This window comes from Rhyacophila brunnea, unplaced genomic scaffold (assembly GCF_057557595.1).
Source record: "Rhyacophila brunnea isolate RB1 unplaced genomic scaffold, BYU_Rbru_1.0 scaffold_1, whole genome shotgun sequence".
Lineage (NCBI taxonomy): Eukaryota > Metazoa > Arthropoda > Insecta > Trichoptera > Rhyacophilidae > Rhyacophila > Rhyacophila brunnea.
Window position 1 is genome coordinate 31,533,574 of NW_028232751.1, and position 72,089 is coordinate 31,605,662.

At 32.7% G+C, this 72,089-nt stretch overlaps 3 protein-coding genes across 3 annotated transcripts; 1 reads left to right on the top strand and 2 right to left on the bottom strand.

Annotated features, from left to right (window-relative positions):
- Positions 1-2,451: 2,451 nt before the first annotated feature.
- Positions 2,452-21,301, bottom strand: Oseg1 (intraflagellar transport protein Oseg1). Its single transcript, XM_085943940.1, has 21 exons — positions 21,078-21,301; positions 20,113-20,196; positions 19,734-19,964; positions 18,446-18,659; positions 16,489-16,639; positions 16,218-16,372; positions 15,728-15,925; positions 15,355-15,621; positions 15,089-15,253; positions 14,731-14,969; positions 13,690-13,843; positions 13,408-13,572; positions 11,743-11,900; positions 10,820-11,094; positions 10,329-10,485; positions 10,040-10,234; positions 9,608-9,716; positions 9,298-9,457; positions 7,777-7,955; positions 4,304-4,462; positions 2,452-2,666 (listed from the first exon to the last, which is right to left on the bottom strand). Exons 2-21 carry the CDS (start codon positions 20,172-20,174, stop codon positions 2,520-2,522), a joined length of 3,540 nt encoding a protein of 1,179 aa, XP_085800066.1. The 5' UTR covers positions 20,175-20,196; positions 21,078-21,301; the 3' UTR covers positions 2,452-2,519.
- Positions 21,302-23,541: 2,240 nt separating this feature from the next.
- Positions 23,542-36,543, top strand: LOC147079679 (palmitoyltransferase ZDHHC3). The gene is made up of 6 exons (XM_085943103.1): positions 23,542-23,667; positions 27,312-27,452; positions 28,687-28,878; positions 29,539-29,760; positions 30,526-30,738; positions 31,364-36,543. Exons 2-6 carry the CDS (start codon positions 27,372-27,374, stop codon positions 31,517-31,519), a joined length of 864 nt encoding a protein of 287 aa, XP_085799229.1. The 5' UTR covers positions 23,542-23,667; positions 27,312-27,371; the 3' UTR covers positions 31,520-36,543.
- Positions 36,544-51,989: 15,446 nt separating this feature from the next.
- On the bottom strand, positions 51,990-54,390 carry LOC147079680 (uncharacterized). Its single transcript, XM_085945485.1, has 3 exons — positions 54,373-54,390; positions 53,507-53,568; positions 51,990-53,028 (listed from the first exon to the last, which is right to left on the bottom strand). The coding sequence occupies exons 1-3, from the start codon at positions 54,388-54,390 to the stop codon at positions 51,990-51,992; spliced, it is 1,119 nt and encodes a 372-aa protein (XP_085801611.1).
- Positions 54,391-72,089: the final 17,699 nt, after the last annotated feature.

Below are 72,089 nucleotides of genomic sequence, written 5' to 3' on the forward strand. Positions count from 1 at the left end.
GCTATTTGCGCACCTAGCTGGTAATCGGCTCGATTATTCACGTAGATCGATTGTCGAATGAAGTTCGAAGGATGGATTTTGAAATTGGTAGGTAAATAATGAGCAATACCAGCAATGAGATCATGTAATTTTATTCTTGGCTTTATTTTTGGACGCTGTCGAAGAAGTAAAAAAGATTCAGGCAGGACAACTTCCTCCAAAATTCACCGGAGTATACAACAAAGTCTTTCGGGATTATCTGAGGCTGAACTATGGCTGAACTGAATCAAATGTCAAAGGATAGATAATGCACACAACGCCTTTCATTTGTTTCTTGTTTATTCTTTCTGTCATGTATCGTTGTATATGGATTTAAATTTTTTGTGATTTTCTTTTATTTTCGAATGCGCGAGGTCATTTTTCAAAATGTCAAAATGTATGATAAAATGAATTGTCTTCATAATGTATTTTTTTCGTGATTTATCCAATATTTTAATAGTTATTCTGCTATTCGGAGCGGAGACAAATCTAACAAATCAAAGATCATAAAAATCGGTCCAGCCGTTCTCGAGTTATAAATGGTGTAACTAACCCGACTTTGTTTTATATATATAGATACATTTACATATGAAGGGTACAGGAGAAGAACATGTTATCGTCACACAACTGTCAAACTGAGATATCGTTGATTAAATACTTTAAAGTCATTGACTCTAAAGGGCTTTGGTTTTTGTCTGTCGTTGCTTATAGCCCTCATCCGTGCATCCGGCGTTTCGCAGGGGGAGATGTGAGAAATGAGTCTCCTGCACTGCCAGAAGGATCTGACACCATTCTACATTAAGTACTGTAAATTTGAACAATGTCAACAGGTTTTTTTAACTATGAGCCCGGAACCAATGACACGTCTTGCCCAAAGTTTGAAAAAACAATTCCATGTGACAATGCACTGTATGGATAAGCTATGTACAATGACATATTAAATGGACGACTCACTTCATACCCGGTGCGCACGAGAAATTGTGCATCAAAGTCATTCACAGATGTATAGGTAGATGTCACGTGACCATTGACGTATCCGTTTCCATTATGCGATACAAGCTTCGAGAATTTATAGTAATATAACCTTTATTGTAATGGCGTATTAGTGTCATGACTCATTGCGTTAGAAACAGATTCTCGGTTACTTACGACTTCTCGGAGATTAGACGCCAGTGAGCTCAGCGAATCACAGGCGACTGACTGTCCAATGGTTCCTGTCATTCAATTGCATTGAATAAACATTCATCAATATCTTAAAATGGCATTTTATAAATAATAAATAATACTAACACATGCAAAGTGATTTCCCATCTTTCTTGGAGTGTTTAGTAGATTTTTTTACAATTTTTAACTAGGCACATTGGCATTTTGTAACACAATAATAACGGTGGAGTCGAAACCTGACAGTCAGAAATTTTGTATGGGCAGACCCAGCGGTGTCGCCAGACCGCTTGCAAGCAGAATGTTCATTTGAGCGTAGGATACCGATATTAAAATATGAATTTCGCCATCCGGCAGACCCGACACAAAGTGAGTGTCATTTTATTTTCTAGATGCTTCGTCCATATTAATGTCATTGGCTATGTATGAAAGTTAAAGGAAACCTATAAAAGTCAAACTGAAAAAACATTTTTGAGGCTAATCGTTAAATTAGCTCCAAGTCATTTCACATTTCAGATCTGTTCTTCACTTTGAAGACTGTAAAAAATCTTTGAAAGTGGAGCCACAATTTCTAAAGTGAAAATCAGTTACACACTTTGCTTTAGTATTATAATGAATTATCAAATTACAGTATGTACGCGTAAGTATATGACCTTATAAAGAGATTTTATTTTCTTTATCATTTGTATACAATGCTGTCTATCCAGAGAATATAATTTCTTCTATAGCCTACATGTCCACATATTGTTTTGCAATAAGGATGAATATTGCAAATTTGTGTTAATATCTTTTACATATTCTGCTGTGTCCACTTTAATATTTAGACTTTGTATGTGTCAATGTGTGCCACTAGCATTCAAGATTAGAGCAGTGGTGCACAATCTGCCATGCCTTTTATTGCAACCACTGAACAAAATATTAATGCGAAATTTTTTTGGAATTTTAATGCGAAGGTTAGAATTAAAAAAAAAACTTTTTCTGAAACCGCTATAGTGTAGAGTTATGTTTCCTTTGTTATTGCTTAGTGCGCGGCGCTGAGTTTAAAAAAATTAAGGGTGGAAATTTTTTGCTTCAAAAGTGACGTAAGTGTGAAAACATCAAAGGGAATATAACATAATCCTCTCAACATCTTCTCAATTGACACTTGTACCCTATGGAGTATAAACAATAGAAAATGGATATATTCGGCCTACTGATTATAAGGTAACATGAAAAAGTATGTTAAAAAAACAACCAATTCTGAAATGAATTTTATTTGCTGGTGAATTTTATTTTCTCTTAGGTTTACATATATATATATATATATATCTAAAATACATTATTAATAAATACAAATATAACTATGAAAATATGGAGCTATCTGCAGATTGTGTTGAATCAGTTTGCGTTAAAGTGGGTTCCATCGAATCTTCAGACATGGTGTTTCTACAGAAGGGACATACCGATTTTACCACACACTGTTGTTCAATGTCATCAACGTAGAATAACTGAAATTAATGAAACAGTTCAAAAGCAATTAAATACACGTAAATCAGAAGTTTCAATTACCATTGATGTTGAAATAATTGAGTTGTATAAAAGCAAAAACGCCACTGTCCACAAAAATTCTAAAATGACGCGAATTTACAAATATTCTCCATATTCTTGTGTATGTATACAACTAAACAGATGATCCCCAGAAAACCATGAAAAATGAATTTATAAATTAGGTTTACATGCAGTCACCACTGTCCACATGTAGTGACGTCATTTAAATCCACAATTGTTTAAACCAGCCAATAAGGAGACAGCACAAGAAACTAGCAAAATGGCCACCCTATAATTACCTACTAATGTTGGGATGCCAACTCACCACTGTCCATTACCAAACCATTAAATTTAGTCACTTGGATTACATTAATTTTAAAAATATTTGTTTCTGCACCATCTAATATCCATAACAGTTCACCTAAAACTCACATGTTCATATAAAGCAGCGTTTCTTAACCTGCCCAAAATTGGATCAATTGGTATATTTAGTGGATCACGAAATATTCTCAACAAAATAATATTCTTGCCAGCATTTATAGTATACTTGCTGGCAAGAATATTGTATTGAATACAATATTCTGGCAACACTGTTTAACGTTGACGTTTCACGCGATTGCAGTGTTCAAAACTAATAATTTCTTTCGAGACGACATTTTCTGCTTTGAGGGTAACGAAATCCATATTTCGAAATGCAGCCAGAAGAAGGCCCAAGATGCAGCCTGTCTAATATAACACCAAACTTTGATGAGCTCTCAAAGCTCATCCAAAGCCAAGGTTCACATTAATGGGATCAAATGTTGTTTACCAAAACTGTATTAATTAGTAATATTAAAATAAAATAAATTTTTGTCAGTACGTGCTGTTTAATTTATTTTATCTTAAGTCGCGAACCAAGATTATTACACAATAATTACAAGATAAAAAGAACTTTTTATAGACAACGTTTTTAAATTTTCTGTTGAATTATTATGGTCAATATGGTCAAACTTGTACTTGATATGAAGTAAATAAAAAACAAACGAACAAACAAATATAGAATCCTGAAATGTCATTTTGATTTCCATAGTAACGCACGTATATATTAATAATTTAGTTGCTGGGACCACCGCCTTAGCAACCAATAATAGTCTTTTACTTTATACGGATTTTTCTGAAATAACTTTCCATACAAAACAGAATTAACTGAAAATGAATTCAATTCTGCTTAAAGATGGCTAAAAGTATTAAAAGAATGCATCGGCACCGTGTTCTGATATATTCTAAAAGTTTCGAATGTCTAACTAGTCGAGAAGTTAGTTAAAAATCGATTGCAAGATTTGTACCGGACAAATAAGAATACGAGCTGATAAAAACGTTGTCAAAATTGGGTTATTGCGTTTAAAAAACAAATTCGTACCAAAAATTGGATAACCCTTTACACATTGCATATTTTAATTGGTTAAAAAGTGAATATATTGCAAATTCATATTTACGTCTTTGATTACTGTCCTTTTCGAAGGTATATTATTATATTTCATAACAATATCACTCCAACAGAAAAATAAATATGAATAGAAACAAATGAACTCGGCTATTAATTAAATTCAGATAATACCTGAGCGCAATGTGGGCATGCATGCACGTGTAAATCAGGCATCAGATTCCTGAAGAATAATGGTTGAAGTGGAGCCTGTTTCTTCACAATGACAACTGAAGTCGGCTGCAAATATCTCAGATCTTCGCGTGAACAAACAACTTTCCCGTACTGGTCTTCCTGTAAAAATTAAACAAACTCTAATACATATAAAATTAGGCCATACTCAATCGTAGGGTATTAAATTTGAACTATATTGAAGGAGTCTTACGCACTATTTCTATTTTGAACTGTTATTTCCACATTTACCAAACGAATAAATCATGGCTATATTGGTAAACTGCACAGATATGACCTAATTCAATCAATGGCTGGCACTAGTATATATTTATTATGTACAACTCATAATGCAGGAGAAGGTAGAGGGTAGCAGAAGCGTAGGTAGAAGGAGATTCGCTTGGCTACGCATACTTCATAAATGGCTCAATGCCGAATGCATTAGGGATCTCATACGATTGGTCTAGGATAGGGAGGTGTACTGCAAGTTGGTTGTCAACCTTCAATAGAAGACAGCACTGAAATAGGTAAAAGTTCTCTTAAAAAAATCAGTGTGTGTACTTATGTACGCGTGTTAGAAGTTATACTTCTTTGGCGTAACAAAATATTCAACATTTAAGTAACTAGGTACATAATACAATTATGATACATTAGGTATTATTACCAAATCAAAATTTGAAGCCCCGACCGCAGTACGGATTCCCTGTTAATGTTACCTAGGATTAAGGCTAATAATATTACCTCTACAATTTATATCGTGTATTATCTCTGTTGGACCGGCTTTATAAATTTAATAATTTGAATAGAGCGGCTGTAGTTCGCAAACCACTGCCACTTGTCGAAATCGTTGTTGTATTTATCCGAGACGCAACTCTGCCTACAAGGCTTCGATGGAATATATTGATCCATTGTCGACTCAAGAGAAAGCCGAAACATTCACGACTGGTCCTACCTTTTCTGCCCCTCCCGTTATCTATGGATGACCTGTCATTGCCTGTGATTATTCTATAGAGTGCTCATACTGACGCGTCTGTCGTGTTCATTTGTCAGAGTATTCTTTGTTTCAGATTTCTTTCAGATTATTTTAACATATCTTGGAGACCTTGGAGTTCATCTGATTTAGTGGTTATTACAAATCGATATTTCCAGCTGTCTTGACACAGGGAATGGTTTGATTTGGATAGATCAGCTACATGATAAATAATACACTAGCATTAACACACCTTCTACAAATGTAATGCGTAGATCAATACTACATATTTTTTGGAAATCGATATTACCACCGGTTTTTGTGTGAATGACTAGTCTGACTTTGACAGCTGATGAATAACAGGAATATATACTATTTATATATAACACTGATAGTTAATATATTTGCTTTGAGAATTTTTATAATTCAATTTGAAACGAGAAAGGCCGAATCAATATGTCAAGCAATCTGGGATCTGATTTTGACAGCTGAACAGTGGACCACTCGTTGCTTGTGCAAAAAGATTTGCTCAGGCTTTATTGATGCACTGGTTCAGCTATAGAAACCGATGACGTTTCTAAGATCTGACGTTTATTCGCGGTAGGCTCCCAGTACATAGAGCCAATAAATAATTATTGGCGGGGCGCAGTATATTATTATATACGTCTTTTATCTATGGGCGCAGGCGGCCGCCATGACAGCAGCATATTAATTCGCAAATGCAAGTTGGTGTACCTTGATTGCGCGGCCGACGTCATTTCCACTTCCGAAACGGTTTCTCAATTTCACTATGTACTAAAAGAAGTATAACTTCAAAAAACCTTCAATGTGAGTCACTTGTAGCTAACCTAATAAGTACAACCGGGGTTTTTTTTTGCTTGACTCATGTTTTGGCTCTATCTACATGGAAGAAGATTTTCTTCAATATCTGTTGGTATGTCTTCGGAGATAATTTTTTTCATGAAACAGATTTTTCGGAAAAAATTTTCGAAAGCTTTATCCTTTATTAAGTACCTACATAAGAAATCTTGATGTTAATTTAAAAATTAAGGCAATATTGATCGATACACTTTATGCCTGACTCAATATGTCATATTTAATTTATGTTTTCCTGGCAATTTTATGTATTTGTTTGTAAAAACCGTACAAAAACCTAAGAATAAACAGATTATAGGTACGTATAACTCATTTTTGAAGTTATACTTCTTTAGGCGCATTTGGGAAAACAGATCAGAGTGTATTTTTGGCGTGTGACGCGCGCAAATGTAACGCATTACTTTGGCGTGGGATGTGGGACGGAAGTTTTTCCCGGAGATGCAACATAATTTATTTTGCACGGCGACGTTCGGGTGTTCCAAATAATATTGCAACTTTTATTATGATTATTCATTAAGATTTGAGGCTATATTTATGTAAGTATTATTTATGAGTAAAATTATATATCAATAAATAAATTAATTTTGTGAATGTTGAATTGGTAAATTAATCAAACAATGGTATGTTGTAAATTTACAATATTTAGACACTTCATACACAAAAATACATATTTTTACAGTTTAGGATAATATTTATCGCATATCTCATGTCAATTTATTTATTAGCAGTTTATAATAATTCAAGACAATAATAATTATTATGTTTCATCATAAAAGCCAATAACACGTTTCAGTTAAACCATTAAATAGGGCATAGGCTATGTTTTACTTTTGATTTGTAATAAATTATTATTGTTAACGAAAATAGTTGTACAGTCATCTGTTTAGGCAAAGATGGTCGAAATAGCGGTTTGCTAAATTTTTCAAACACAGGTTTTGAGGTTTTTTTCTTCCAAAGTAGGTACATTCTGAAATAATATTATTTATTAGCATACATAATATTATTGCTGACGGTACCTATATCGATAAAATACCCTTGAGACCGAAATGAATATAATCATAATAACACGCCAATAAAATTAGATTCTTTATTAATTCGTCATGGGCACTTCTGAATCGATTATAACCGCTGTATGGCAAAGATGAGTTTTTTATTTTGTTACGCCAAAGAAGTATAACTTCTAACACGCGTACATAAGTACACACACCGATTTTTTTTCGTATATATTGCTTTATCTGTTAATGTCCAATTCACAAGAAATTTAAAAAAAAATACATCCTCTGAAATAGATAAAAAATTCCAAATATCGTTGGAAAAAGCCACTATCAGCAAAAACATAATTTTGAAATCACATTGAAAATTAACATTTGTATGAATATTCAAGTTTTTGGCAGTTTTGGCTCTTTGATTTGTCACATTCAGTGTTTCGTCCCATTTAGTAACCTTTTAGTCCGTCATGATATTGCATATTTAATTCAAATCTGTTGTTTCTGCGTAAAAGCATAGATCCCGAATACCTTTCAAATCTGTAACGTTTTCAGGACCCTTAGGTCCTGAAATGATGTAACAATTACTTAATTATATTCTTTACCTCAATCGGTTTCTTGGCGAAAACATCGTGTGCATCTTTAGAACCGCCAATCTTCAAAACTTGGGCTCCGTCTGTTTCTTGATCACTATCAAATGACGATGGAACCGATTCTATGAGCTGGTACACTTCTTCAAGTGGTATATCCATCTCAGGCATAAACGCTACCAGTGGCATCGATTCTGAAATTTTGTTATGTATTATTCTAATAGTTATTATTTTTCGGTTATTTATTTATTGAGCAACAATTACCAACATTTTTAAGATGGGTTTGTAGTGTTAAACGGCAGTCACTCAGTCACACCAATGAATCAAAAATTGACAAAATATTTAGTTTCAAAACCATTATACATGATGAAGGTCTAGTATGTAAACGCAAGTTCAATTAATTTATTATCAATTACATAGGTAGCTAATACACCATAGGATTATTATATCGTAAAATTCAGTTTGAATAGTTTTCTTTTGACCATGTCTAATCCTAATAAGATCATATGGGCTTCAGAGAGTGGAGATTTATATCAACAAATTTTTGTTTTTACGAGAAATGAATGTTAATCACTTGCTCAACCTATTAGGTCCATAGTCTGACTCAAACACAAATAGAAAAACAATATGTGTATTTGCCAGACCCAGGATTTGAACCTGGGCCCCATGACATTATAAACCGCTCAGCCATTGTGGGCGTTTATAATAACAATATTCACATCAACGGAGATTTCTGGCTCGTATTCTATCCTTACTTATTGTAAATAGAAATTTAATCAATAAAGTATTATCACAGTGGTATTCAAAGTGTGTACTATGTGGTATTTTCAGGGGCATTGCAGACAGGTGGAAAATCTGGTCGATTTTGAAGACTAAGTATACTTACTACCAGTATAAAATAATACTTAGTATAGAAACTTGTTCCAAAATACTTACTAGTATTTGGAATACTATATAGAGCGTTTGGCGTGCGTATGTGACATAAGTCTCATACTCAACTGGAACTAAAACCAACTCCATATTAGTATTTGAAATATCAGTTTCAATAGAATCGCTAAAAATACTCGGAGCTCGGCTTTTTGAAATGTCCCATTTATTATAAAATTTTTATCACATTTTAAATTCATGAGTTGTTTTTCTGTTATGTTATAACATTTTTGTTCATAAAATGAATAACAATGTTTTTTTTTTTTAACAATAAATGTTTTGAGCGGTCATACTCATACCATTCATAACAAGCCTGTGCGTTAACTCACCATGAGTGAATGTGCTGCGACACAAAATTTATGACCTATTGTTCAACTGGCGAGCGACTCGCGATGATATCATCATAAGTTTTTTGGAACAAGTTTATTGGGCCACACATACTGACTATGGCTAGTTTTATCCGAGACTAGTACACAAACTGGTGACAGTATTTCCAACTCACCTCTATTGCAGACTATCTAGTGCAAATTATCAATTTATAATGTTATAAGTTATGTAAAGCAATATAATAAATAACACTATTACAAATCAAATAATGTTATTTTTTACCAAATGTGAGACATGAATAGTATGACGACTGTCCACAGCGACGGCACACAGTATCCAACGGTTGAAGGTGGTGTGAGCATCTATAACATAGTGGCACAACCTCACTACCATCGTTGCAGCCAGTACCCCACAGGATCAGTGTCAAAACTTCAACTGCCTCCTAGAAAAATGCAGAAATTCGATAAAAATTGGGTTATCAATCTTATACATACTATTAGTTATAGTTTAAATAGTATTTTCTTTTGATATCCGTTGATAATGCATATCATTTATTTGGTGTGAGAATGTTATAATTATTATGAGATCATACCTGAAATCTTGTTGGAATTTTCAAAGCTTGAATTCTATCAATCATTTGACTGGCTACTTTATTTGCTCCAATCGACTTTCCCTGCTTGGCTAGACATAAATATATGCTACTGTAATGGAAGTTAAGAAAACTGAACAATTAAAAGACAATCGACATATTATAACTATCAATCTGTGGTACATTAAACTTTCTAGTGAAGTTTAGTTGGACAGCAATACGCATAAAAAAGAGTCATGAATGTCATCACATACTAGTAAAAGTAAGCAAAATTGAAACATGAAAAATAATCATTGTTCCTTTAAAACAGTTTTATTCCGCAGTCTCTTAAAAAGAAATTTCAGAAAACTAAAGCAAATAATTCTTGATCTTGCCTGATCATCAATACATTTAACGTCACCCAATTAATGTTATCAGAAGGTTTTAAAAGGATACAATAAAGAGATTCCTTTGGCGCGAAGCGGCAGCTTTTCAATCAACGACAAAGCCACTTTTGCTGCATTAAATAGTGTATCAGGTTGGTGTAATGAAAATGGATCATTAATTGATTTATGAACACTCTCAAAAGCATGATAGAGACAAGCCATTTTTTCCTTTTGCGAATACTTCTCGATCCATTTATACCTCTCACTGAAACAAACAAATAACAAGGATTTGAATGTTAAATATTGCCATACAAGTGTGCGGGGGATAACATAATATTATTGGTAAATAATAATATTACCTTTCATCGTCTGAAGCGTTCGCGATGTCTAAGCACTGGGATGCGAATAACCAATGCAGATATGCGGCATCACTAAATCTTTCTTCAGTTATTGCACTATTGATCAGAATTTCCAAGAGTTTTGTGGCAGATTTATCTTTGCCCCCCAATAAATATGCTGCAAAAAACGTCAAACTAAAATTAGGTTGTATCAAATTACCTGCTATTGTAGGTGTAGTTTGTTGGACATGGACATCCTATAGACATTTTATAAATTATTAGGTACTATGTTCACAGCGTGGAGGTTGTATTATGAGATTTTGGTTTTTACGAGAAATGGGTGTTAGCCACTTGCTCAATCTATTAGGTTCATGCTCTGAGTCCACTTACACATTAAAAAAAAAGCATGAGAATTTGCCAGATCTGAAATTCGAGCTTGAGACCTACAACCTTATAAGCCGATTTGTTACCGCTCGGCCAGTGTGCCAAAATATCATAAAAAAGTAATAAACCTTTTTGAGCCTCAATAAATTGGTTTTGTCGAGCCATAACATGTGCATATGGAATATAAACATTCTCTTTGTATTGCGGATACTGCTTGACAAGTTGAAATGCACGAGTCCAGTTTTCAGATTCAACGAGCATATTTATCACAGCTAACTCATCACCAAGTTTCTGATAAATTTCTGATGCGGGCTCCAGGTAGCCCAGGCTTTTAAGAGCATCAGCTACAGCCCGTAGAGCAACATGGTCCCCTTTGTCCATTGTTCGGCCAGTTTCAACCAACCTAAAAATACACAAATTCTAAACATTGTAACAGAAAATCACATGCCTTATAATATAACCAATTTATGCATACATCTATAGATCAGGTATGTCGAACTTAAAGTAGGTTTGTGATCAAAATGTGTAGTGATTTACCACATTGTCATTCTTGAATAAGTTACTATATTTGGTTGAGGACACTGAAGTGTTACGAATTAAACAGCACTTGCTTTCATAATGTGGAATCGTGGAAATGATTTGGTCTTCTTTTCGGCACTGTGCAAAGTCTATGCCTACTGCGCGACAATAAGGAAAAACTTAGCCTTAGTTTAAAGTGTGGGGATTCACACCATCTTTTTAAAACCTGTGGAAGGCCGTGAGTGTAGGTACAAATACGAATCAAGTGATATGACGAGATCACGCAGGCTTCCTCATGTTTATTTAAAAAAAAACTTTCACGTAAGATGGTTATAAAAATAGGAATGGTTAATGTTCCCCTTGTTAATCGTATTATATTCCAACTGAATGTACATGTTTATTACATTTTCATGGTTCAATTCTTACGTACGTAGGGTGAAACTAACCAATATTCATCCCTTGATCGCGATCGACACATTGGACATGCCTAGTATGGATCATAAATGTCTAAGATGGTAAAATCCAAACTCACATTTCCACCCAGCCTTTTTCAGCCATTATTTCTACGGCATTTTCTACTTCTCCTGCTGCCAAAAACATTTCAGCTGCTGTGTGTAAATCTTGAATATGTCGAGACCATTCAGCTTTTTTCTTAGTTATCGACATTGTATTTCCAGAAGTATGATATTGCTTTAAAGTAAAATAATATTGTGAAATTAAAATAACAAATTATCCACCTACATATCCATTGCACTGAATTCAAACGCTCATGTTTGTTTTAAGATATATATACAGTGGCGGCTCGTCCATATGCACTGCGGAACTGCAGCACCCCCAAAGCAAATCGAGAAAAATGGAAATATCAATATTATTTAAGCGTGAATTAAGCTCGCCCGCGCACTGATATATCCAATAATTATCATACACCCCGGTACTGCAGTACCGTTTTCAAACGAATGGGCGCTGGAGGGGTACGGGGAGCGGGGCATGCAGCTGGGAGCTTGATTGGTACTGCAGGCCCGACAGTGTATCGCCGTTTCTGCATTCGTACGTGAACACGCGCGCGACAGCGGATAAAAGAAATCACTGTTAAAATTTATTTCTGCAAGCAATTTATGCAAAGTTCTTTATTTTAATTACTTATTGATATAGTTAATAATTTATATTTAATTTTGATGTTAATAGTAAAATATAATCCAAATAAACTTTTTTTTTATTTATAATCAACCGCAGCACCCCCAGATATCTTATCCATGAGCCGCCACTGTATATATATATATATATATTATGTATTGTCAGCCACGACTTGTTTCTACTAGGCGATTTTATGATACCAAGTTTGCGAACTGAAATCGGCAACAAATTTCAACTAAACGTACATTTCTGTCAACCTGAGAAAGAACGCAGTTATGTATAGAAAGTATCACTTAGAACAATGTTTCTTAACATTTCTACATCCGCGGACCATCAAAAAATGTTTTGCGGACCATCGGATGCCAGGAATAAAATAATAAATATTTATATTTACACTATTTTTGAAACAATTGTCGAACTATAATACAACCCCACTTCAAATGTTGGGTTTCTAGGTAAACCACGCCCCCGTCCTTCAATGAAACAATTTATGACTAAGTATATACAATAGTGTCATTCATTCCGGAAATGACTTGTTAATTCATTGTGAACCCTTGTAGGTGCACGAGTTCTGAAAAATATTTATTACTTGAAATTTAATAGAAGCTTTTAAAAATGGATACTAACTATTTTTGAACTGCAGAAAATTTTTGCGGCCCACCCAAAAATCTTCGCAGACCACCGGTTAAGAAACTATGCCTTAGAAGATTAAATTTCACGACTTAGGAGTCAGAGATGCTGCTTTGAAATGATTGTTAAAAAATTACATACTCTCTTCTATAAAGTTATTGCCTAAACACTCAAACAACCTTGGATTATATATCTAACACAAGACTACAAATTAATGTTCCTATGGACAAAAGTTCGTCCTAAGTCCAGCTGCTCATTCGTAATCATCAATGCTAACTGAGAAACCATATATTTTTGCTGATAGTCTAAAAATATTTCAAGGAAAGATATCCTGTATTAAGAAAACTCTAGTCCACTCTGAAGAGTCTGGAAGTCGAAGTATAATACATATTGAGAGGATCCATAATTACATTTTTTTTAGGTTTTTTATTACCTGCGCTCTATGAAACATTCTGAGGTCAGCATACATCTCCAATGCCTTATCTTCACAAGAATTGGCTTGGTAGATCCTCGCTGCTTCTATGAAATAGTTACGCTGCGCAAAAAGTTCAGCTCTGGCCATAGCTTCTGCATTACTTGTATTTGAATTCAATATTTCCTAATAAATAAATAATAAAATAAACATTAGCACAAACAACACTAAATGAGTGCATAAAAAATTACAGTAAAGTTAATTAAATATAATAAGGAAAGCCAAATAGATAATATAGTTTACCTGCAGTAAGTCAACTAGTTGTAGAAGTGAAATATTCTCAGTATGCTGGAATGCTTTCCTTGCAATATCCAAAGACAATTCATCTAAAGCAGCTGCGCCCAATTTTTCCCAATCTGAGGTTGTGACACCCAAACAAGCTATGGAGTATGCTTGGCTAAAGAAAATAAGAAACATTACTTAATATCTCTTAAAAGTAGAACAACTATACCAATAATTGATCTATAGGTTCTTATTCAATTTTGACTGATTTTAAAAGGACTTGAAAAGGAAGAAGGATATTGTATCAACTTTAATCTTCTCATAATAGGATGCCATTTGAATATAATTCTCAGCTAGCTAAACATATTGAAATTTTGACATCAGTACAAATTCTTTCAGTTTCTATTATTTTCATGTTTGTTTAGTGATGTTTTAATAATCCGTTCTCGGCGGCTCTCGTGGTGAAGTTGGTAAGGCGCTCGCCTTCCACCCGAGAGTTCCTGGGTTCGATTCCCGGTCGTGACAAAAACATTTATGTGTTTTTCTCAAAGCCTGGGTGTTTGTGATTGTTCAAAATTACTAACAACAACCACCTTGTACGAAAAAGCAAGGACATGGTTATTAATAATTCAAAAAAAAAAAAAAAATAATCCGTTCTAAGTTTGTTCTATAACCTGTTCACAGTCAATTTGAAAGTCATTCATATAATGATGTTACGCCCTTAATGAAAAAGGTTCTGATATAATGTGATGAAGGGGCAGTTGTAAAAATGTGACATCACAAACACAACATAATATGAACTCACTTTTTACTGAGAATAAAATATTCGATGAGAACACAATAATCCATTTATTTCAACGAATTTGTTATTGAAAGTATGGGAGGGTAATTCAAAAATGTACCATAATTTTGATAGGGTGGTAAATATTTTGTGACAAATGTTGATCGGGGGAAGGAAGGTAAAAAATACTGAAAATCGTGTGACATCATTTATGAATGACCCCTTATGTGTTACATTTTTGTTTATTTTATTTTCACAATGGTGATTGTTAACATGCTTACCCAAACATTTTGTTTTTGACATACTGATACATCGCTTGAAACAGAGGAACATTAATTGATTGCATTACGCTGGATTGTAAGCAAAACACTTGGCCTCCTTGAAAACCAACAACTGAACCACCTAAAGGCTGCGTTGAAGCTGGATATCGCCCAGGTTTAATAGAAATTCTTCCTCCTCCGGAAAATGCCAATAGCTCTTCACATGAAATATGCCAAGATACCGAAGATACATTCTCCTCCTATTGAAAATAAAACACAAAGTATAAATTTATATAAGTAGGTATTAGTCACTAACATTGGTAACACTTATTTAATTATTGATATTTGGAATTTTTAGATTAATAATATAGGAACTTACAGTAAAGATAAGTTCGCCAGTGGATACATTGTAAGTACGGCAGATAGAATTTTCATCAACAACAGAAATTAATGACTTGGCAGCACTTAAATCAAAACATCTAACTGCTTCCGGCGTACTTATGAATATTTCTGAAGCAGGTGTTTGAATACTGACTTTCCATATCTAAAAGACGAGATAAAACCATTGAATTTTGAAATTTTGGTATTCAAATCAGCAATAGAGATATTAAATTAAATCTGTAAATTAAAGAAAACACTGCCTACTTTTCCATCGGAGAGACCAACTAGAAGAACTTCTGTATTATCTATTGGAGCAACTTTGACATATCTGATCGGGGCAGAGCCTTGCCAACTTCGTACTCCTTTGCCTCCTATCATTTCTAGTTTGGTGCCTTGGCATAAAAATAATACTTTACTTGTTACAACTAATAACGAACAATCAGTTGTCAATGGAATTTTTTGTTTTACTTGATAGAGCATTCCATCACCAATACCTTGCTCATATACAACTATTCTTTCAGGTAGCTGAACCTACAAAACAATACATTAAATTAGCAACAAGGCCATGTTTATTGTACAATTATAGTGAAATATTTGTAAACTATATAAGTCAGTAATAAATAAATATTGTTCTTACAGCTAGTCGGTGCTTGTGAATCGCAATTTTTTGTACCCTGTCGTGACATTTGATTCTCACTTTGACACTGGATGTAAGATGTTGTATAATCACATCAGTCATATTTTCTCGGAATGCATATCTATCACGGTAAAGGGCATGCACTGTGTCAAACACAGCTTGGTGGCTGCACAGTGTGCCGTCTTCACAACCGATTGCCTAAAATTATAATTAGGTACCTATATAAATTGTCAAAGTGTACTTCTGAATAACATTTTTCATACAAAGAATCAAACATAGAGGATTCATTGTCTCATAGAAGTTCAAATTGGCAACTCAACTAAACAACAATCAACCTCTATTCATTTCTATCACAACATCTATTAACATTCTTCTTTGCCCTCATACTCATTCAATTGAAGTGTGTAAAAACATAAACAACATTATAATATTATACTAATATTTTGCTTTTTAATAAGTCATTTATATAGATAGAGTAAAAGTAACTAACTATTGTATTGGATTCATTGTTGCTCTGAATGCTTGACACCCACTTCTGCTTCATCCGATTTATTGGAATTCCTTCCGAAGTCATGATTATCCATCCACCAGCACCAGACACCAATATAAGCTCACCTATACGGCTAATACTCATTGGCAATATACCTGGGAAACAAATAAATCTTATTTTTCTCACACATTAACTGATTTCAATTAGACATTAATAAAATTGATGTCAATTTGTATAAAAATCTTTACATCGAGTAAAATTATCAACATACCAAGAGGTCTCTCTTTCATTACTTGTTGACCAGATGAATTATAGAAAGATATCATTTCAGACCAGTCAGTTACAATCAAATTATGCTCTGTCCATAAAACTGACCACACAGCATAGCCATGTCGATTTATCCTCTCCTTTTCCTCACCCAGCTAAAATATAATAGATTCCACAGATTAATATCTTAATAGTACATGGATTAACATTCATATGATTAGTGATTGCAATACCGAATAAAATACTAATACAGGTATTTTTTATTGAATACCGGTATTCGTGAAATATATGAAAAAAATATAAGTATCTACCAATAAATATAGATATAAAAATCTCTTTAAAATATTAATATTTTATAAAAAAATACGTACATACAAGATAATAAACTAAACCTTTAAACATAGGTAAAGGTATGATATAGATCAGTGCTCCGCAATCGGTGTGCCGCGGTGCATTGCTCCAAAAAAAAAACACAAATAATATTGTTTGTTATACACTACTTACTTAATAGCAAAAAGTTGGTAATATATTTGAGCACCTGCATGAACTTAGGTCAGAATAAAAATATATTGACGTTAAGAGACGTTGAGTTAAGACAAGGATCTCTACAAATGTACCAAAAGATCTATCAGAGCCGTCCGACCCGTCTCAAAACCATTTAAATTTGCTGCAAAAGAAATTTCATCATTACTTTCATACACTCAATACGACTGGATTCGAAACCCTTTTGCAACCAATGCTGAAAAATACTATAGAAGCGCTTTCCCTATGAATTTGAGAGGAATTGGTTGAATTGAGAAATGACGGGACGCTAAAACTGAACTTCGCTGATGTTCGATTGGCTATTTTCTGGATGTCGGTTAATAAAGAATATCTTCAGATTTCCGACAAGGCTATCGCAGTTCAGCTCCCATTTTCTACGACATATCTAGATGAGCAAAGTTTTTCAACTCAAGTTATATTTAAAAATAATAAGCAGACTTGCTTGAAGGGTCTTGACTGAGAACTTCGGGTTGCACTTTCAAATAACAAGTCAAAATATATAAAACTTTTACGTTCATTGAAACAAGCTCAGTTATCACATTTAATTAGTTATTGTACCTATTGATAATACAAATACATGGAAATATGTAAATTTAGTTCTTCGTCGTGTGTTAGGGTTTTTGATAAACACAATTTACAAATTCTATCTAATGGTAAAAAAGTCACCTGCGGCGCTATTTTACTGCGCTGGTGTAATATTGTAAAACATGCGATTGCAGGATAAAATTTAGTGTAATTATAACAACTTAGCCCTACAACTGACCATAATTCGAGTGGATGTATTAATAAATACAACAAAATCGCTTAACATACAATCAATAACATTAATTTTACCTCAAACACCATTTGAAAAACGCTATTTTAGAGTATCACACTGTCTTTGACCTTAGCGATAGGTAGGGAAGGCCGTCAAAGATCCTGGCCTGGGGTCCCCCTTCAGAATGTGGGGCCCATGTTTTGGTGTATAAATTCTTTTATGCGTGTTGTACCGCGAAATTCTGGGAAGACCTTTGGTGTGCCGTGGGTGAGAAAAGGTTGCGGAGCACTGATATAGATATAGAGATATTGATGTTTACAAATACTAGTAGTTTCAATAAATTTATATTATGGGGTGATCTTATGTGTGTATATGCCCCAATGATAATTCCACCTAATGTGTTATTATTTTATTACAATTTTTACACTTACACTTCGAATGGTAACGGAAGTAAACCAGACATAGCGTAACTCGACAAAAATATAGTCCTTTTAAACCTCTTATGTTTGTTAATACATTTTGTTTCCACTTTCAATACCGAATACATCGGTATTGTGTGATTTTTAAAACCGGTATTTCGGTATTGAAAAATACTGAGATACTGGTTTTGAAATACCGGTATTGCAATCCCTACATATGATAATGTACTTGTCACACATACCCTGTTTCTGATAGTAATATAACCATTGGTGAGGCCGATAGCTAAAAGAAGTCCATCAATAGACCATGAACATGATGTGGCTCTTCCAATATCTATCTTAAATTTTTGCACAGCACACACTTTCGATGACCAAAATCCAAAGTCGGTCATTGCACAGGATGCAAGTTGATATGTCACAGGATTGTATGCTAAGCACTGAATTGCATCATTGTGACTGAAACAAAAAGGATAATCAATAAAAATAAATTTAGTATGTATGTATACCAAGAAATTGAACATTACATCAAGCATTGCAATTAAGTGATAGAATTTAAAGAAATGACTAAAATACGACTCTGGAAATCGATTGCTTTGACTTGTCCGTGAAATATTTCAATACAGCAAATATTTTCGTGGTTTTGTATTTAATTGTTCAATACAGTGATAAACTAGTAAGATATTGGTTTTAGAAAAACTACCCAATCCAAGGGAATCTTTGAATGACTTTTAATGAATTAGCAGATACCTATTTAGTGAATACTGGGATTGGAATAACAATAGAACAGTTGAGTTCACAGAAGATGCTTCTTCTTCGATTATATCTGCTCCTCGGTTAGAACATAATATGTACACCACATAATGCCTCCAAGAATCCCCGTCGCTTGCCAGTCTTCTTGCATCTTTCCAGGTCATGCCATCATCCATAGCTCCGCTATATACACCATGTAGATGGTATTTATCGACTTTCCAATATGCCGGAATACAGTATAAAAGATTAATGAATATTAATTCATTCGCTCATATAGTGGCAAACTGTCAATGATAGAAAAAAACAAAAACTACAACAAATATGAAATCTCTTATATCAAAAATCCTATGTTATGTCATGTTACAGTTGTATTGGCAGCCTCAGTCCGTGCCATCGTCTCTGAACTAGTCTTCAAAGAAGGCATACAAGGAAGAGGTTTCCATAACATCTTCCATGGTATGAGTTCCTCTTTGCTCACATAGAGTGGACTCAATTTACCGATGAGCACAAAAATGGAACCTCATTCCTAAACCTGCCGATTTCGACAGGCTTGATAGGTAAAGCTGTAACGCCTACAGTGAAGTAGTAACAAAATGTATATCAAACTGCAAGTTCGAATCCAACATCACTGTCTGAAATTTATATGTAATTTTATCAATATCTGCTTGATCCAGAGCAAGTCAAGCATCCAATGAGTTGAGCAAATTGCAAACAACCATTCTTTGTAAAAAAAATGCTGTACTTTTTAATGAAAATGATAATATTAGAAGTGAAACTAACGAATATTTAAGCACGCCTTCCAGTCTTGAATTCCACACAATTACAGTTTTATCGGCTCCGCCTGAAGCAAATCTTCTTCCATCCCCGGAATATGCAACACATAAAACTGTCGATTTATGACCCCTTAATAATTTAATAAGTGCACCATCATTGGGATCGTATACCATAACACCATCGCCAGCACTGACTATCAGCCGAGATCCATCAGGACTAAATGACAAGCATGTGACTCTGAAAAATATAAAATTTTATTTTTAAGAATCAACAGTTCTAAATACTACAAGAATAAAGATAGCTCATGTGCTTTTAGTAGTTTCTATATTAGATAGATAATTTTAATTTGACAAAATGTTTTAATTGCGGGAAGAATAATACTCACGGAGAAACGTCACTCTTGTTTCCATCATGAATTTTATTGATCCACTTAGCTACAATATGCATTATGTGTTATTTGTTAATCCAACTGAAAAAATCAAATAAAAATATATATATTTTTTCCGAATGCAGAATATTTCTTGAATTATATGAATCTACCAGTATGTATTGTCCACTAAGTGATAGCGCAACATCCTAACAATTGGTATTTCATTCAGTATTTTTGTATAGGTTATCTTATAAACCTAAATCCAAAATCGAACAGCGGAAAACTTATGTTGGAAAACACACTGTGACAACCCAAAAACCTAATATATGGGCAATAAAACATGAGGGGACTTAAAAAATTAGTAACTTTATGGTTTATAATCTTTTTCAGATTCCACACATGGCAAACTGGAGATTTTTATAAAAAAATGTATCATAAATAATGTTGCATAAATTTTGAAGTACAGAATTTTCCAAAAATGTTTCTGACGTCGTTCTGTTGTGCTCGGGTGGGTATCTGTACGAATATTGTTCATAGACTGCTGGATTGTCTTGGCCTAAAATTATAAACTATTTTTATTAAACTTTTAAATGTCTTCGTGACTTACGACCCAGGTGCAGTTATCCCCTATGAAAATTAATTGTATTTTGACCAAGAAATCATTTACCGACAAAGTTACATTTGTAAGCCAGCTACCTACCTATGAAATTTAAATGTTCTTGGATTCCTTCGGATGGAAACTTTAATAAACTAAATGAGACAGATAAATTCATTTTAATATTACATTAATTATTGAAATATAATATGTTCAAATATATAGGTGGGTATACTATGTGTCTGTACCTAATATTATATTTCCTATTAACTTCAGGACAGACTATGGACTAATTATTTACACGGAATATATTATGAAATTCAATTATTGTTTAACAATGTAAGAAATTTAATAATCTGAAATAATAAATTAAGTAGGTACCTACATACTAGAAAACATTCAAAATCATATTATTTGTTTCATATTCGCAAATAAAAGTCCAAAGATCTAAGAATTTATACAAGTAGATTTTTATTTAAAATCTTTAGAAAAAAAATAAGTATTGATTATTGTTTATACACTGTTAACAAAACACAATGAAATAATATTCAAGTAAACAATTCTAACATCGGTTTGCACATCTTATCTTACAAAAATGTTTGTTTTGGTTTGTGTCAGAAGGTAACCAAGGTGACAGTACACTGGGGCTGCCACTTCTAAAAAACTTCAGTAAACGTACCTAATACTTGATTTTATCAAAAGTATATTAGTCTATGATTTTATCAGACTCTTCCGTAATACCAGCTGTGTCGATGGTTATGTCGTAAGGCAGAGCTTCAAAACCGGTGTGCTGTAAAAAATGTCGATTAATTTCCTTTCAAATACATACTGTAAATTCTGATAAAAAATAATAATATTGTGTTCCTTTGTAATATATAACTTTTCTCACAAATTTGTTCCATTCATTTGTAAGTAAAGTAAAAAAATCCTTAGAATAGTGGGACTATTTTCTTCGTTTTCCTACCTAGGTACATAATATAATATTAAGAATTTCAATAATATCAGCTATGCTTTTAATTTTTCATTGGTAGCCAAACATTTTTTTTTTGCGTTAGAAGGTACTTACCTAACAGTTTTTGTGGAATAAGTATTCTTTTATAAACCTTATTGTGCTGGATATAATTTTGTTCTTGCAAGCGTTGTAGGTGGTTTGAAAACTATTTTCGGAGGGCTGGTTTATGAGTAGGTAGGTTTTAATAAAGCATTATTAAATTTATAGAATCACAAAAGATTTAAGTATGTTACGAATCGCTGGTAAATTATAATACATACCTATATGTGTTTTTGTAAGTAGTTCATAGATTTCGAGATGCCGTGCAAGCTTATGTTAATAGGACAAAGTAAAAACAATGGGAAAAATCCAATACCTAGTAGGTACCTACCAGCGCTCGAAATGGAATATTTTACGAACCGGAGCGCTCAATATTTTATGAAAATGTTAACATAGTTATCTAATTGCTTAGGTATTTTATAAAAATAAGTGTGTTTATGCCGTGTCCACATTGGCAACAAGTTGCTGGCAACCTCATTAAATTTCGATTAAAATAATTTTTGGTCAAGCAAATTTTGATAATCATGGTGAAATTTAATGAGGTTACCAGTGTGGACAAACTTTTAGATTTTTACATTAAATGGCAAAAATAGCTCACTGTCAATTTAATATTTCCACGAGACGGAGCGATAATTTTAGGGATTTTACGAACCAGAACGGCGCTCCGGTGCGTTCCGGTCCATTTCGAGCCCTGGTCCCTACCCTACATTATAAATTTGGTCAAAAAATCACCAAACAACCATTATGATTTAAGAGTAAGTTTATAGTTGACATTTTTAGTGTATTTAACATATTTACATAAATCTAAATTTTCATATTTATATCTAAAGTTATATTGATTCTTTTGGGGATAGTCCAAAATTGTCCATCTAGTTATTTGTTTATGAAGAGATGAAAATATAAAAATGTTTGGAACCATACATACAAGGAATTGAAAAAAGTTGGTATAACTGTGGTATTGTGTATATTATATTAAGTTTTAGTAAAGATAAATGAAAATAATGGCAATGACGTGAACATTAATGTACAATCATTTTTAGAGTGCTTGAGACTTTTATAATTTGCTTCATTTTCTAACAGGTACCTACTTAGATATTTTAATAATATTATTGTTACTACATAATATTACCCTACTTTAATAATATCACCTTTCTCGTTGAGAATAAATTTTGTTATAACCACTAAAACACAAACTCAATAAAATATAATAATTTCAAAGTACATTGGTACCTATCAGGTATCTATAATGATTTATACTTAATTGAAATTGAGTAGGTACCTAGTTCCATATCAAATTTTGATTTCTATAGGTGGTGATGAATAATTACATTGATTATTGAATTAATTTCTTAAGTTTTTTTTTCGACCATGTCCGATCCTAATAGAATCATATGGGCCTCCACAGGGTAGAGGTTTGTGTTAACAGAATTTGTTTTTACGAGAAATGGATGTAAGCCACTTGCTCAACCTATTAGGTCCATAGCCTGACTCACACACAAATTGAAAAACAATAAGATGTGTACTTGCCAGACCCAGGATTCGAATCTGGGACCCACGGCATGATAGTCCAACGCTTAAGCCGCGCGGCCACCGTGGGCCGTTCTTAAGTAGATTGGTATAAATCTAGTAGTAAGATATATTTTTTGTTTATATAACATTTTTTTATTATAAACGTAGAACTGAAACATTATTTAATTTAATGAACGTCAATTATTTCCATGAGAAGCCACGTTAAGGGGATTTTATTTTTTTCATCTTGCAACATGAAGTATCTGTCAATTTTAATCTTTCGTTGTCTATGGAACTCGTATGGCTGACTTTAGCGAGTGAGGCGTATTTATTGGTGTTTTTTTATTAGGTTGTATTGATATTGTGATTTTTAACCATGGATTGGTTATGAATGACCGTGGGCTCCGATGAAAAGGTAATCTAGTGTTTGTATTAACGAATTTGTGTAGTTTGAATCATCGTTGTGCGAATGCCAACTGGTGACGATTTTATAGAAAAATCTTACATGTCAAGTAAATTAAGATTTTCTATCGGTACTGTAACTAGTACATGAATCGTATTTAAATGATTTATCTATAAAGATTGAATGCAATTGAATATAATAGGTGACCACGAATGGTGTTTGGCGAACGAATATTATTTGCATTTTCATATTATGCATACGAATGTATCTACCGGCGTTTTGTTTAATGTTCATTGTAAAATAACAATTTATTCATAACGATATAATATATTAGGTATGTATGTTAAGTACGGATTCATCAGTTGGACACTAATAATTTCGATCGTTGTTAAATCATCAATTCATTTTGAAATCAATTGTCATAATATTATTACTCAAATTTTCATATTTGCAAACTATTTGTTAATTTGAAACGCTTTGTCAGCTAATACCTATGTATATTTTTGTTGTGCCACTATTATTTCGCGATTTTTTCATAATATTCAATTTCCTCCGAAATTACAGATGAACAAACAAAAATGTTAAACTTGCCAAAACGATTCATAAGCAATATAATATTCCCAACATGAATGATAGTGATAATTATTGAGAGCGTTGTAATTGTGTCCAATATGAATTTTTTGATTGATAAGATAGTGCTGATAAAAAATACAATAGCTTCATTGATTAATTAGTGTTTATCAATTTGTTGTGAATGCATGGGCCAAGTTTACCAAAAAAAGAGTTCTCATGTTCTCATAAAACAGGCATAACCATTTAACATTATTTATTAGTCATTTGCAAAATAACATCTGGCATGTGGTTAAATTTAACGTTTATTCATGCATTATTGATTAATTTAATAACTTATTCTACTTTATTTATTTAATAAATCTGGACCGGTTTAGTCCACCATGAATTGACAGTTTATGTCCATAAAAACCATTGTTTTTTTAAAATAAATAAACCCACTTGTGTCAGACCTAAAAATTACTTAACATATTCTTAATTGGGTTATTCAAAAAGCTGTTTGACGCTTTGGCTTCAAGGATCATCAGGATTATCGCTGCTTTTGGAACATATAGCATTGATTTTTCATGTTAATTAGTGTATTGTTAGTCGTACATCAGATTGAAGAGGTAAGGTATAATTAGATTTATATTACTTGAAATAAATGTTTCCGTGCACACTCTCACTTTATCACTCTCAGGATATTGCCCGCCTGTGGTCTAATTTATTATTCAGTTAATATGAAGTCATAGGTCTGCGGTGACTGTTGACAAAAACATAGTTTGCGTAGCGTTTGCATAAGTGTCCATGGTGTTATATTTCTTAGGAAACAATTGACCGCTTTAAAGTCTATCTAAGCATTCTAAGTCATACTATTTCTATTGAAACAAAGTCCTATTGGACTTTGTTGCCGTTGCTTCCAGTCACAATTTTGTCTTTTCTTTACGTTTGTTCTTTGATGTTTCTTTACGTAGTGTTCGCTGAATTGGGTTACATAAAAATATCCTTAAAAGCATCATATAGCTAAGAATCATCATTTTCAGTGCTTAGCCCTATTAAATTTTGGCAATATCTTGATTGAATCAGATTTTATTTACCAGTAACAGGATAGTGGTATTATATTTAAAGTTGTGTCTTACCCCCAAAAAAACAAAAAAACCCCAGTTTAGATTTTCTTATTATTACAGATCAACTTTTAACATTTCAGCAACTGATAATGTTTTAAATTATAATATTATTATATCCACCCCGAATTTACATAGCCATAATATATGAATACAAAACCAGATAACTATTTTGGACATTAATAAAATAAAACATAATTTTAATTAAGCAGTTGCATTTTAAGTTAAATCAAAGAGTTTCACATTGTATATTTATTAAACCAAATTTAAACAATCCAATCAAGCTTTATGTCAAAAAATTTAATAAATAGGTAAGTAATTACTTAATTAATTAATAGTATTGGGAATGTACAGAAATATATTTTTATTTTTGAAAGCATCCTTATAAACAAAACTCACCGCACGCCACTGTAATTTATACTTAATACTGTAATTTACTTTGGAGAGAGGAGGCAATGGGTTCAAATCTCTACTTAACACTGGCAGTTGGCACTTGACAAGTGACAGCGACGAAGCAGGTGGTCGCCGGGTGAAGAGGTGATAGCGGCTCAGACTCCGCTTGATGTTAATTACTGCAGTGCAAAGTTTTCCCACTCACTTGTTTTATACTTATGGCTGGTAGATATGCTAACCTTTTTGTAGTGAAAAAATTTGCAAGAGATTCTTGGTGTCACTACACATGGCAAAAAAAGGCCATGATTATTTTTTAAATGTAAATTTAAAGTTATTTATTTTAAATGAAACAAATTCAAATCATTTTGGTACGACATGACAAAAAATAAGTTTTAATATTTTTTAAATAAAAATACAAGGTAACATGAGTTCAATAAAAAAAGTACACGGAAACACAGCAAGTGAACTAAGTAGACCTTATCTTAAAAAATTGATAAAACAAGTCCACCTATTCACTATCTATGTCAATATCCAAAGGCTCAAGTGTCGGCCTATAACGTCATGGGTCTCAGGTTCGAATCCTGGGTTAGGCAAGTACACATATTGTTTTTCAATTTGAGTATGAGTCAGAGTATGGACCTAATAGGTTGAGCAAGTGGCTAACATCCAATTCTTGTAAAACCAAAATCTCTTGACCCGATCTGTGCCGGGAGGTTTCGTATGGCGGCAAGTGAGAGGCCGCGAATTTTTTAGCAAAAATATAAACCTTATTTTTTTTTTTTTAAATACATTGAAAGTTTATCATAAACAATTACCAATCATATGCAAAATGTCTCATTTGGACCAGTATTCTTCCGAAAAAACACTAGTTTATGTTATAAAAATTGTTATGGTTGACACAAAACTTGCAGAAAGACCTTTCAAGTCAATAGTGTTCTACCGCGTGGAAGCTTATCATTCCAAGTACAATTAAAAAAAATCTAATACACTATTGCCGAAACTTTCAAAAAATCTGATCCTGATTTTGAGCTATTGAACGAATTTATTTTTTGCACAAAATCTCCAGTTTCCCATTCGAAAATTGGGATTGATTCATCAACAGTAGGAAAATGAGATGTATCTCGTTCTTCGTCATCATTTAATTTAAAATCACTCTCGTCAGATTCAGGACTAATGCCAACCCTGTCCAAAAGATCTTCAGCCGATTGATGAAGTCACGAAGTACTCGATTATCCTTCGATATTCAAGCAGTGGAAAAAATCAAAACGGAAAGTCACAAAAATAGTTCAAACACCGTAGAAGCTATGAATTGATAATATAAATTTGTTAACAAAAAACACTTTGCACTATACAATTAATCCTGTCACTTGATAGAAGAAACACAAATGAAACAAACACTCACAGATCATGAAGCGCAATCGTAATTGTGAACGTACCGACGAATTCTTTGGCAAATATTATAAACGAATTTTTCTTCATGATTTCGAAACTCGTGGGCTTGCCAATAATAGATTACTTATAGTTAAAACTGTTAATATCTTTAGTTGTCATTTACTATATTGATATGGTTTATATTTTTATTTTACACAGGTGCACCCATCTTCATTATAGAATATTATTATTATAAAACGTTTATCAAACACACAAAACATGGATTATAACTATACTACATTTCCCAAAGAAGTGGATATGCATAATAGGTGCTGTGTTGGTGCTGCATGGTGTATAAAAGTAAGTTTATTTGCCTATTTAATAAAAATATACAGTACCGGTTGACTACCAAACTATTAAAGCTATCCCAGTATGAATCAATTAGAATAAGAGAAAATTGCAGCACTTTGTGCCCATAGTCTGTTAAAATTGGCATACTCAATAGCAGGCAAGCCCATTAGGCATTACAAATAAAACAAATTAAACACTTGTCTTTCACAAAGAAATACTCAATTTCCCATTCGCTGTGAAGATAAGTTTTTGTCTTCTTTTGAAGACTCATTGTACTTATTGTCGAACTTTTATCATACTGTACAGATAGAAAGAGCCTACTCCATGTCGGTAAAGGAAAACTACACATCAGATTAGTGTTGCCATCTTTTGATATTTTAATTATAGTGCAAAAGGGTAACAATAATTAGTATTTCTGAATAAACTAAAAAAAAATATAGTACAGCGCATCTATTCTATACACAAGACTAGTATTGGTGGCTATCGAGGGTAGTTTTTCATATTTTTGTATTGAGGTATAGGCAGTTTTGCTTATTGTACCCTTTGATGTGAAAATGTGCCTCATCACTAAAGATAATTTTCATTGAAAAATCATTGAGTTGCTTGGTCTTCTATGACCCAATCGGCGAATCTACAATGCTGCCCATCATCCATTGGCTTTAGTTCTTGTGTAAGCTGGATCTTATACGCGTGTAAGTAAGTTGTGATCTTTGTGGAATTGACATTTCAGCCTCCTTGGCCATACATACTTCACATATAGCAGCAATATTTTCCGGTGAACGAGCTAGACGAACATCCAAAACACTACCAGTCTCTTAATTTTTTTTAATCTGTTTGTGAATACTGCGTTCAGTTGGGCGATAATTTCTACCGAATTCTGGACTTAATTTTTGCAGTACAATCGTCAAAGACTTGCCATTTTCATAGTATGATTATATGAATTGGTAGACTTTCAACTGACGATATGTCAAAAAATATGCTCAAAATATTTGATAGGTACCTAACAAATGAAAGGACTAAAATTCGTGCCACGAGTTGGATAGCCCTGTATAATATATATATTACAAACGTTCATAGAGGCCACATGAAAATAGGTTGAGGGTGAGATCTGGTCAGTAGTCTAAATTGTGCTAGTGCCTAATATGGTCTAATAATTAGAAGTGTATAAAATGAATTATGTATTTGAATGTTTTTCGTTTCTAAATTTGTTTTGTAACCTAATCGATCTTTGTTGATGTTTCAGGACATATGTGGAATAATATGTGCCATAATGACGTGGTTTCTGATTTTGTACGCGGAATTTGTTGTGATGATGGTGATCCTAGTACCGGGAACTACGAGTTCTCCAATTTATAGCTACATCAATATAGTTATTTTTCAATCATTCGCATGCTTGGCGTTTGCTTCACATCTGCGCACAATGTTTACGGATCCGGTGAGTTTTAGAAAAAAATATTCATTCATTTTTAATTAATGTGGTTCACCTCTTAGTGTCAAAAACCTTTAATTATTAAATTTTTAGCGATTTAAGTTACATCATATGGTATCGGACATAAAATAACATATTACGTTAAGTGACAATGATCAACAAATCAACGTTGATCTGACAATAGTATCTATCTGCAGTTTTGGCGAATTCTGGGTTATTGGTGTATTTTGTACAAAATTTGGTGACAGATCGAATGGAAATATTTTTGTTCTAAGAAAAAAAACAACCCTTGTACCCCTGTTTTGTAACCCTTGTTTTGTACCCTGAAAAATTGACTATAATATGTCAGATAGATACTGTTGTCAGATCACCGTCGAAATACAAAGATTGTTCAATATGTATCTCCTGAAAACATTGTCTTGTTAATGTCAGTGGAATGTAAATTTACTTGTAAGAATAAAAAAGTATGTAAAAATAAGATCTGTGTTTTTGACCCTATGGGGCTGAGTTGTGACTACATAAATTCATGTCATTCATATCGCATTGCGCTATTGATAAAATTTTTCTGTAATCACCATTAAATGTTGTAATACAAAGAGTTCATATTATTATGTTTGCCTACAGGTATAGTCCAAATTATTTTTCAAGTAAATTTATTTCTTTCAGGGTGCTGTACCAAGAGGCAATGCCACAAAAGAGATGATCAAGCAAATGGGGTTCCGAGAGGGGCAAGTCATCTTCAAATGCTCCAAGTGCTGTAGTATAAAACCTGAACGTGCCCACCACTGTTCAGTTTGCCAGCGGTGCATTCGGAAAATGGACCATCACTGTCCTTGGGTCAATAATTGTGTTGGAGAGAACAATCAGAAGTACTTTGTGCTTTTTACTGTGAGTAAATTCCTGTTATTTTAACTGAAGATGAAGTGAATGAATTGTAAAAGCAATTCCACTGATAACAATGTGTTATGCGAACAAATAGTTGTCGATGAAAGTAAGATTCATTATATGGACACCCACAGCGACCCCTGCTGATAAAAAAATTGGTTCTTGTCTGTTTAGTGGAAGTGGAAAATAGCCGATATACTGGATTATTTGTTAGGTGAGGTTATCATTCTTGAATTCATGAATTTTGCCGAAATTGGCTATGAAAATTGCCGCTGTTCCCGCCTGTCTCCAGTAAACAGACTTGTACCAAAAAATAATACGCTATTTTTCATCACACCCTGGATAACTCGAATCAGTGTTCACTCTATTTTTATGTTATATAAAAATCTGGTATAGTCACATAGTAACATGACAAGACACGAAAAACTTTTAGATACACAAAATTTTTTTAGATGCAGTCATTCATCCAAATTACTTTACATATTGAGCTGTGATAATACCTTTAATTCGCTAAATGAGAAATTTACAGGGGAGACAAAATCACTGCTCTCAAATGAAGGTTGAATTACAATATTTTTCTGTAAGTCTGTAAATATATTATTAGGACTTCTAATTGTTTGTAATAGGTCCGATATGATTATTACATAAATTGGAGGTATTAGTGTCATTTAAATGAGATCCGCTGAAGTTTGTATGTGTATGCTCAAGAATCTAGCATTGAAGAAACACTGTGTATTGTATTTAATAAAATTGACAATCTGTTTTCAGTTGTATATAGCGATGATCTCCGTGCATTCACTGATCCTGTCCCTGTACCAATTTGCATCATGTATCACGCGAGAGTGGCGCGAATGCTCATCATATTCACCCCCCGCCACTGTTGTTCTTCTATTGTTTCTCGTGTTTGAGTCACTCTTGTTTGCCGTCTTCACAGCTGTAATGCTTGGGACACAATTACAGGCCATATGGAATGATGAAACGGTAAGCTTAATACATTTTCATGAATATATTACGTTGTACTGAATATGAGGTGATCTGGAGTTATTAGGTCATTCCAAAGATGTCAAAGAAAACTCTCTCAATATATATGGAGCCTAAATATATTATAAAAGTGATAAGAGATAAAGATGTAATTCCTGTGATGGATGATTATTAACATGACTGCTTATGAAGTCATGGGTCATGTGCCCGAATCCTATATTTGGGAAATTCACATGATTTTCAATGTTTGTTTGAACCCAGACATTGGACAAAGTCAACACACTTTTGTACAATGATGACTATAAAATGTAATATATATATTATATACGTGATATATAATACAACAATAATTACTTACCACGATATAGCATATTATGCATAATTCTAGCTCGACAACTTGTTAATTTGCGATTTAAATAAGTACCTTGTATACAAAATTGACCCGAGGGTTAATGGAGTTATCTCAGATTTAAAAAAATAATGGAGAGATGTTATGGATTTAACTAGTTTATAACCCTGCTGATATGGGTTCACTAAAAATTGATTTTCTAAAAGATTATTAGTCATCATTTTTCAATATTATTCAAAGCGTATTAAAATAATTTTCCCTGTTATTTAATTGCAGGGCATTGAGCAACTGAAGAAAGAAGAAGCACGTTGGGTCCGTAAATCTCGCTGGAAAAGCATCCAATCAGTGTTTGGAAGGTTTTCCATCGGTTGGTTTTCACCATTCACGCAGCCCACTCCAAATAAATTGCAAAATCATCTTTACAGCGTGTAAAAAATCATTAACGTTCTTTAGTTTCCTATGAAAAGTGTAATATAAGACTTGTCAACAATTGTCTGGAATCCATGTAAGAGGGCATCTTTTCAACCTTTGTACACTGTTTTATAACCATTGATTATGGGTATTAATTTCTATTTTAGGTTAAATTATTGTTCAGTGTCGAATGAGATCTCGTCAATGGAGGGAAAAGAAGAACAAATTTCTCTTTGTGGATTCTAGACATTGTCGAAGATGGAAGAGCTGTCTTCTTAACTAAATCTCTTTATTTAGTTTTTTTTTATAGAGATCGTTTGTAAAAAAATACATATTATATTATTAATTTTATTTTTTTAATGTTCATTTTAGTGCTTGGTTTTTCAAAAACTGATAGGAAAGACACGCAATTAATATATTATTACGGGGAGTCTATTTGATATTAAAAATAACATATCATAAAGGAAATATATTCCCTTTCAATTTGTTTCCATTTTTGAAGTTATAAATATTTTCCATTTTTTAATGTTACTAGTATTTATTGTCTATCATTTATTATGATATTATGTAAATGCTGACAGTCGGTAATTAATATTTTGTAATTTTTGTTTATTTTCTGATGTATTTCATTCTCAATAGTCCTAGATATTATAAAATCCTTACAATTAAATATTATTCTGAACATTATTTTATGCCGCTATACTTTCGACATTGACTTAAAATAATTTGATGTACAAAAAAAAATTTCTGTTGTATTAATTAATATCTTTGGGATTATCCTTGAAAACTATTACAATAAAAAATCCATCATGACTAATAAAAGTTGGTCTGATCAATTACATTTGGAATTTTCCTTCATAACGAAGTCTATGTACGATCTGTCAACAATGCAGTAATCAATATGTCGATAATCAGACGTGGTATATGATTTATAGTCTAATAGAATTCTGTTCTATTAATTTATCAGATGTAAAAAAATGTTTTTTTTCATTAAAATATATTATGGTCTTCCCAAAATACCATTGTATTATAAATCCTTAGGCATATGGTTTCCATGACTTTCCATACCAAATTTAATAACTTATTAACATTTGTTTTTTGCAACCCCAACATTTTAAGGCTGTATTTCAGATGTAGGAGAAGTTTGGGTGAATCGAGTGATGGTTTTTGCTGGTTAGATATCGTAGATGGGAGTCACATGATTAAAATTATTGATAGATTACATGCATGTAGTTGTCGTATCACTACCAGTTGGTTAATTTAAAAAACAAGATCACTATTGCTATACATGTTTTTCGGTGTTTTGTTACGATTTTTTTTTATATGTTTATGTCTCAATTAACACAAATTGATATAAATTTTAATTGATTTAAGTTTTTAATACAACCAATAGCTTAGATGCGTCCAAGAGTCTTATAGATCATATTCAGACTTTTGAAGCTGTTTTTATAATGGATCGACCAAAGTGCTAATTTTAACTATTATTCACTTTTGGGCAAAGTCGATAATAGACTGTTTTAGTTTTTGTAAATTAAGAGATTTAAAATTGATTAATCCAACTGTTTTATTTTTCTTGCCTCTTAAATTATAGATTGAATACAAAATACAAATATAATTAAAATGTATCATAATTTTAATATTCTATCTTATTGTACCACTTTGTCCGAGCTTCTCCTATACATAAAACTTGAAGAAGTCTAAATGCGAAACTCATGGGTGAAATGATCAGTGTGGAGGTTTATAGGTTTCAATATTAATCCAATTTCCATCCAGTACTCTCGGTCAATAGTGTTTATTCATTTAAACAGCTTGCTCTCATTCTTCCTCCAAATTTCATGTTGTATGCCAAATACGTGTGTTTGTTTTCTCTTTTTTCGTAAACACAAGGTTTTAGTAAACTGTGGCTATACTTTTAGATGTGTAGTACAATATTACTACTTTGATTAAATGATTAGTATCTTCATTTTGAACTGATCAATTATTATTTATTTTCTAGATTTTTGTGATACTTATATAAAGTTTTCTATAAATCAGTAAGAAGACTGCATTTTGTATGAATATTCATGAAATCCGGGTCTCATTTCTATATACGGGGCTTTGTTTGACTTTCCACCCAAGGTGGAAACGTTGGAAGGAGGAGACAGCAATAATTAACACGTTTTATTTTCACCTTGTGAACATTAATACTAGTTCAAGTGGGGGCTGGATCTTAATATTTTTCTTACATGATTTTTTGGCATGTGCAATTCTACAAATATATGTTGCAAATGTTTTGTAGTTTTGCCCTTATTTTTTTTTAAATTCATCGAATAAATCGATTAAATTATCATGTTATTGCTGAATCATAATAGACTCGATCAAATATGGATTTCTTATTATTATTTCATGTTTATTTAGTTTTCTAAGTGAATACTGAGCACATGTAAAATAGATTAATGGCAGTTAGAAGCTTCAAATAAACAATGATATTATTGTAAATATTCCAGATTTATTGTTAAGTTATAATTTGTAATTTAAGTGTTTGTTGGTAATTTTAATCTATGGCTCATGGGCTGTCTTATATTTAGATGTCCTAGTCAGATATTCGTTCGAAGCGTGTCTTGTTTTCTTACACTCCAGATTATAAGTTCACTACAACAGTACAAGGGGCATTTCTGTCCTCCTCTGTAAGCTTGAAATGCTGATGCTATTTTACAATTTACAATATTATATTGTTTTGAAAAAAAATAATGAGAGTTTTGAAAAAACATTGCAATTATTCCCTACAATGTGCTCGAGGCACAAGAGTAAATAATTATTATAAGGGTACATTTTTTATTTAATTTAACAATCTTGACGTTTTAAAGTTATTAGGTAATTTGTCGAGAAACTATTTTTGCGAAGAACAAATAAATATTATTGTTTACGATTATTTTGTTAGTATGTACATATTACGTATGTATTATAATTTTATATTTTGATGTAGTTACATATTTTGAAAAAATACTTCATTCATTAGTTGATGTTAAGATTAAAGTGCATTATTAATTATTTCGGTACTATTTTAATTTTTAGGAGGTTGATAGAGTTGACCATGTGAATGAAAATATAAGTCTGATTGTTGAAAATTTGAAAATTAATAACTAAAGTTTTTTGTTTAAATGTATAGGCACAGTTTGGATCAATAAAAGACGGTTGCTCATTTCCACTTTTAATGACAATCCATAGAACGATAAAACATTTTAATTAACAATACACAATAAATTAAGTCATGTTATCCATAAATAAACTCATAGAAACTGAAGGTATCGCAATTGAAGACATGAGGTTATGTTACAAAATTTGTGTAAATTAATGTCAATCAATGTAATATTTTTCAGATAAGGTCTATCCAAGCAATGGCATATTTAAGTTGTCATTAATGATCATATAATTCCATTCATCATAGAATCATTTATCAAAAACATTCATATCATCAGATCAATTTATAAAAGTCACAAAAACCCATTACAAAGCTCACGCATGTTATTTACACAGTGCTCCACAATTATCTGGCTGCACAAATGTAGGGACTATTATCATCAGATCAATTTATAAAAGTCACAAAAACCCATTACAAAGCTCACGCATGTTATTTACACAGTGCTCCACAATTATCTGGCTGCACAAATGTAGGGACTATTATCATCAGATCAATTTATAAAAGTCACAAAAACCCATTACAAAGCTCACGCATGTTATTTACACAGTGCTCCACAATTATCTGGCTGCACAAATGTAGGGACTATTATCATCAGATCAATTTATAAAAGTCACAAAAACCCATTACAAAGCTCACGCATGTTATTTACACAGTGCTCCACAATTATCTGGCTGCACAAATGTAGGGACTATTATCATCAGATCAATTTATAAAAGTCACAAAAACCCATTACAAAGCTCACGCATGTTATTTACACAGTGCTCCACAATTATCTGGCTGCACAAATGTAGGGACTATTATCATCAGATCAATTTATAAAAGTCACAAAAACCCATTACAAAGCTCACGCATGTTATTTACACAGTGCTCCACAATTATCTGGCTGCACAAATGTAGGGACTATTATCATCAGATCAATTTATAAAAGTCACAAAAACCCATTACAAAGCTCACGCATGTTATTTACACAGTGCTCCACAATTATCTGGCTGCACAAATGTAGGGACTATTATCATCAGATCAATTTATAAAAGTCACAAAAACCCATTACAAAGCTCACGCATGTTATTTACACAGTGCTCCACAATTATCTGGCTGCACAAATGTAGGGACTATTATCATCAGATCAATTTATAAAAGTCACAAAAACCCATTACAAAGCTCACGCATGTTATTTACACAGTGCTCCACAATTATCTGGCTGCACAAATGTAGGGACTATTGGCGATAACAGGTGCCTATCGGGGGGAGGGAAGCCATCGGTCACCATAAAAGAAATCGAAATACTTCAGTCACACTTATAATTACGAAGTTGTATTTTGTTTCATCTTCAGCATTTAACTGATTAACCTATTAATACATACCTTCAAATGTGATGATAATTATTATGAAAGTGTTAGCAGACCATATTATTGTGTTCTTCCATTTTCAAACACAAAATTGTGTAACGTAATGCTTTTATATTTCGGGAAATTGTGATTGGCGTTAAATTTCTGAATGATTAGAGCATGCCATTTGAAAGTAGTGTATACAAATTCTTCATCCAGGCAATAAACAGTTTTGAGAAATTATAACATGATACATACCTTCATTCACTTGCGTTTTCAAGTGTTGAGATATTCTAAATAACGTTAGGAGATATAAGGCTGAGATAATTTTGTGTTTAAACAATCGTGAGATAAAATTAGTAATATGTATTGGACATCTGAAAAAATGCAAAAAAGGAAATACATAATTTGTATGTATTCTTCTGTGCCTTCTCGTTTCAAACTTCAAAGGTTGTTTTTGTTGTAAATGGTTTGTTTTTAAGAAATTTGAATACTTCTCATATTTTATCAATCTCATTGAATCAAACAAGTTACACAGTATTTTAAATATTGCCTGTCATACCTGAGGTCTATATGGGTTTTTATTATTGACATTGTGTTGTTTATTCATTAAAGTATAAATTTCATTTCTCAGCCTCCCTTGAGAGATTCTAACCTATCAACCTTTTGCTGTATCGATTGACTTAAACAAAGTGATGAATATTAAATATTAGTAAATAATAATTATATGTAAGAATAATGATTGTGAAGAAATTTAAATATTCTCAGAGTTTTACTTGATATTTAAACAAATGCTATGGCTTTTAATGTATTATTGAAAATAAATTAAGTCTCGCTTTCTCATTATGTTGATATTATTAATCTATATGCTTGTGAATTTAATTAGAGGTTTCTGTTGATACAAGATTAAACGTTGTTTGTTATTCATATTTATATTAATATTCAAAATCACTAATTAATTAACCTTTTTACTGCCGGTAGGTGTATGTATAGCGAGGCGGTACCTGTACCTTGCATGCTGCGAATTTTATTGCAAAAATAAAAAAATTAAATTAATTTACGTTTCAAGCGGTAAAAACGAATTCTGTTTTAATTCTGAGTATGCGACGACATTCCCAATATATATCGTATGTTCAACATATTTGTATGTTTAAAATAATTGATTTACCCCCGATTCCCGTTTAAAGCGGGACGTCCAAAGATGTCATTTTTGTATGAGCGGCGTTCCGTTCACGGAAAAGTTCGCGTCTTAAGACGTCAATATTATTAAAAAACTCGATATTAATATATTATTTTATTATTTAATTTACATATTGTGAACATTAAAAATGAATAATTAGAGACGTGCCCATGAAAATAATTACAAAAAATCCATATTATAATCAGAAAGTGAAACATACATTCATACACAATACATACAAAATTCATACATACATACACAATATGGACCTAACATTTCGAAGTGGAAATATATAGTGGATTAAATCTTGGTTACGTTATCTAGATCAATATTTTAATTATAAAATGTATTACTATATACAACGTATTGAGAAAGGATGACTTAAATGTTATCGAATAAATTATTATATCATATTTATTTATTTATAAGGGCTTCTATAAATTTTTGATAATATATTATATAAATGTCCATGTTGAATGTTGAATTTTATATAGATCAGTGCTTCTTAAACCGCATTTGCAATATTCTATATTGTGCCTGATTTTTTTTGCACGATTTTGAGAAACACTGAACTATTTTAAAAGGATCACATATATATCAACTATTCATAAAAATACTTAATTAATGAAATATTGTACCTAAGTATATAATAAATTATATTTTTAAGGTTGGACATTCCTTCCTGTACAATGATTATAAAATGAATGTTGAGAGTATTCTTAGCATTGGATAGTTGCTTTTTTGCCTATTCGATGAACCCCAATCATTTTTTATACCAGTATTTTGAACCTGATGAAAAAAAACTACACAAGTGACTGAGAGCGTTAGAAATACATTAATTTTATTATACATATTAGGTAAATATAATTTTATTTAGTATTGAATGTATATAAAAACAAATAACATATTAATAGATAATCCATACCTTGTAACTACTTTGAATTTCTAGATTCTTTCACACTCGATCTTGTTAACTTATATCTTTGGCGTGCACAAAAGGTTCAAGTGCAATTTTGGATTGAACAAAGTAAAATCTGTGGTTTGTTGATATTGTATTCCTTCATCTTCATGTTAACCAACATTGTAAGTCCTTTCAAATGTGCTAGTTATATCTCTTGAGCGATTCTTGTAAGCCTATAGCATCCTTCACTCAATTGGACCATCGAGAAGGTGACCTCCCTCTTCCATGTCGACCGTTGATGTTTCTACTGGCGATACGCCTCTCCAAATTATTGTATCCCCTTCTGGCTATGTGACCAAAGAACTAGAGAAATATGGGGAAATATTTTTGTACTAAATATCTTGATTAAAAAAATTATATGATAATATTACGTTAGAATGTTTTCATGTTTAAATTATTGCACTTGAAACATTTGTGTAGTGATTGATATAATAACATCCATTCACGCATGAAAATCACAGAGTGTGTGAGCCACTTTGTCATTCTTATGTGTGAATCCAAAATAGTTTGCTGATTGTTATGTACAAATACTAGCTGAAACATGCAATTTTTTATAGATAAATAGTCTTTTTGCCCAATCATTCTAAGGTGTTAATTTGACATTGTAGAAATACTGACGCCACACCAGTATATACTTTTAGCAATTACAGGATTATTGTTATTAATAGTTACAGCCTCAGGGAATAAAATCAATTGCTTTCAGCTATTTTGAACTGGTTAGGTCAGCGTTTGGTTTGTGGGAATAGAATTTACACCTGAAATGCACATTGCCCATGCGCTGAATATCGGCAAACCAATTTAAGGAACAAACCGATTTTATTACCATATTGTACTTGTTCTAGAATGGCTAAAATTCCATTAATACAGTTTATCAATTATTTTATTTGATTATTATATTGTATTTATTGTGTAATTAATATGTATAGCTTTAAATTCTTCTTTCTGTAACTGAGTTTTAGAGGTACGAACTTCGATATCTAGAATTTTGCTGTGTCGGAATCAATAGTTAATTTTTGCATTATCATGATTGTGGAAGAATGAAGTAAAATTTTGATATGATTGATATTGATGATGATATGATATTGATGTTGCTATAAAATAGTTTCGCCAATACATTGTGTGTGTGTGTGTGTGTGCAAGGATTTTGAAATATTTTTTGTCCCAGCCATTATTCATTACCAATACTCGTCACAAATTGTGTGCAAATGCAAAAATTTCCTTTGTTACTGGGGCGGCGAATTCTTTTATCGTTTGTGTTTTGATTGGCTTGCAATAAAGTAAGTTAACGGATGTGATTTGTTAAGTGCAGGTGTTACAATTTTATTAAATTTAATGGATATCTCAGTGTTAAAATATAAGTTCATAATAAATTCAATGTTGTATTCCCGAGTCACTTGTATAATTTTTAAGGTTTGAGATCGATATTTGTAGTGATATTGTTCAAGAATGAAGGTGTATTTGAGGGTAAATGAGTAACTAAATATTGCACCAAATAAAATTGTGATGAAATAATTGGAGTTCTATCATTACATGTTTATATATGCTAGTTTTTACAAAGTTTTGATTAAAAATTAAAGCAGCATTCCGTGCCTTTCTTGTTCCTTCCCTAAATTCATCATCATCGGTTCTACAATCCGGTGTGGATCTTGGCCACTTCCAGGACATCTCTCCATGCCTGCCTATCCTGTACCATGGTTCTCCAGTTTTTCAGACCTACTGTGCTTGCGTCTCTGCTTGACCGTGCCAACGTTGAGTTAGCTTGACTGTGAATAGAGACGAACTCTCTAAATAAATATGTCAAAATATTGTTCTCTTACTGGAAATAATTAATGCATGGAACATAATATAATAATTAAACACCGGCCAGCTCACGTTTTTAACCGTCAACCCATAAAAAAACACATTAAAATGGTGGACGAATCCAATATCCTAAGGAGACTTTTGCCCAAATGATTCTTAGTATGGATTTCTACAATTTGTCAGTTGTTTTTTCTGCCAGCTCAGGTGCGAAGGTACTTATCATAATTATCTTGCGAAAATAATTTTAGCTGAGCGGCGTATTGCAAACAATTAATAATAATATGAACCAATTAAGATTCTCGAGTTACCGCTTTTATTGTTCTTTTTATCGCAGCAAATTTATTGTAAGCAATAGTGAACCATTTTATACAATGCGTATAAAAATACATGTTTTAATAATTATATTTCTAAGAACTTTTTCGTAGGTACGTACAACTACTATGCATACAAATACCAATTAATTGATACCTACAAATATTGAAAGTTTTTGTGCGTGGACCTTGAAATATTCTAAAAGTATCATATTGATACCATTACCAAGTATGTGTATAGTATCAAAACAATAGGTTTTCTGGAAATATTCGTTTGAATAATTATTATATAAGTAATTATAATATATTATGTTATTATATATTGTGTATTGCGTCAGCCGTAATTGAATTCTTCTAAAGGTTTTGCACTTATGTTCATTATAAATATTACGTTAATACATTTAGATTTAGAATATTACAGAGCTACTAATCCGCAATGCCACACATTTTACTACTTACCGTGATTAAATTAGTTATAAAACCTTAAGTAGATAAAATGTAGGTTACCGTTAATTTAAAAAAAAGTCACCGCCCGTCCCATTTCAGGTTACATGTAAATTGTACGTAATGCATTTCACCGTGGCACAGTTTGCGGTGAGCTTTCTATCCGAAAGAGATGACTGTATACTATAAGATAAGGTATCCAATTTTATTAGATTCAATATGAATATTAATTCAATTATCATAGCCGATTGTGGCAAAATTCATAAATTCAATAATGAAAACCTAACCTAACAAAAAATTATCCAGTAATCGGCTATTTCCAAAAATTTTTTGCCACTGGCTTCCTGTAAACCGACAAGAACCGTGTTTTATTTGGACATGAATTTTATCTCAGTACTATACGACCTAAAGAGGTTGAACAGTCTTTAATATACAACCATATATTACCCATACAATATTTCGGATACGGCGAACTGTGTATGTACCTACAGATTTCCAGACACGCCCATTTATTCATGTATTTAGGTATTATTATTTGATTTAAATGCACATAAAGAGTAAAAAAAACTATTCATGATATAAAACGACAGGTACCTAGACACATATTACTTTAATAAACACTTAATATGAAAGTTTTAATTTTTTTCCAACTTTTGTAATTTTGATATACTTACAACATATTTTATCGTAACAGACATTTTCAATTGAATAACACAATAATAACGAAATATATGTGCATATTGTTGCGTACATAAAAATTAACTTTAATAAAAAACTAACTGGTTGGTGATATTTGTACTTATTTATTAAATGACTGATTTATATAGATAAGTACGTTATGAGATGGGGTAACTTTATCACTGAAAAATTTGCTATGTTTAAAATTCATCAACTGTAGGTGTCAAAAAAGGTTCTCTATCGATGACAAATTTTGAATTGCTTGTGATCGCTTCATAAATGAAGGAAGTGAACAACTTCAAAATGAATTATTTTCAATACAATATTATTTATCATCATCAGCTGTGGTATACACCAATATAGTATATGGGCATTTTCGCCAAAGTTTGTACATTGCGTTTTTGGCATGTCCCATGACTTTGATTGATTTTTTCATAGTTATTATATTATAAAATGTTGGAAAGTTATGTACTTTTAACATGCAAATTTATTAATTTACTCTATTCAATCAGTTAAATACAACTATCTGACCTGTATATATTTTTAATTGATTATTTAGATCGAAAGGTAGTGCGTTTTTACCATGTCCCACCCATAAATTCAAATAAACAAAGTCTGATTTCGTCATTAATTTTGAGTGTGTAAAATTAAATTCGTAGTGTTTTCAACAGCTTACATTATATATTTTTGGAAAATATATAGTTTTTTCGTAAATTTGTACCAATATTGAAAAAAAATCACGTTTAAAGTGTGTCCCAGGATATTTGAAAAAGTGGAACTCCACATTCCGTTACCACGATTTTAGCATGAAGGCGAAAAATTTTCACTATAAATATGTTTTTTTTTAATGTAGCAACATTTTTGTATAACACTGATCGCCATGTACACTTTAAATTGTTGGTGTGTGTCGGTATCGCTATCGGAACAGGTTGCTTTCTGGGTTGGTCATTTAAGAAGTTCCACTACTGTTACCACGATTTATAAGGTAAGAAAACACATATTTCTATTTCACATACTACACATATGGAGCTTATCTTTCATACTACAGATATAATAAAACATATCGCAGGTTTAACAATAAAACTAAGCTAAATTTTGGCTTCAAACACTTCTGAAACAGAATCCGTTACTTCCACTCCGAAACTATATTGGTGGTAACGTATATGTGGAATGTAAAAGTAACGAAATGGCATGCATAAAGTTGGGTTTACAGTGTGTGTTTAGTTCTTCATAGATTATAAAAAAAATTATTTTGTCTGTTCGTATGAAAAACAAAAATATTTTCATTAAAATAACCTGACTATAATATAATAATATAATAAAGATTAAAAAAGTATGTGATATGTCTGAATACGCAAAAATAGCGCACATAAAAGTATGGAGATAAAAAAAAACAACAGAAGGAAAAGAAAAAACACCAGACTGAAATAATTGCGAGACAGGCACTGGCTCTGTCATACTCTTTCTGTTATACGCCACCAAAATTTTAAAACTTCTCCATACATTTTAGGCATAGAAATTTATAAAAATGTATGAAAAAGTATTTTTTTGTCACGTTTAACAGAAATGTGTACTCGATTAGATTTAATACCTGGAACTGTAGGTATTCGCGAAATGTCAGAAAAGTACGTCTTGATTACAATCAACCTGTATAGCTACATTTTATGTTGATGAATACAAGTAAATTTCAAGACAACATACAGTCGAACTTGGTTATTATTACGAGGAAGATGGAACCGACTGAATTTGCTTGTTATAAGCGTTACTTGTTATATCAGAGAATAGGTATTTTTAAATGAGCATGTCACATTACACAAAAAGCCGAAAATAAAAAATTTGGAAACCATCGTAAAAATCCCCGAAACGAGCATGGCATTCATAAACTACAAAAGAAGTTGTTTATTGTAATTAACGCTGGTAGGTACCTACGGACTTCACAAACCTTGGATTTTTCAACCATATGCGTGGATACTTTTTTATTATTGTCGGTGAAACACCAATAAGGTAGGTACTTAGACACTTTACTAGTGTCATAAACGTAATCCGACCCCGGCGGCATCCTGTCCAATCGGATTTTATTGCTTAGGGTCGAAATGTTTTAAAACGGTCGACACATTAACAGTATTTTAGCTCGGTATATCCGATAAGTTGCTCGTTATAACAGTGAAAAAATTAAATGTATGGCGAAAATCATAAACCAATTGTCAACAAATGTTTCGTTATTACATCCGAGATCTCGCTATGTCAGAGATCGTAATAACCGAGTTTGACTATAATTATTTTCGTAAAAGTTATATACTCCGTGCCGCGCTAGGAACTCGCGTCTGAATCCCTTGCTGATTTTTTTTTTCATATATTGTTAATTTGCTTAAAAATATTTTTTATCTGAGTTACAAATAATATAAATGCCAAATAAAGTTATGGTAATGTATAGTGTGTCAAAATTATTACCTACCTTATTTTACAAGTATTGTGAAATTTATTATAAAATATGTCTATTTTAGTGATTAAGTTTGATTTGTTTTGTTATTTTGACGCACGTTGAATATTTATCTGTCTATCAAAAAATTCAAATAAATTTCATAAAACAAAAATTTGTTTTTATGGTAACATGTAACTTAAGCTTTACAAATTACACTCCGTTACCATTTCGTTCCATTCCGAAAATGTCCCCAAAAAAGTTGAACGTTAACTATTTTTCATTTGATTATTAAATAACGAAACTTATTTATTTTTCCAATAAAATTTAGTAAAAGTGATTATTGTCTTTAAAAAAATAGCAGAACGAACATTGATTGGTTTTTTCAAATACTAAAGGAAAAATGCTCTGCCATTATAGACATAGGGTAACGGAGGGGAACGAAATGTGCCCAAGAATTAAAATTCAATAATATTTTTTGACTATTTGTAGTTTTATTTTGAAGTGTATGGTTTTTTTAATCTAATAGAGCTCTTTTAAGTGATAAAAAGTGTTTCATTCATGTTTTAAAAGCTAAGTTTCGTAGTCACGGAACGGAAACTTATTATGCCCAATTTCATAATAAAAATGATATAAATATTGTATTAATCAATATTTTGCTGAAAAATTGCTATCACCAATTCAGCAATAGAACAAGGAATCTGCTAGCTATATAAAAATGGTTAATTTGAGTGAAAAAATAATATTACCCAAATTTCAAACATGTACAAACTTTGGCGAAAATGCCCATATATTTTTTATCGAAATACAAGATTTTGTACACACGGCGGCTGATGTAGCGTAGCCATCTATGAAACTGTGGGTTGCGGGTTCAATCCGGCAGATGGGAAAAATAATGCATATTGTTTTTTCAGCGTGTACCTACTCGATCTACTGAATGAAGTTAGTGGGTTGGGCGAATGACTAAATAATAATTATTCCTCGTAAAGAAGGGTACGTAGGTGTGTATAACTTGCACTTCGTAGAGATATATGTTTTCAAATTAGGACTGAAAATTGTATCCATCTAACTACCATTATTTTATGTATGCGTATTGTTCTTAAATCAGTTGTTTAAGACAATTCAGTGGCGTAACAGAATATAGAAAGCTCCATAAAGACAATGTTTTACTTAACTCCCTTTTTATTTAAAGGATATTGTGTACATATAGAATTATTAATCCACGACGTTCACAAATGATATGTTATTTAAATAAGAGTAAGTGAAGCAATTTATAAGAATACCTAATAAAAAGCAACATGTATACGTCTCTAGTCAGAGTATTGATAAGTCGCGCAGCCCTTGTTATCGGTAGGTACTTGAAGTGATATAATATATATTTTAAGTATGAGTATTTCATGCATTATTGTTATTTTTAAGTTAATAAGTAAGGAATTCAAAGATATAATATTACACACCTATGTATAAGTAAGTAGATATTTAATATACAACAAATAAATATACGAAATGTACAATAAGAGCTTTAGAAAATTATAAATCATCCAATTAACTATTTTTTTAGTCAACGAATAATTCACAAGATTTGACAATGTAACATTTTTAATTGAAGATAGCTACATAGTTTGAAAGCACATCAAAGAAAACTGAAAAGATCTTATTAAAAAATAATACGATGCCCAGCAGGATACAAACCTGCGCCCACTGGATTCGCGCCAATGTGCTCTGCCAACTAAGCTACCTGCGTTATATTCAATTGCGATGTAAATCATTCATCACAAATATATTCAGCTAAGCTGAAATTTAAGAGATACATCCCTCCACAGCTATTATATATTTTCATATGATACATTTATTTTAAATATGTTAACATATTATTATAAATATTATTAGCTACCGCAATGGGAAATTTTGTTGAATAAATTCATATGAATAGTCTGTAGGTAGATACAAGTTTGACATACTGTCCACGCATTATGATGACGAAGAGTTTTGATTCTTGGAGTAAAACATGCAGAGTTGTTCGAGGTAGATTGTAGATTTACCCAAGGGCCAAAACATCCTCCATGCAAATAACATCATAAATAATAGTAATTTGGTTTGCAAAATTACTTAGTGTTTTATCAAAATCTATTGTGATATTTCAGCCAAAATACATAGTACAGTGCACAAAATGTAGAATCGAGTGCGATGATGGCATCGCATGCACAAGTAAAATCACTGCCATTTGAATTCACACATTCAGTTCGGATGCGATGATCTCTGGAAGTTCTCACATACTTGTTATTTTTTTCTCCGCCGTAGATCACATTAAATAGTTAATGAACTACTGTGACTGTATTCTTAAATAATTTGTCTAAATAAGTAGGTACTAAGCTATACTAATACCATCGCTTCTACATAATGAAAATTCCTCGGTATTCATAAAGATACTATAACAATAATATTTATTTCATAATAATTCAATGTACCTACTACATCGTACACCTTATTTTTCTGAAAAACATAGGTTCCATAAATTATTAACGCATTTTTTAATTAAAAAATGTTGTAATATTAGAGTCCGTCCCCAAAAAAAAAGAACTCCGGCTGGCCGGAGTCTAATAATAATAATATTAAAAACAGCGAGTTGGACATACGAAACATAATATGAAAAATTGAATAATTCTGAATATAAAACCAAATAATCCCAGCCTAAGCCAAATCGTATTGGTATATTATAAGCATTAGTAAAATCTTACAAATAATTATTTAATAAACCCATAAGTAACTTTCTGAAATAAAAACATCAGTTTGTTTCATAAAAATATATTTTGGTTTTCTTTTTTTGTTATACTAAATTGTAGAAATATTAAGTTTTCTGAACTCTTCATTTACTGTGTTTATCTTTAATAGGCACTCGTCGCCGCTGCAATGATATACTGTTGAAATGTTCAGAAGCTGAAAACCATAGAGCAGTGATACCCAACCGGGTTCGTAAAACCCTGGGAATCGGGAAGCAGTGCCTAGGGTTCTATGAGAATTTACATAAACTTTTTGGCAATAGGGCAGAAAAAGATTTGGCATGATCTATTATTAAACAATATATTGCGTCAAAGAAGTACCTAGTGAGAGTTTTAATCAGGAGAGGAAATTTTGTAGTAAAAATGGATGATGGAATAAAAATTGAGTGGTCACAATGAGTGTCGTTACCTATGTATGCTCTGCTCCATTGTTTTTTTTTTTAATTTTTAAAAATATGTGCGCCAAAGTTCCAGCGAATGCAAAGTATTGAATTGATGTACATTCTTAGTGTTTATATAATACATGTGTCTGAAATGTAGGAAATAAACCTTTTGTATATTCTTTTGTTTGCTAGAATACATAGCATTACATCACCTTGTTCAATCCTAAGAGCAGGTCACAACACAAGGGAGGGTGTTTAGGTCCAGACCTCCCCCCAGAAACAGATAAATACAAAGTTTTCAGGTAAATGGAATAATATTACTTCTTATTTTTCATCAGGACCTCATGAATGAGGATCTGGATGATTTGGCTGTCGGAACAGCCTATGAATGGGTTGGCGCTATTCCTGTCACCATTCTACGACATGCAAGACCCGTGACACTCATAAATTGTTGGAACTATCTGGGGCATCCAATGTTTTCATTAATACTCTGATGCAGCATATCTTAAAGGCAAAGCACGGACGGCATCCTAATAGTTCTGGCCATTAAGCCACGCGCATCTGATAACCACTTGTGGACGCGACAACTCTCAATAACTCATATGTGAATACTCCGACTTATATCTGCAGGCCAGGTGTTTATCGCTGGAGTCAAAGCGGTTGAAGCGACGAGCAGCTGTAAGTCAACGGTACTTGCTAGATTTTATTAACCCTGCTAAAGGAAATGTATATTTTTTCAAAATAGCGCACCTCCTTAAGAGGATTATATTATGGACCTCCACAGAGTGGAGGTTGTATTGACAGGTTTTTGTTTTTACGAGAAATAGATGTTTGGGTCCAAAAACAACATGTGAATTTGCCAGACCCGGGATTCAAACCCATGACCCACAAGGGCCGACACGTTACCGCTCGGCCATCGTGGGGTATAATTATTATCATTTACTGACTATCGCCAGTAACGTTCGGTACAGGTAAGTAGTTCATCTTTCGGCAAATTAAGGAAAGATGAGTATAATTCAATTTTTGAGAGTCGATTTTTGCCTGCATATCGAATTTTATGAATGTGGTTTAATTAGGTACTTAATACATTTTGGGGGTAGAGATTTCAGTCTGATTATACGTGGTACTTTGTTAAAGTTTGTCATTACTTGTTGATTTACATATCATTTTAGTAGGGGTTCTCCGAGATTTTACAACATGTTACATTGCTTCCGTTTCGAAAAAAGGTAATATAAATGTACCCACTAATGTATTCACAGAACAGATTAATAAATATAATTCAGACAGGCTATAGCCCAATACACTACATTTTGAAGCAGTGTTTTGAATGTGTGAGTGTCCTAATGAAGCACACATAGACGTGCAATATAGTGTGTGCTGTTACAACCTTCAAATACACCAATATTGAATGAGTGTCAGTGCATAAACCGAGAGCAGATGGCAGAACGAAGGACAAGCTTAGAATAACATATTCTTGACACGTGTTTAAGTTTATCCTATATTCTTCCACAATCGAGATCGGTTACCTGTTACTCCACACCCATTAGGTATTTCAGTTGCCATTAATTCCGTGTTCCCTCGATGTATTCCATATCAGGTCACACATGCGTGGTCATATGGAAATCACTACTGTTTTTAATTATAATAACAATAAAAATAAAGTAGGTAGGTACCTATTGTACGACAACATCTTTTATGCCTATCCAATTTTATTCAATCTTTATTTAAAAAAAATGAAGTACCTAAAGGTCATTTAATTGTACATAATTATTATTATCTACAAATAATGTTTAACTTATGGCTACGGCCGTATGTTGTAGCTTAACCACTGGGAAATGTCAATAGAAATGGCGTATTTCAAAAAATACTACCTTATTCTTAAGTCAATAATTACTATAAAACAATTATTATTATTCGTAGGATGTTTTATCACATTTGAATGGTCAAAGACATAGATTATAATCAGTATCTTTAGAATTATCTTCAAATGTGTTAATCATGCCCATTTTTGAATAATAAAATGCTTAATTCTTGTCAAATTAGGGATCAAAGTAAATATATCACTATATAATGTTAACATTAATTTTACTAATGGTTTTGTAAATGCGTTTAAAAATTAATAAATCTAAAAAATCTTAACGCCACTGCGCATAGACGTACTGAAATATGACTATATTCTTAAACATTAGAGCGAGAGGTTTAAAAGAATACTATTTTATGTAATAAAAATACTTTATGCAGTCATCAAATGTTTAAAATAAATATAAAGGATAATAAGGCTTCAAAATTATTTAAATAGATTATCTACAATGTTTAAGGAATGTCCAGGGCTATGCTCTGCAAATACCATAAAAGCTCCATTTTGAACTACGCTGAGCATGTGGGCCGGGCCGTTAACGGTGATTATAAAAAACCATAGTTGTGCAACTTTAATTCCTTCAGAACACCTGACGACCACGACCACACCACGACACGACCAGACCACGACACGTTTGTTTTCAAATAAATAGTTCGAAATGAGAAAATTGGCACTTAAACCACATGGATGATAAGTGTTAGCAATCACGAGGTCCTACTAGATTAATTTGCTGATTCTTCTGAAATCATCTATTTTGTGACCCATAAGCCAAGTTTCTAATTAAATCGGTAGAGATACATACGAAAAGTAGAATTCGTTAATTTTCAAATCTAATATATAAAAATCAATATTTGTTTGTTTGTTTTTTTGTTTGTTTGTTCGTATTTTATGCGCTGCCATACCGTTCATCCAATTGTGATAAAACTTTGTCAACTTATTGATTGCACTTTCGCGAAGAGTATAGGCTATATCTTATATATATAAATGAATGTCTATCTGTCTGTTTGTCTATATGTCTGTCTGTCTCTATGTCTGTCCCGTATGCGTTCCTATACCATTCATCCGATTGCAATGAAGTTTTGATCAAGTGTTGTGCTCACGCCCGCAAAGGTTTCTGAATTGATATAACCATTTTCTTCTTCTTTTTCTTCTATTCAATCTTCTTTATTCGTATGCGTTCTTATACTATTCATCCGATTGCGATGAAATTTTGACCAGTTGTTGTGCGCACACCTGCGACAGTTTCTGAATTAGTATTATATAAAATACAAAGTTTTTTGTTTGTTTGTTCCATCCAATTTTTTTTTTTTTTTTTTTTACTACATATTAATAACATTAATAACGTTTTCATATTTTGGATTCGATTTTAATTTAGTGTTCTTTTGTTTGACCTATACTCCTATTAGAATTATTTTCATATTGCCATATTGTATTATATATAACCACGAAGCGTCCCTGTGCGAAGCCGGGTACTTCAGCTAATTATTTATAAAAAATATATGTATAATCGATTTTTTCTATTATTTATTCTAGTCAGTTACTTTAATGAACTACACTGTCTAGAATATTGTAGATAATATTTCTGTATTTGAAATCCAGACTACTATATCTCCAAAAATAACACGTTGGTGAAAACGTAATTTAATTTTATTCCTCTCCTTGTTATATCAATGTTAATATTATAATAACAGATATTTGTTTACTATAAAGAGAATATGAGACAACCGTGAAGATGATAATTTGCATAGGTACAATCTGTAAGTTATTTACTAATTTTTGGCATAATTGGACTTCAGCTTTCTGACCATATAGATTTTACTTTCATCATAATAATAAGGACGATAATTCATAATTTAAAGATTGTCTCTCGAAATAAGTGGATTCAGGATTGTGATAAACAGAAATTAATTAATAAAAAAAATTAATATCTATATTAAAATATTTACCAATCCCGAGATCTAATAATTTCTGTCCCAGGATTGCGATTCCTAGTAACGAGGAGTAACAATAAGAAATTCTCCAGTTTGCCATTTATGGAAAAAAACTGGTACTTTCCGCTGCTGGGAAGATTTCAAGATGCTATCCACTCTACGGTAGAAGATGAAACAAGACGAAGAAAGTGGTATAGCTATTAAACGTAATCAATAATTTACGTTAATACTTAATCCCTTTATATGCTAGACAGTAAAAAACATTGCAAGTAAGAGTATGTAACTTTAATTTTAGGTGAATCGAAACCACGATATAAATAATGAATATATTATTATATTTTAAATTGTAATCGTCATATTAATTATATTTGAATGGCTGATGATTCATTATTTATTTTTTGCAATATCTTTGTGTTTTTCTCTAGACGTATTAATACACTCTTGAAATTACATTATCTATGACGATATCGTGAGAATAAAAGAAAAACCACCTAATTCACTACATTTATGCGACTCTCGGTAGATATGTAGGTAACTTCGGGTCTACTCTATACACAAGGCTGCTTTCCGTCCGCTACGGCAGCTAAATAGGGTAGGAAAGTATCGAATTATTAACACGTAACGATTATAACTAAATTATTGTAATTGTTACAATAAGTGTTAATAACAATCATATCCAATATGCAGTGGCGTAATTGTTTAATACTTAATATATTTTCATTACAATCATTAATGTAATATAATATTTATTATGTTACGATGATTTTATATATGTATATCAAATTTATGAAGTCGACATGCACAAAAGAAAAATACAAATCGTGTTTTGGTACGTTCACTTTGTCAATAAAGTGAAAAATGAGGGATACAAAATATAGGCGAGAAATATTTCGATATATTTACTTATATGGAATATACCGCATGACTGTTTTCTGGTATGGTATGGTATGGGAAAAGATAAAATCAGATGTAAATAAAAAATCAACAAAAAATTTATTAACGAATAAAATAACAAATAAAATCAACAAAGCATAATTTATGTACAGTCAGATAACGGAATCTGCGATCGAGCGTCATATTATTAATACTATTTATAATGATAAGTTTTTTCACACAGGTATTAAATGTTTTTTATATCCATGCGATGAACGAATGACTTAGCACGCGGCCCCGGAGGGCCATTAGATATGATCAACGATTGGTGAGAGTTTGATGAGCGCGAACGGGTGCGGAGAATTTATTTTTTATGATGATGGTCTCCGCCACCTCCGTAGCCACCTCCGCCGCTACTGTACGAATCGTGTCCACCTCCCCCGCCGCCGCCCCCACCCCCCCCGTGCCCACCTCCGACGCTGTAGTCGTATCCGCCTCCGCCGCCGCCTCCGCCGCCGCCACCGCCGCCTCCGCCAGACGAGAATCCATGGCCGCTAGAATATCCGCCGCCGCCGCCTGATGCAGAGAATCCGCCACCCCCGTGTCCTCCACCGCCGCCGGCGCTATAACTGTCATGGCCGCCTCCTCCATATGAATATCCTCCGTGCGATCCACCGCCGCCGCCGCCGCTGCCTCCGCTGTATCCATCAAATCCGCCTGATGAGAATCCACCTGAGGAGTGTCCGCCGCCACCGCCGCCGCCGCCAGAGTATCCACCGTGACCTGAGTCTCCGAATCCGCCGCCTAATCCTCCTCCGATATCGTGTCCGCTGTCATGGCCTCCCCCAAATCCGCCGCCGCCGCCGCCATATCCACCGCCTCCATGCCCGCCGCCGATTCCGCCACCGAATCCACCTCCGTGGCCACCGCCAAATCCTCCTCCTCCGCCACCGCCGCCGCCGTGTCCTCCGAGGTCGAGGTCATGGCCGCCACCGCCGCCGCCGTATCCACCTCCGATTCCGCCGCTGAATCCACCTCCATGGCCACCGCCGAATCCTCCGCCGCCAAATCCTCCACCTAGACCGCCTCCATGGCCTCCTCCAAAGCCACCGCCGAAGCCTCCTCCGTGGCCGCCGCCGAATCCTCCATCGCCACCGCTTCCGTGTAAGTGGTCAATAAATCCACCATGGAGATGTTCAGAGAAGGAGCCGCCACCGCCGCCGCCCCCGAAGCCACCTCCGTGACCGCCGCCGTAATCACCGCCGCCTCCACCACCACCGTGACCTCCGCCTCCATGACCTCCACCTCCATGACCTCCGCCGTGACCGCCTTCATGTATTATCACTTCTTTCTGGTGGTGGACTTCGTGGTGCTCTTCTGGTATATGTACTCGAATGTGAACACTGCAACAAAAAGACAGACAATATTTTATCATTACATAAAAGTGAAAGTTCAACTTTCATTCACACGAATTTACAACGCATTATAGATAATATATCAGTGCAAGTCCCTCGGAGACGTTTTCAAATAACAATGCCTTTGTTATTCACGATTGGCGAAAGAAATCGAATATCTTTTAAATCAAACCTGGTAATATTACAAAGAAAAATAATCGCAAAGATTTACAGTTTGATATTTATAATACATAATCGCATGCAATTGAATAAAATAGTTGTAATGATTAACACAAGACAATAATTAACACAGTTTTTATAAATATCATCGCATGCATTACAAAAAAGTACACATAAATCACAGACATATTGTACTTTATTTTAAACAGGTTGTTTTTTGCGGAAAGATAATTTTGTGTAGAAAGAATTATTAGATGTTTGAAATATATGAAAACAATAGTTATAGGTATATATCATAAATACTAACTGCTCATGTCCGCCAAATGTTGCTTCGCTAACCGCAATTGTCGCAAGTACTGCACAGGTCAGCTGAAATTAAATACCAATAATCCATTTTTATAGAATTCATCACGGTCTTATAAAAAATATTGAAGCTATCAAATTTTATACAAAAATGTGCCAATAAATCAAACAAGAATTCTGAATATTAAAAAGTTTGAATTTTACGTGTTTACAATGAAATTTTAAAAAAAATCGACCAAGTACTTAAATGGTTTATTTGGAATTAATATTTTTTTTTTTAAATAGCGATAAAAAAATGTTTAAAAATTAAATAGATATTTGGTATCATTTCCAATATTAATCCCATCAGCATCTTCAAAAATAAAAACACACACAACCCCGCGGCGTATTAGTTATAACATATTCTACAATAATATATAATATGTAAAAATAAACATTTCGAAGATTTGTTAAGTGTACGAAGAATAATAAAATTCAGCAGGTAGGTAGGCAATTATTTATAACAAATTTATTTCCGTGTCGATATTTTAATATTAATTATGATGGCTAAAATATGCTAGTAAATTTAACGAGTATCAATAAATTAAAATATGAATTGAAATTAATCACGTTTCGACGGTCGAAATCGTATTTAATAAAACATATTTTATTCTTCATAATTACACTTCACAAAACTTTTTAGACATTTTATTGAATTCGTGAGAATGCTTGCAATTGCATTAAACAAGAAAATATAATAAATATTCATTTAAAACTAAGAGCTTTTTTCGCTGTGAAAACTTTTTGATTAACTTCGGCGTGCAATTTAAACTTATATATTTTCGGGCTGTTGTTTTGAATCTGTCTTAAGATTGTGATGCATTTACTCACTTTCAAAAGGGAAGCCATCGTTTATGTTGACTTCCACGCTAAGATAAAGGTTGTCTTCTTGCGCAGTTGTGCTAGTGACCGTGTGACCGAACTATCTTAAAATAAGTTTTAGTGGACGCACTTCCCCGAATGTGTATCGAGTTGGTTGTGATGCTTAAACTTAGCAACGGGCCCAATTTATACTTGGCGAGAGTAAGTGAGTAAACGGTGATGGGGGTAACTGCCGTACACCAGAGGCGCCCTAGCTTGGGCGTAGTGGGGAGAGGAGCACCTGACCCCGCGTCTGTTTTCTTTTTGCTATCACTTTTCATCTTCTCTCATAATAATGAACCGAGTATAGTCGTCGTGCGCTCGCCTACCACACTTACTTTTTCTCATAATTATTATTCTGCTTTGTTTTTCGGCGAGTATCGGGCAACATTGTTAATGCCATTTAAAAGTAGTATTTTTTCTATCTATTGAACTGCAATATGAATTAACAGGTTATAAGAAACATTATAAAAAATATTGATACATAATATATTAATAATAAAACAGTAAATTACCATTTTCAGTTGTGTATATGGGCTTCTAAAGCATTAAGGTTATTTGAGAGGAATGCTTTTTAGCCATTTAATCAATCCTTCTTTTTCTTATCGTGCCATCCCCTTACATCCCCTAACAGAGTTTTTATTTCACACGATCGAGCTATACTCGTACTAATCACGGAGGTTCGTAAACTACAAAATATGCCGTAGTTCTTTGCTACGTTTACCATTGATATGTCTGATGGATGGATGACAAGTTGAGAAATGCTGTGTCTTTTGTCCTCTCATAATGTGGCCGAAGTATTGTGGTTTTATGGCTGTAATACTGAGACAACCTTTTCGGCCCTTTCCCATTGTATTGAGAATGTCAACATTATTTGTTACTCGATCAGTCAAGGCATTTTGAGGATGCGTCTATACGGTCAGATATCGAAAACACCTCAGTGACAAGACCTTGGTTTTTTGGAAAAATAAAACAAAATTTCAGATACATACATAAACATTGCTTGCCATAAATGAGAATAGAATCAAATTATGTCCCGATCATTTATTTTTGAAATAAAGTAAAAATCAAAGTACATAATATCTGCCAAGCCCAATAATACATATCTGCAGCACAAGCATGGTTGATAATAAGTATTGATTGTTGACAATAAACATTTAATTTAGGATACAGTGGCAGGCTTAGTGACGTGGCATATCCATAAAAACCCTAATACAAATTAATATTAATGAAACTTGTTCCTGTACTCACATCACATCCTTTAACCAAAAACAATTAATTTTTATTAACAATTAATAGTTAGTCGTTTTTCGTATACAAGTAAGTATCTCTTTAAGTGGTTATGATACATTGATGTTATATGCAGAGATTTTTTTTATGTTTTCGGTAATACTTAAAAATAAATTTGTAAGAAATACGCATTTTTTTAAGATTTTGGTACAATTTAATAATTGTATCACTACTTTGAACTGTTTCGAGACCCCCCATGATGTGTAGTTATGGTCACCTTGATAAATATATTTCACAACGTTTCCTCATTTTCACCAATAAAAAATATGGACCAAATTTTGTGACGAAGACAGTATCATCATTTATAATAAATATATACTATGTCAGGTACACATATTATTATTGATACGCATTAAAAAGATAAATTGAAAATACATACCCAATTTATTAATATATATTATCATGCATTGTAATACATAACCATTGTCTCACGTGATTTGTTACTGATAAACTGTATAAATAATTGACATAACCTCACCTCAGTACCTAATGATTGATTGAAATAAAAAAATGTATTGTCTAACATCTCGAAGAAAACAAACATTTTTTATGGTCATAAGTAGTAATAATCACACACGAAATATGTGTATTAACCGTTTGTACTTAATGTAATTAATCCATAACTAAGATAAAAAAAGAAAGGAAGTTACTTATCATTTTTTTGTCATGCCGAATAAATTGAATAACGTACAAAGTTAACGATTCGAATATGAAATTACGTAGGTAGTCGATATGTTCAAAAAAATAAATAATGGGAAAACCATAATATAATTCGATACTTAATAATAATAAATAAATAATATAGGTGAGGCACATAAATGGCTCGGTTATAATATTGTTACAAGATAATATACACAATTATTTATTTTATTAGTAGTATACAATAATACGAATTACATTAAAGTAGTAAATAGTGTATATTAGCATATTGGATATCGTGGGCGTTTAGGTTTGATCGATTTTACTACTACGCCGCGTAGAGGGTCTACGCTTTCAGATACATATGCGTAGATATTATCATGTTCCTAGTATGGTGAACAAGTTTGTATACGTAGAATTATAATTACATTATTATTATAATCTTGGAGTAGATTTTAAAATCTAAATCAAGATGGCAATAAGAACGTTACAAACATTTTATCAATAATCAGGATATTAGCTATCGTGGTCACCACTTAGCGAGCGATAAAATGCGTTGTAATACAAGTGTGATTATATGAATTTGATACATACCTGAAAGATTAAAAAATGACTATTAGGGAACTTTAAAAATAGTGTTTCAGCGAAATTTTTATCTATTGAATACCTATTAAGACAAGGAAACTGTATATCTGGTGGTAATCGTATCGTCAAGCGCAGGAAGTTTACAAATATCATCATAAAAACATCTGCTTTGTTACCTTTCTGTGGTACTAGGCTTTGAGCCGGCGTTTGTTGATTATGAAGATGCTGTATAAAAGGGTCCAGAAATCATACAACCTCTGGTGGAGAACGGTGTTTATTGAAGATAAGTGGAGTTCAGATTGTTAAGTTTACAATGGTCAAGCAGTCTATTAGTTATATATAAACTGAGTACCAAAGTGTTAATGTAACTGCAGCCAGTAATTGGAATTTAGTCAGCTCACTCTCGGCAGGTAATTGGATTTATCAATATTGCAGAAAATTTTGACATAAAACTTATTGTAGCTATGAAACTATGTAGCTTGGTTGTGATACTATCGGAAGATGGTTCCTGCCTTATATGTAAACAGAGATCAATTTAGTTAATGTTACTTTACAGACGTCCTCAAAGTACCACATAATAACTTACATATACTTCAGAAGTATGTACAGTAACTCCATACCTATGTAGGTACCAAGGAACCGTTACAAAAAATTATATGGGTATGTCCATTATCTCTACCAAAAGAAAAGTGTTTAATGCATGTCGGATCCTTGCGTCTTGAAGACCTATTCTATAGCACTAAGACAAAATATCAAACAATAAGAATAGAGACTTGCTCCATGGGTGAAACAGATCTTGGAGCGAGTCTAAGAATAATTATTACCAGGAGTTTAAATATACTAGTAAGGAATTGATTGATCTCAGATTGATAGGTGATCATTCGAGATGTTATAACAGTGATCAATGTGATTTGGTTAAGCACAATTTCGTGATAAATTGATATTATTGTCGTCATCATCAATAGTGGGTGTCGAACCACTGCTGGATGAAGGCTCTTCATAGCTAATTCTACTCTTTTTGATCCCTAGCACTGTCATATTATAATCCGTCGAATTTGGTGAGCTCGTCGGTTTGGGTGGTCATGTTATACTAACTACTATTAAAAATATAATATTATTATATAAGTATAAAAACGATAGCCGCGGGGTTTAAGCGTTATCCTATTGCGTCGTGGTTCCCAGATTCGAATCCTGGGTCTGACAAGTACACATTGTTTTTCAATTTGTGTATGAGTCAGAGTATGGACCTAATAGGTTGAGAAAGTGACTGACATCCATTTCTCGAAAAAACAAAAATCTGTTAATACAAACCTCCACTCTGTGGAGGCCCATATGATCCTATTAGGATTGGACATGGTCGAAAGAAAGAAAGAATAAAAATATATTTTTTAAACATACTTAAATCTTATGTAAAGTACAAATTACACTTCAATTGAAATGTATATTATGATATACGTATTGTTAAAGAAAATAACATCTGGTGAATTCCAAAATGTTATGAAAAAAGGCATCGATCCATTTAACACTGTTATCCAAGTCTATGTGGATAACAGGCACCGCTAGCTCAGGGTACAGAGTTTTCGCACTATCTCTCTGATGAATTCCAATCCTGTTATGGAAAGGACCATCGGAATCAATTGGTATCCGATGGATAATGTCTATCATATCGCTACAGCGGTTAATTGCGAGCATTGAAAACTAAACTCGAACTGGACGCCAAAGCCTTTTCTGTGAAAGAAAAGAACGTAAAAGAACATAATATTATAGGATACAATTAAATTAAATGAAACACCGTGATAATTTAACCTCACTGTATTTAATATGACATTGTAATTAAAGGTCAATGGTACTATATCGTAATAACAACTAATTACGAAAGTACATAAGGTCGGTACAACGCCGAAGTGAAATCACCATCGTTCATAAACGATGATATTATAATACATAAACGAATATTTACGTTACACAAAAGACGAACTAACGTCTGCAAACTAAGATACTCGTATTTATACAATAAATCCTCAGCAACTTAACCTAGCTTAAACTAAATATCCACATGTGAGTGAGGTTATAAAATGAAATGTTCAATGTTCCCGTGGAAAAATATGGTCATAGAGCAGTGTTGCCAGATGTTCCGATTTTTGTGAGATGTCCAGCTTTTTAAGCAAAAATGGATTGTCTCGCGCGTGACAGCTTAATTCACGATTATTCAATAACTACAAATAATACGTTTAGGTTAAGATACTCGAACGCGATGGAAGCGTGATTCACACGTGTCTACACACTAATTTCATTGATTTTAAGCGTAATAACATTTAATTGCTATACCGAACGGGTATTTTCTCAGATGAATTTAAAATGGTCAGATGCAAGAAAGATGTTCTAGTGAGTTAAAAAAATCGGAATTATTTTAATAAATACCTACTCAAGTGCTGCATTTTACCAATATATAATTTTAGCGGCAGAAAGCAATCATTTAGGAAGTAAAAACTTCAGTCAACTACAAATAGGCGACTGTCGGGGGAAATATTGTTTAATATTATTATTTTGATAGTTACGACGTTTTGTAGTTTGTGTTGTGTCATTTATGATTGATATTATATCAATAAAAATAAAAAAATATTGAACTATGCGTTTTTAGGTTGTCCCGCTTTTTGCTCCCAAATCCCGATTTTTTTTATTACACATGATAAAAATCCCGTTTTAATTATCTTAATCACTTACATATTACGAGCCTTTATGAAATAAACAAAATTATTAGTTTAAAAATTTCGATTGAAATTGGAGTTAACAGATATTTAAGTAGGTATCTAGTTTAAATGGTACACTTTCATTATATTGCTGTTGAAACAATTTTGTTTTTGTTAATTTATATTGACGGCAGTTTCGGGCTATAAGTACATCCTATCAGAACGTAACATTGAAAATCATTCTGAGGGTGGGTTTTTGGCGTTTAACAGGAGTCAACATACATAACTCAAAACGTTGGTGAAATAAAAAATTAAAAATTCAGGATGTAATCCACTTGCAGATATTAAACTAGAAATCACAGCAATGATTACATAGGAACAACTTAACCTTGAAATTGCGCAGAATGCGATTTGTTCTATTGCGCACGAATTTCATAGGGTAAATTTAATTACCGTCATTATTTCAGATTTTTCTTACACAAAGTCTATTGCATCGTTTTCTCTCGCGCGGCTTCGCTCTAACTACGTCATATTATCTGTCAAAACTATCGAACTTCACGCTTATGTGGTGTGTTTATCGCAATGAAATTATTTTAATTAAACGGAATTTAATGTTTGGTGGTCAGATAAAACAATGCTAAGCCATTAATGTGTTTTAAAAATAGTGCAGCATCATTTTATTAAAAAAAAATGGCGGACACTGAAATGCTGCGAGCCCCAAGATATTCTTTGCTCAGTAAAATGAAATGCAGTATGACTGACAGGTGAAAGATATATTATTATACATACAATGCAAATTAAAACTTATAATTTCGGTTTACAGCAGAATAATTATTAATTGTATGTAGACGGCGTAATTAACCTCTTTCGCATCAAATATATTCAAATCATTGTGTAAGACCGCTGTCTTTTTATTAGAAAACTGGGTGATTTTTATTTTTAGAGTGCATTTTATCCAGAGCAGAAATTAACTTAGTTACTACGCATTATCTATTCTAGTGATGTTGTTAATTTTCATTTTTTATTTCGTAGTGCTACTTTGACCACCAAACAGTATGAGAACAGGATGAGAACTTATATGAAAGTCTAAAATAAAATTTAATGCATTAGTATATTCTTACTACAGTGTATATTTACCTAAGATCAATCCTAAATAACAAATATTATGTTATTATTGTTTGACTTTGTTCGTGTTGCAAAAAAAATCCAAAGATTGACATAATTTTGTAAACAATCTGCGGTTATTTACAAGACTGCTTCATTTCACAATATAATAAAGATGCCATAGTTTCACTTTATTATTTTATATATATATTATAAATCTGCACATATTCTCATCCAGATTTCCCCCCGATTAGCGAGAGGAAAAACATCGAGAGCGTCGGCAGCTTTAAATACATGTTCATGTAAATCGTAAAAGATGGCATTTTGCAAAGAGCTCGATATACGAATGAGGATGGCTGGAGCAACATTCAACTCGATGCGTAATATTTGAGACTCACGATTCTACTCCGTTAAAGTCAGAGCAACTGTATTCTGAGGTTTGAGAACAGCTGTTTCCAGCAGATATTAGGCCTAAGTGAGCGGACTATGCAGCTTGTCATCACAGTTGAGAAGCGACGTTGGACCTGGATCAGCCTCAAGAGATTTCCAACTTGACGTGCCGTTTCTTCAAGTCAACCGGATTCCGGCGTCCTGCTATGCCACTACATACCATTCACAGTGTTTATACGGGGGAGCTGCGGATGTACTGCTTGGGAAGATGCACGAAAACTGGCAATCGACAGGGATTCTTGAAGGCGCAATGTGGTGTTCATAATATGCTCTAACTGAGGAGCGGATATGATCAAAGAATAAGAAGAAGATAATGTCAAATCTCTAAACAGACTCCACATCTTCCATGCCAGAAACAAAATAAAATCAAATATTTTTTTTAAATAAAAAAATTCACTTGTTAGTATGTCACAATAAGTATGTCTTCTGTCTCTTTGAAATATGACCTATGTATGTAGTTAATTAAATCACATGGACCTGTGTAGCCCGACATGCAGAAGTTTTTCTATTATTTTTTGTTATTTAAATTTTCTTGATCTAGCCATTCTTCAAAGCCATTGAGTTTGAGCTTCATCTGGATCAAACACAGAACTAAAAAAACATCGCCCGCATCCGCGGCGGAAAATTGTTAAATCAAAATAAAATATATGAATGTTGTGATATTTTGTGATGGTGACAGCTATTATACATCATAGGCAAAACTCTCAGTTATCATACAAGAAATTAACAGATCCGAAAGTTTATGTAAAGTTGAATGGATTATAGGGAAGATAAAGAAGAAGATTTTGTAATGGTCATGTGGAAAAGATGGGTGAAACTAAGACAAAATAAATCGTGATACATGAAAGACCTACTGTCCGTCGTATCCCCACTAGACCTCTTAGCAGATGGAAGGTTATCTGGGCTTAAGTTCGAAAATATTTGAACAAAAACAGATACAACGGTCTAATAACAGGATGTCAATGAAGAAGAAGGTAACATATTATATATAAATATATATTCTTAAAAGAAGTACGTACTTACATATAACAGGGGATATTATTTGGGAAAGTCTTAAATAAAAATATTCAATTAAAATTCATATGTAAAGCAAAATTATTTATGAAAGTATTTAAATTCGAAAATATTTTTGAACATAAGCTGGTAAATAATACCGTATACGTAACACTATTTTCACAAGCAGAAGTGAATTGTCAAATTATATAAAGTAGTCAAAATACGATTGTAAGATTCTACGAATTATGCACTTATAGTTTCAATTGCAAGCAGTTACTTAACACTTTTTACAAGTCATCCGACGTGTCAATCAATGCGAATGGAGACTGCTAAAAAGAAGAAAGTCAATCGAAACACTTGCGACGATGCGGTGTTTACTTAATACGCAATTTCATATTCCTGCAATCTGACTGATTGTATTAATCACGTATTTTTGCCGATGCGTATAATTTATAATGTTGCGTTTACCCAATGTTTTGCGGCGGCGTGGAAGAGTAGACATTACATAACTAAAAAACTACGCATTCGAGAAGTGGTTGTAGACCAATGCTGCGAATCTCACGAGTGGATAAACTGAGGAACTCATAAGTTGTTTTACCAGTTTTCTCATATGATTCAGACCAGTCAGGTCTCTAGACAAAGTACCGCCTTTAGGGACACTAAAATAGTGTCCCTTTTCATTTTTTTTAATATTCTATTTTTTATTTAAATTATCCAGTTATTATATTTATATTTAAGTCGCCTGCAGGCTTCAGGGTTTCCCAAACTTTTCCTGAGATGGAACACTTCGAAAATCCTGTAATTTTAACGGAACACTATGTTTATTTTGTAGGGTATGTAAATAATACATATTCAACAAATTAACAAATGAGAAAAAAGCATAATTATTTATTTAGTAGTTAATTATTTTTAAAACACAACACAAAAATATAGGTGAATGTAGTTCTTAATTACTTCGATGATTTTGGGTCCTTTGCAAATATTCTTGATATCAGGAATTCAGGCGAAATATTAGAAAGTTGAATTCTTATATCTGGTGTGGTGTCGAGCCTGTTCCTGGATTTTGACTTCGTTACATCATATTGGGAAAATCATGCTTCGCATACATATGTCGGAGTAAACGGAAGTATAAAATAATAGCTTGTTTTGACACATTCTTCTGATAAACTTACGGAACACCTGTATTCCGCGGAACATAGTTTGGGAAACGGCCGCCTAGAGGCCTTAGGCGTAAAACCCACTTAACGCAGCAAGTGTGGCTCTCGCGCAAAATTTCACAAGTGGCGCGTAAATCAACGATAATACAACGTAATCAATTACGCCAGCGCCCACTGGATTTGACGACGCATTATGCGCGCCCGCCCCATGAGTCATCGTTTTTTGGCTTCTCGGCGATACGTATGAACGAAAATACAATGCAGTCCATTCATTGAACGCGGCGAGCGAAATCACGCTCTGGAAGCGTCGTCGATCGACGGGCGAGAAGCCATTATTTAATAACAGAGAACTCATTGTTTAATTTTATTGCATGTCCGATTTTAATTACAAGCCCCGAGAAATTTAATAATATTTTTATTGCTTTGTTATGACTGTTATGAGAGACGCTGATAATAATAATTATTTTGTGCTGCTTGAGCCCCTTATTACATAGGTGAAGGGTAATGCGCGGGTGGGAGGGGGCCTACTCAGTAGTGAGCGCGTCGAGCGCTTTTTTGGTGGGCTTTATGCCTTAGAGTCGTAACTAGGGAATTCAATCCCGCGCTAAAATCTTGATCCCGGGATTTCGGGATTACAATTTGACGATCCCGGGATTGGCTTTTTTTACAATAGTTAATATAAAATTTTTATATACACAAACAACGTTGTTAAAATCGGTCAAAAATAAATCTAGTATAATTTATACTATTTAAGACATGTATTGTCAATATTGCGTAAGTTCAATATATGTGTACTTGCCAGACCCAGGATTCGAACCTGGGACCCACGGCGTTATAGTCCAAGTGGCTGACATCCATTTCTCGTAAAAAACAAAATCTGTCAATACAAACCTCTACAATGTGGAGGCCCATATGATCCTATTAGGATCGGACATGGTCGAAAGAAGAAAATAAGTTCAATCTTGGAAATACGTAGGTTTAATGGAATAAATAATAATGTGAAAGTAAAACAGTTTTATTTATTCATGAAAAGATAATATAATGTATTTATATGTTATTAAAAGTATTTTTCCTGTTATATTTTCGTTTTTATTTTATTTCCCATAAAAATTGATAAAAAAATCAATCCCGAAAGTTTCGGGATTATGTTTACCAATCCCGGGATTCATAGGTATCGAAAATAGTTCGGGATCCCGGGATTCAGGATCCAGGGATTGGAATCTCTAGTCATAACTCTATTATTCGTAATCACAAAATAGTAATGAATTTTGAGTGACATTGTCGATTTGATTTTTTTTAAGAATAAGTATATGAATCTCAAGTCTCCTTCTTAAAATGTAAAATTCTTTATGACAGTGTGAGAATGAAAATGATCTGTATTTAATACAGATTCCTGGTTGGTTAGAAAGACTTTAGTGTCAAAATATAATTTACCAAAGAAAGATTGTTGAAATAGTTTTTACATAATTAAAAGTGAGTTTTTATAACCAACTAATTTTTAGAGATTAATGCATTTAGAACCAGTCGGCATTATAAACTAAAAATGAGAAAATTGAAAAATGTGAGTTATGACTGCAAGCATCTCAATTATTGTTCGCACATTAAACTGACAAATACAATGAAAATCTTTAAAACTTTGACATACCTATATAATTATTTTTTTTATAGACGATGAAGTTATTTGGTATCGCAGGTATACGTACGAATTGATTATTTTAAACGCTAAAAAAATGTAAACTATCAGTAAATGTATCTTTCGTATTCTGTTAATATGCCCCCCTTAAATATGTCTAATTAAAATCAGTATTTATATTGATATGAAAAAAATATATTGGCATTTAATTATTTATTTATATTATTAGTAAATAAAAGATATATAGTATCTATAGTATGCATGGCCCCCACATCCTGAAGCGGGCCCCTAGGCCAGAATCTTTGGCGAGCCCCCCTACCTATCGCCAAGGTTAAAGACAGTGTGATGGTCTACAGTAGCGTTTTCCAAATGGTGTTCGAGGTAATTAAAGGTAGGTATTCAGGTATTTTTAGCGAATTTTTGTATTTTTTAATACCTACATCCACTTGAATTATGGAGTTATGGAGTTATCGAGTATCGACACACAATACTACGACAAAAATATACAATTGCATCGCACAACCACATATTTAAAAATTTAAATATATTAACATATTTGCCGATCAGCCACCATGGCAGGCCCCTTGAGCCCGGGCCCCTGGGCTAGAGACCTGTTAGCCCCACCTTGTGGGGGCCATGATAGTATGTAACACTTATATATATCTACTTGTGAAAAAAGATGTTTACGGGTACCTATTTATTTATTAATACTAACATAATAATAATGAATTACTCAGTAAAATACCTAAGATGAAACAAAATTCAACTTCAAGACGATATCTATTTCGGTTGTGCAACTGAAATAGCTATCCACCGATAAACCAATCTGTAGAATTATTTTACCTTAATTTATATTATCAGTTTGTAAAAAATGGGATTTAATCTAGTAAAGCTAACCCAACTAATTAACTTTAACTCTATCCAAATGTGCAGTTTTTTTTGTTTAGCCATATATTACCTCTCTCCAACAGGTACTCCTTGCTACTGGTATAACCAGAGAATCATAAAAACTACACTCGTTAATATCAAATGGCTTTACAATCACTCTCGACCATCAAGTTTATCTACAGATTCGAATGGATCATTCAGTACTTTTTTCAAATTTTTTGCTCCACGTACAGCTAATAGCGAAGACTGCCTGTTGAACGAGGGTAAACAAAAAGAAAAATCGGTTGGTTATTTAACGGGCTAAATTATGTAATTTATAATATGTTATATGTGTATGGCATTGATTGTTGTCATCATAGGAATAATATATATGTGGCCGATGTGGGTAACCTTTTGCGCTTAATTTCGATACTACGTATTCTGATGTATTAATAAATAAAAACTGCCAAAAAACGGGATCGACGTTATTCTAATCTCCCGGGTTAGGCAGAGTTGGTGTAAGTGATATTCAAAATAATGTAATCACGGTACAGAAAAGCTTTAACTCACATTTTTGTGAAGGTCGGTCAGGTCAGGTCAGGTTTACAATACTGCTTACCGAACATATTAATGTTAAGCTAAGTATTTCTTTTATTTAGCGATGAATTGATGATGTAACATTTTTTATATTTAACATACATAATTTGAAACAATTAACGCATTTCTATAAGTATTTCAATATGTAAAAACTACTAGTTAATTTTGTCGTAATTAGATAGGACACTTATGGTAGTTAATTTTGTCGTAATTAGATAGACTTGTGGCTTAATTGGTAAAGTACATTGATACGAATCTAGTAGATACCAGTCGGGCGTCGTATTTTTTTCAAAGTATTTTTCTGGCTGGTATATAACTATATATATACCTATATATCTGAGGTGTTTTAAAATTATGTATGTTCAATGTTAATATTATGTAATGTTTTAATTTTTAATTTTTTTAAACTTATATTTTTTTTGTATAAATAGCCGTTTCGAATACTCGACATCCGTCTTGATCATTATTAAATTGTAAGAGTTAAATATTATAATATTCTTAATTATTATCGTGTTGTATTTTGGTAAAAAAAATATAAATATGTTCTTATTCCATCAGGTTGTCCCCTGTCATTTTAAGATTCAAATTGTCTGCAAATTCATTAGGTGCCTACTATTTTCGGCTATCTTAAACAGACAAATAGACTAAAAAAAACAATACACACATACATATACTGAGAATTAGAACATTTCCTCAAAATCTAATCTCTACTACTAATAGATTGTGGAAGTGACAGGCTTGGAGGTACCCTTGTGAAAATTTTGCCTGTACAATTTGTACTTGACTTTTCTCGCCATTTCAATAAAGAGTAGTAAAATAAGAAAAACATAACTAGGTAAATGCTGCTATGCTAAGTGCTACAGCGATTGAAAATAAAAGTATTTTTTACTACTTACAACACTGGTGTTGCCAATGAACGAGAAAAACGAACAAAACATTGTTTTGCGTGTCAAGTTCTTTGCCTTGTTATTTTACTTCATTGAATGGGGAAAAACTACGCCCATAAAAACTTTTTATTTTATTTAACAATCAAAACGTGAAACGATTTTCTAGTTCAAATGCTAATGTGACATGTATTTATATAAAATATTGTGAAACAACTTGTATGTTATTATTATTATTATTATTATTATAATAAAGTAATATATTATTTACCATTGAATAGGTTATTAAAAAAAGTAGATAGTAATTTGCTCTTAAAGGCAGAGAATATTGAACCACACAGGTAAATCTATTTTAACATATTATATTATATTGGTTGAGACTTGAGACCCTGGCCCAAATCAAGTCGCAAGGGCGTGGCGGATCGATCAGTTAAGTGTGATAAACACACACCACAAATTTGCTCTAAAATTCGTTACTTCAAGCATATTAAAATTTAAGCATACGTTGCTTTACGATGCAATTTGATATAAATAGATGATAATTCGCATGCAGAAATTTATTTTATAACAATTATTTTTAATGTGATTCCTGGCCAATGGCATTATTAATGGACGACGCACTCAATACAGTAGCTAGCAAGTAAATTCGCGCATTCGCATGTATAGGTAGACGTCACGCAATTCAATTATGCGATATCACGCATCGGGAATTTATAGCAATATGACCTTTATTGTAATGGCTTTAAAGCAGTGTTTTTAATGTCAATGTTCATTTGAGCGAACCCGTTCGAACCGAACCATTCGGCAGACCCAACAAAAAGCATCAGGAATTTATAGCAATATCACCTTTATTGCAATGGCGTTAGAACAGATTATGCCATTCGGCAGACCCGACAATAAAGTGAGTGTCATTTTCTTTTCCAGATGATTCATCCATATTAATGTCATTGTTCCTGGCTATTTATCCAATACGGCAAAGGGTCGCATGTTACTATGGGGATCGCGATAAGTGCTTCATAATATTATGATACCGAGTATCTATAACTCAATAATTCAAGTGGATTTATTTAAAAATACAAAAATATGCTTAAAACTCACGGAATAACCCTTAATTTGATGTCGCGGAATTTTGGAGTCCCGCGGAATACCATTCCGGGAACACTACTATACTGCCCTTCCAAGGAAGAAGGCAGTAACTCGCAAAATTTGTAAAATTGAGTTATGAATGCCATCCGTTAGGTAATTTTGAAAGCTATATTCTGTTCACTTTAAAATCAGTATTATCACTGAAATAACATTAAATCCTTAGTGGAAAAATAGACATATTCTAAAATAAAACATTTTTTTAGCAAAAAGGCAGTAATTGCACTTATTCATTGCCGTTACTGCTTGTTTATTATTACTTTATTTGTATTTTAACATCATACTCATAAAAATTATCACCGTTTTTTATTAATTCACAGGACTAAAGATTGAAAAAAAACACATTATGTCATTTATCTCGAAAGTGTGTGAGAGTCAGTTACTGCCTTCTTCCTTATAAGGGCAGTATAGAACATCACCGTGCCCTTAACCTTAGCGATAGGTAGGGGGGCCCGTCAAACATCCTGGACGTGGGGCCACAGTTGTTTGTTATAAATAGTATCTATTCGATTTTTGGGTTGTCATCGCGTATTATTTCCTTGCCTTGGCTTGGCCATTGTTATGATACTCGTATCAATATATTTTGATATAGAACTACGTCTTTTTGTATTCGGAAAAGTAGGTCGCCAAAAGCTAGATCAGAGATTCCCAACCGGGTCCTCGAGTAGTGTAGGGGTTCCGCTAGAATTTACAGAAAGAGTTATTTTGAAAATGTTGCTTGGTTAGTTTCAAATGCATCATTGAAGTACCTATCGAGAGTTATAATTACGAGATGATTTTTTTGTTAATAATTGATAAAAGAATAAAAATTGGGAAATTCTGTGGTCAGTGATGCCCCATACAATGTTTAGTGTAAAATATTTTCTCTTTGTTCTGACTACTCATATTGTTTATCTATTTTATCAGGTGGTGTCCATTTAAAATCCTAATCCTTTCATGCACGATCATCAAATAAGTCGGTTTTAAATCCCGGTTACATATTGTATATTGTACGTTTTATATTTCGCCGTAACGTGACGTCTTGCCGGAAAGCGGTGATCGTATAGCATTGAGATAAAAAATGACGCGTTGTTCATGGAGTTATTGCAGACAATAATATTTGAACATTCATTAATATTGATTGTTATCAATTATCTGATTATAATGTTGTTATTATTATCAGATATTTATGATTGTATTTTTAATATACTTACCAATTTTCTTTCCCTTGTATTGCGGTTGTTTTTATTACGTATGTTTAAGTGTTTTGTTTAGGCGTGAATTTGATCTACATACTTTACCGTCATCTATTTCCAATATAACATCTCATGGTGAGTTCTGATACAGGCAACTATCTATTTTAACATTCAAACGGTCATGTATTAAAAGTCAGTGTGAAACCTTATATACTACATAGACGTATTGTTAGCTGCGCAGGCTAAAAAATATCTCCACCGAATCTGCTTTTCATTAAATCATTTATTTAATTTGCCTCCACCCTACAATATTCCACCCCTAAGCAATGTATATTCTGCCTACCCCCCGCAGAACGCGACTGAAATAAGTTTACAAAATAATTAAAGTAGATTTATTTATGTCGGAAATAAGAATGTGAAAATTTATTCGTGATTAATGAATAGTCATATAAGTAATGCTGTGAGAACGTGGACATTTGAATTAAAATAAAATGTACGTAGGAAATGGGATACATATTGCTTAAGACTTAAGAGATAGAAATAAGATGCCGAAGCACTAGTAACCAGTTTAACTCGACATTTGATCAGTAACATTGAAATAAGCTAACATCATTTTGTACAAGAAGCGCCTGTTTGTCAGACCAAAGCGCAATATACCAATTGAAACAGAAACTATTTGCAGTTATACCGTTAGATAGTATTCAGTTAAAATTACTCGGTGAATCTTCAAACAGTAATTGCTAGGCTGCGAAACAGAGTGGACGTAAATATAAGACAGGCATACTGGTTTAATAGTATTTTCACTTTCCTTCAGTAGGTTTGCAAGTAAGTAAGTTATATTATAAACCGTAGGAAGGAAGTGAGAATTATATTTATGCAATATAAACATTGTTAGATGACTTACGATTAATAAGAGCAAAAAAAAAAATAATGCTTAATTGACATACAACAGCTCATCTTAATTAATGATAATTAGATCATTAAATTTGCATTTATTTTTACGGTACACGCGACGAATATTGTTGTTACAAAATCATATTCTATAACTGAAAATAAAATGTTCTTTAGCATTTATTGAATTGTAAATAATTTAAACCAAGGAAACAATAACTAGGTAAATCAATATATAATATATTATTGTCAAATACAATAATTACGTCAAATTACAAACCCTAATATACAGTTTTACCTAATAATAAAATTAAATAATATTTAGTACGCATTATATTAAATGTACATTGCGGTCTTCGCAGCTGAGTGCGTTATGTCCTGGCCTTGTATCCGGGGACTCCGGGTCCGATCCCGGTAAGGTCACAATATATGTATGTAGTTTTCTCAAAGCCTGTGTGTTTGTGATTGTTTCACATCTATTACTAATTACGTAATTACACTACTGTTTCACTACGTTTCAGGTTGGGTCTTATGGGAATAGATGTATTGTTTGTGGGTGCTAATAAAATATTAATTAAAATAAATGGGTGTCGTCTATTTAATTTTAGAGATAATCGAACTAAACATTGGTATTAGGTGGTTGAGGGGGGGGGGGTAGGGGAGTAGAGTTGTATTAGTATAATATAAATTCAGTCGTATTTGAAATAAATGTGTATAATAACTGTTGTTCGCTTGATATTTGATAGGTTCGGTACAAATTGATTGACCCAGTATTTTGTTTAAAAGTGAATGAACCAAACCGCCAGGTGAAAGAAATACCAATAGATACATGTACGGTGGGTACATACACGCACAGAGAGCTTTATTTTATGGTGTACTAGAAATATTTTATAGTGTTTAATAAAAGTTTTTTTTTTAATAATTGGTACTTAGATTTCGTATATGGAAATTAATCATGGTTCATTAAGGTTAAAAACAAATCAAGGTGTGATGTGTTTGAGATATGGTATTTGAAAAATTGTTTGTATAAAAGAAAATGGAGAAAAGCTCTTTAGAATCTGCCGCGATCGAATTCTTCAGTTTTTCGTGGTGCCGCATCAAGTCCTAAGAGAGACTTTTCTGATTGAGGAAAATCCCAAAGGAATAGCTCTAGAACTATCACCAACAAAGTAACAATGCCACGAGAAGTTTCGAATTATGCTCCTAAGAACAGGCCGGGAAATTTTATAGTCAATTTGCTCAAAATTATTAAAATTAATGAATTCTATTGTTAAATTAAATGGCTCACACAATAAGGTGTCGGAAATTATTGCACTTGGTTGCTTTCATCTGTTTCTCTCTCTCTCAACAGATCTTTTTTGGTATCATGCCAACCTAATCCACAGTGAAGGCATTAGTCACAACACTCACAACGTGCGTTCGTATACCATTCAATCCAAAATTATTTTCCAGGATTTCTCAAATATGCGGGGTATGTCTCAAGAGTCTCAACCTAGCTTGTCTTTATTTCAAGCCAACTGAATTCCAACGTCTTGCCCGGTAAAATGGTTAACTGCCATTTACAGGATATATATATACTTAGGAAA

Coding starts and splice junctions, on each gene's coding strand:
- Oseg1 (XM_085943940.1), bottom strand. CDS start 20,174: ATGCATATTGTAGCTAAGTGGATCAATAAAATTCATGATGGAAACAAG. Junction 10,235..10,328: donor AACGCTTCAGACGATGAAAG/GTAATATTATTA, acceptor TGTTTGTTTCAG/TGAGAGGTATAAATGGATCG. Junction 4,463..7,776: donor TCGCCAAGAAACCGATTGAG/GTAAAGAATATA, acceptor TAATTTTTACAG/GAAGACCAGTACGGGAAAGT.
- LOC147079679 (XM_085943103.1), top strand. CDS start 27,372: ATGGATTATAACTATACTACATTTCCCAAAGAAGTGGATATGCATAAT. Junction 29,761..30,525: donor AGTACTTTGTGCTTTTTACT/GTGAGTAAATTC, acceptor ATCTGTTTTCAG/TTGTATATAGCGATGATCTC. Junction 30,739..31,363: donor CCATATGGAATGATGAAACG/GTAAGCTTAATA, acceptor ATTTAATTGCAG/GGCATTGAGCAACTGAAGAA.
- LOC147079680 (XM_085945485.1), bottom strand. Junction 53,029..53,506: donor ACATTTGGCGGACATGAGCA/GTTAGTATTTAT, acceptor TTTTTGTTGCAG/TGTTCACATTCGAGTACATA.